Raw genomic sequence first — 72,089 nt, 5'->3', positions numbered from 1 at the left:
TATTCTTCCCACAGCAGAACCTGAGATGATCAGTGGTTCTGGCTTGTGGCTAGCATTAAGTACACAAGAGGACTTTGGGAGCCAGCAGAGGGGAAGATGGAGGCTTTTATTTTAGTGGATTGATTTCTCTAGAGGACAATTGTCAGGATGCTAGCTTATTTTCCCTAAACCAAAACCTCAAGAAGAGATAAAATCCCTCACCTATCGAATAGGTAGGGGAGCAGCTAAGACCAAGAGCAAGAAGTAACCTAGTAAGGTCTTGTAAAGGTGAGGCTCTTGGGGTTAATGAATCTAAGGCCAGTACTCCTGTATTTCTCATAGTGATATGACTAAAATGGTCATGTGATAGAGAATGTATCACAAACATTCCAGGCATGATGGCTAAATTTAGGTGTCAATTTGACTGGGCCATTGGATGCCCAGGTTAAACAGCATTTCTAGATGTGTCTGTGAGTGTATTTCTGGATCATTGTTGTTGTTCAGTTGCTAAGTCATGTCTGACTCATTATAACCCCATGGACCAGGCTTCCCTAGCCTCCTCTGTCTCCCAGAGTTTGCTCAGACTTATGTCCTTTGAATCAGTGATGCTATCTAACCATCTTATCCTCTGCCACCACCTTCCCTCCTTGCTTTCAACCTTTCCCAGCATCAGTCTTTTCCAATGAGTTGTCTGTTTGCCTCAGGTGGCCAGTGTATTGGAGCCTCAGCTTCAGCATCAGTCCTTTCAATGAATATTCAGGACTGATTTCCTTTAGGATTGACTGGTTGGATCTCCTTGCAGTCCAAGGGATTCTCAAGAGTCTTCTCCAACACCACAGTTCAAAAGCATTAATTCTTCTGCGCTCAGCTTTCTTTATAGTCCAACTCTCACATCCATACATGACTACTGGAAAAACCATAGCTTTGACTAGATGGACTTTTGCCGGCAAAATAATGTCTCTGTTTTTTAATATGCTGTCTAGGTTTGTCATAGCTTTTCTTCCAAAATCAAGCATGAAATTTTAATTTCATGGCTGCAGTCACCATCTGCAGTGATTTTGGAGACCCCCAAAATAAAATCTCTCACTGTTTCCATTTTTCCCCCATCTATTTGCCATGAAGTGATGGGACGGGATGTCACGCTCTTAGTTTTTTGAATGTTGAGTTTTAAGCCAGCTTTTTCACTCTCCTCTTTCACTTTCATCAAGAGGCTCTTTAGTTCCTGTTCACTTCCTGCCATAAGTGTGGTGTCATCTGGGTTTCTGAGGTTATTGATATTTCTCCTGGCAATCTTGATTCCAGCTTGTGCTTCATTCAGCCTGGCGTTTCTCATGGTGTACTCTGCATATAAGTTAAATAAGCATGGTGACAATATACTGTCTTGACCTACTCCTGTCCCAGTTTGGAACTGATCTATTGTTCCATGTCCAGTTCTAACTGTTGCTTCTTGACTTGCATACAGATTTCTAGGAGGCAGGTTAGGTGGCTTGGTATTCCCATCTCTTGAAGAATTTTCCACAGTCTGTTGTGATCTACACTTTCAAAGGCTTTGGCATAATCAATAAAGCAAAAGTAGATGTTTTTCTGGAATTCTCTTGCTTTTTCATGATCAGTTATAAATTAGGATAAGATAGTGTCATCTGGTCCCATCACTTCATGGCAAATAGATGGTGAAACAGTGGAAACAGTGGCTGACTTTATTTTTCTGGACTCCAAAATCACTACAAATGGTGATTGCAGCCATGAAATTAAAAGATGCTTACTCCTTGGAAGGAAAGTTATGACCAAACTAGGCAGCATATTAAAAAGCAGAAACATTACTTTGCCAACAAAGGTCCACCTAGTCAAGGCTATGGTTTTTCCAGTGGTCATGTATAGGTGTGAGAGTTGAACTATAAAGAAAGCTGAGTGTAGAAGAATTGATGCTTTTGAACTGTGGTATTGGAGAAGACTCTTGAGAATCACTTGGACTGCAAGGAGATCCAACCAGTCAATCCTAAAGGATGTCAGTCCTGAATATTCATTGGAAGGACTGATGCTGAAGCTGAAACTCCAATACTTTGGCCACCTGATGCAAAGAGCTGACTCTTTGGAAAAGACCCTGATGCTGGGAAAGATTGAAGGCAGGAGAAGAAGGGGATGACAGAGGATGAGATGGTTGGATGGCATCACCAACTCAATGGACATGGGTTTGGGTGGACTCTGGGAGTTGGTGGTGGACAGGGAGGTCTAGCGTGCTGCAGTTCCTGAGGTTGCAAAGAGTTGGACACCACTGAGCAACTGAACTGAACTGAACTGATTTATCAGATGAAAGTAGTTTAAATATTGATAAAGTTTTATTATCTAACCTACAGAAGGGTTGGAAGGTAGGATGTTCCAGGTTATTTAATCCAATGGTGCAGTGTGTCAACAGAGATAAGAATGTTTCTATCACTCTTTTTTGCCCTTTGCAGCCCGTTGGCATTCATCCAAGAGGGCTTTCCTAGTGACTCAGATGGTAAAGAATCCACGTGCAATGCAGGGGAACTGGGTTCAATCCCTGGGTAAGAAAGATACCCTGGAGAAGGACATGGCAGCTCATTCCAATATTCTTGCCTGGAAAATCCCATGGACAGAGGAGCCTGGCAGGCTACAGTCCATAGGATTGCACAGAGTCAGACACAAATGAAACGACTTAACATGTAATGCATGACATTCATCCAAGATAAGTGCCCTCATGATATCAGGATGGCTGCTATAGCTCCAGCCCTTACACAAGTATGTCAACAAGAAATCAAGTTTCTTCTCATTTATCTCTTTTTATCAGGGAGGAAAATCTTTCTCAGTAGCCCCAGTGGGCTTCCCCTGTGCCTTATTGGACAAGGCTCTATACCATGTGCTATGTGCTTAGTTGCTCAGTGCTGTCCAACTTTTTGTGACCCGATGGGCTGTAGACTTCCAGGCTCCTCTGTCCATGGGGATTCTCCCATGGTCATGCCTAAGTCAAGCCCTGTCAAAAGAAACAGAATTACCTTTATTGGCCTAGGTTTATCAATATTCATTTCTTGGGCCTAGCCTGGAGCCATCTTCTTTGAGAAGTTGGGAAGATTAACATGAATAAAATCAAAGATTTTCCTTTAAGGATGAAGGAAAGAGAGCTGGGGGTTAGTTAGAAGACAACCAAGAATGTCTTCTGTAATTCACAACTGTATTTCAAGTTCCAGAAGACTGCCAATCACTTAGTAGGTCCTTTACAATAGCTGTGTCAAGAAAACCCCATTCTTTCATGTATTTCCAACTGCCTACTCAATATCTCCACTTGGACTGCCATCAAACCACCAGAAGCTAGGAGAAAGACGTGGCACAGATTCTTTCTTATAGCTCTTGGATGAACCAACCCTACGGAAAGCTGGATCTCATACTTCCAGGCTTCAGAGTTGTGAGAAAATACAGTTCTGTTTTGTAAGCCATCCAGGTTGTGGCATAGTCAATCCTAAAGGAAATCAGTGCTGAATATTCTTTGGAAGGACTGATGCTAAGGCTGAAGCTCCAATACTCTGGCCACCTGATGTGAAGAGCTGATTCATTGGAAAAGACCCTGATGCTGGGAAAAATTGAAGGCAGGAGGAGAAGGGGACAACAGAGGATGAGATGGTTGGCTGGCATCCCTGACTCAATGGACATGAGTTTGAACAAACTCCGGGAGATGCTGAAGGACAGGGAAGCCCGGCAAGTTGCAGTCCATGGGGTCACAAAGTCAGACATGACTGAGGGACTGAACAACAACAGGAAGCCAAACAGGTTGTGGTCCATTGTTACTCACTTCTTTTCTTTCAGTATCAAGGCCTGGGAGGTGGCTTATGCCACCTAGCAATTATTGCCGGGGTGTTACTGAGGAAGTGAGTATGGCCCAGTGGAAACTGTGCTGGAGAACTTGGTTTTTATTTTTACTTTGCATCTGAGTTGCTGGTTGACCTTCAGCAACTTCCTTAACTAGTCTGGGCCCCTGCACTCCTATCTGCAATCTCTAGGGATGCCTTAACAGTGTCCCATGGGAAGCTTCACACAAGGTTATTCTTTTATCAGATTTTCAAGGAAACCAAAGGGAAGTTGTAAATATCGAGTGAAAGAATTTCAAGAAGACTTAAGTCAAATGGCAATATTCTCTAAATAGAGATCAACTGAGCTTCCTTATGTGTACTCCAGAAGGTAGCCCCTTCTTCGGTTTCCTGGCAAGGCAGACGATAACCCAGAGCTGCCGGACTATGATCGATAGAAGTGTAGCTATGGCTTAAGTTTTAAAATGAATGACCAGAAAGCAGGATGACTAGACTATTTTGGGCCACCTCCTTTTTTGCTGGCAAGGTTTTCAGGGGCAGTTAGGAGGAGGTTGAATGAGGAAATGAAGCAGATTCCAACAAGATACCTGCAGAACCTGAATGGGAAAGGACCCGAGGGTAGAAGGTGGAGCTTCCCACTGCACTCAGCCCTCCTCCTCCTTTCTCAGCATTGGAGTCTCTTCCCAGGCAATAAAACTCTTGATGGGTGTGACAGAGGCTCTCTCCATTGTTGATGAGCTCCAAATTGCCCATGGAGTCAGGTTTGGGCTGCTAGTGAGCTTGACTGTGTGGTATTAAAAGACGAAAATCTTCACTTCTGCAGTGGTGCCAAATTGTGTTGGTTACCCAAGAGTTTTCACGTGGGAAATTCTTGGCTGGTTTTCCCCTTCCTGAAAGCTCCCTTCACTTCAACACTATTCTTTGAGAGATCCCTATCTTGACAGCCTGGAGCAGTCACAGGAAATGTTCCCATGACTTGAATAACTAAACCTAGTTCTAGTGTGAGTCTAGTATAGGTACATTTTTCTTCCCTCCTGGTATATTTCATTTAATATATGATTCATAGCTTATTAGCTTGTGCAGATCACTTGGCCCCAATGGTTCATAGTGGTTGTGCTATAAGGATGCCTAATAAGAATGCCTATTACCTCTTGGGGCTTCCCTGGTGGCTCACTGGTAAAGAATTCCCCTGCCAATGCAGGCGATGCAGGAAATGAGGGTTTCAGTCCCTTGGGTTAGGAAGATCCTCTGGAGAAGGGAAAGGCAAACCACTTTGGTATTGTTGTCTGGGAAATCCCATGGACAGAGGAACCTGGTGGGCTACAGTCCATGGGGCTACAAACAGTCAGATACGACTGAGCGACTCAACAACAGCAACAATTCTTACTTCCAGCAAAGCCATTTGTTTATTTCATCCAAAGTCTTTGACCCAATCAAGTGAGCTCTAGCTTTAAGATCCAGAATTTGTTGAAGTAAAATGTGACTTTAGTTTTGCAAAAGAACACTTACTTCACTAAATTAGTTGGGATAAAACCCTGTTAAACTGTGTGTCGTCATAGGTCTGGTAGTGACAGCCTTGAATTCTTCAAAGGTTCTAGCTCAAATTATAACTTAGTGACATTTCTCTCTAGGTTGCACTGCACTCTTTTTTCTTTGTATTTGCAATTTTATTTTTCCCCATAATAACCAGGAAAGTTGATAGAGTCACTTTCATCTTCCAGATAAGACAACTGATACTTGGGGAGGATAAACAACAGTCTCAAGGTCAGCCAGCACAGAGTTAATACCTAGAACTAGGCCTTCTGACTTCACATCCAGTGCTCTTTCCACTAGAGATTATTACACTAACCCTGCCTTGGAGTTGTTTAAGGCTTTATCTCAACAACAGTCAAAAACCTATTAGGTGCCTGCTATGAGCCAGGATGCTGGATAAATGCCTGATAACTCCCAATCCCTGTGCTAAAGAGGCTTACAGTTGAATAGTCGAGATAAGATTCCTGCATAAATAGCTCTAGTACAAAGCAGAATGTGAATAGCTTAGGAATTAGAAAGTCTTTAGATCATTGGAGACCAGTGATCTAAATGACCAATGAGTGTCTAGCTGAGGAGTTTTGAATTTATTGGTAAGCCTGAGGAGCCATTGGCAGTCTTTGTTGAGTGTCCTGTACTCAATAAGTTCCTCTTAAAACAAAGCAAAACAAAACGTGGAAAGACTTTAGAGGAAGAATTTGCATCTTCATTATTCTCCACTGGAGGCAAAATGGAGGAAAACAAGCAAGATGTAGTAGCTTGTTCAAGCCACAAGAGGAATTCAGACCAGTCATCCTTCCCCATGCCTTTTTCTTAATACCTATTATGCCCACAAGGTAGAAGGTGACTGGGTGGGCAGATGGGAGCTGGCAGGCCATAGGGGATGCCTTAGCTTTCATCTCCTCCTCTGGGGCATTGCCTACAAGTCCGGAGGCTCTTAGAGGCTATGTTAGTCATGCTGCTTTTCTGCCTGGCCGTTTAAAAGAGGACGTAACCATGTGACTTGCTCTGTCCAGTAGGAGATTAGGAGATATGACACAGTAGTGTTTCGAAACGACCTTGCATTCTGGGCTTTGCTCTCCTGAGCCTCTGTCATCACACAGGAGCATGTCCAGGCTGGCTCAGTGTGTGGAGAGAGGGGGACAGGGTCGGGGGAGCACTGGGCCCGTCATCACAATTTAACAGCATCCGTCTATCACCCTACACACTCTTCACGTGACACCATGCCGCTTCTCTGCACTGTTTGTGCTGAATCCCGCTCAGGTCATCTAGGGCTACAGGTGTGAGCTGAGTAACCCCCTGACCCTAGGAGTTCCCGTCCTTTAACTTTAAATATCATCTTATTTAGGAGATACCAAGCGCTTCTAAATCCTGCTAATGGTTCTCTTCTCTGGGCAGCTAGAAAAATAAGAATTCTGAGTACACTGAATGAATATGCTGTCTTTTGATAGATGGTCTTATTTGAATGTCTTCTCCAAGCAAATATGTAGCAAGAGGATTCTAGGCAAGAGGCAGAGAGAGACTGTATGGGAGCCCCAAGTAGCCAGAAGGTGGAGAGGTATGACCTTGAACATCTGAGCCTCTTCAAAGGTGCTTCCTTAAGAATGCACGGTCTTATCCAGGCAGCAAGCATGGAGCTCAGGCCAGAGCCTCATCCACAGGGCAGAGGATCAAAGATGCAATTGTGAGTCTGTATTTAGTGTGATGGGCTTCCCTGGTGGCTCAGTGGTAAGGAATCTGCCTGCCAGTGCAGAAGATGCAGGTTTGAAGATCCCGTGGAGAAAGAAACGGCAACCCACTCCAGTATTCTTGCCTGGCAAATCCCATGGACAGAGGAGCCTGGCAGGCTACAGTCCATGGGGTTGCAAAGGTGTTGGTTATGACTTAGTGGCTAAACAGAAACAACAATTTGGTGTCAGAGAGAACCTAAATTTGTGGGCAACTGGGGCGCTATGTCGTTATCCAAAATATCAGTGATACACAATGACTCTCCTTTATGGGGCATGTGCTCTGGACCTCCAAGTGGATGCTATAGCTCCCATTTAACATATGAAGAAACAGAAATGAGAAGTGATTTTCCCAAGATCAAACAGCTGGTAGGGAGAAGAAATACAGTTCAAACTCAAGCCTGACTAACTCAGAGCCAGTACTTTTCTGCTCTGCCACTTCCAAGATGTTTTAGTACCATTGTGATTTCCAGCAGTAAAACGACCTCATCTCAGTGGGTCAGGCCCTCCCCAATGGGGTCACACCACCAGCTAGGCTTTTGGACGTAAAGGCAGTTGTGAAGAAGGGTCCTTGGAGAAGTTGTCTGTAATCCCATGGACAGATGTGTACCTGGTTCCTCATGTCCCACCATCTACCTGTCCCACCTGCCCCAGCCAGCCATAGCATTGGCTGGTGGAACGCATCAGTACCGGCTGGGGAGGAGGGAGCAAAAATTCTGCTGTATGACTCTAGGCAAGTGACAAGCCTGCCTTGGTTACAGTTACTTTAACTATAAAATGTTTGGGGCCCACTAGGGCTAGTGGAAGGGCTTCCCAAGTAGCTTAGGGGTAGAGAATTCGTCTGCCATTGTAGAAGATGTGGATTCTACCCCTGGGTCAGGAGGATCTCCTGGAGAAGGAAATGGTAACCCACTCCAGAATTATTGCCAGGAGAGAATTCCGTGGACAGAGGAGCCTGGAGGACTACAGTCCACTGGGTCACAAAGAGTCAGACACAACTTAGTGGCTAAGCAGCAACAAAAACAGGGCCAGTGGATGAAGCAGAGGGAAAAGTGACACAGAGAGGGGTGGATCCCTGCCTCTGTTGAGCACACAATCCATTGGGGTCAAGAATGCATGCCCAGCTTCCTCTGACGCAGCTCAGGCTGCAGTGAGAGCTGGGCAGAGGAGCAGTCACACCCTGGTGGCAACAAAGAGGGGAGACCCTTAAGAGTGGGCTGAAGGAAGTTTGCATGGGTGGTTGACAAGCAGGAGAAGCTTCAGGCACAAGTGGAGCTTTCAAAGAGGGCTATGGATCTCATTTCAGCTAAGCATCTTCAGAGTCTGTAAAGTTCAGTTCAGTTTGGTTCAGTCACTCAGTCATGTCCAACTCTTTGCGACCCCATGGACCACGGCACACCAGCCTCCCTGTCTATCACAAACTCCCAGAGTTTACTCAAACTCATGTCCATCGAGTCGGTGATGCCATCCAACCATCTCATCCTCTGTCGTCCCCTTCTCCTCCCGCCTTCAATCTTTCCCAGCACTGGGGTCTTTGCAAATGAGTCAGTTCTTCGCATCAGGTGGCCAAAATATTGGAGCTTCAGCTTCAGCATCAGTCCTTCCAATGAATATTCAGAACTGATTTCCTTTATGATGGACTGGTTGGATCTCCTTGCAGTCCAAGGGACTCTCAAGAGTCTTCTCCAACACCACAGTTCAAAAGCATCAATTCTTCAGTGCTCAGCTTTCTTTATGGTCCAGTTCTCACAGAGTCTGTCAAAGTGCTCAGCAAATTGCAGTTCTCAGTGTCTGCTTATTGACTGTCAATGAAGAAATGAGGGAGAATAAATGAATGGCCATTTCAACCACAGGAATTCTATATTCCATTGTTTATAGGCTCAACAAGGCAGCAGGAAGAATGATTATATTATATTTTATATTTTGCAATCTAGTCAAGAAGTTTGACATACATAGAAACACTTTTTTTTTTCCTTTGGGGTTTAAGAGTATTGTTTATTATAAACACTTTGCAAAGTGGGGGAAATACAAAGGTATGACTAATCTTATCATCCAAAGATGGTCAGTTTTAATATTTTTTAATATATTCTTCTAATCCTTTTGCTGTGCTTACATACACATGCACATACACACACACGCACTTTTTTTTTTTAAACCTTACATAGAGTGAAGACATGCTCAGACAAGAATCAAAATGAGAGAATGTGGTTTTAATAGTCCATTTGACTTTTTATATGAAAATAAAGCCCATGGTAAAATACAAGATGGGCATAATATGGCATCTTAGACTGTAGATGTTCAAAATATTGAAATAGTTTTTTTCCAAATATAACCTTTCTTTTCTCTATAGGATGAGTATATTAATGGTAGTGACGATAATTATTATTCATTAACCCCTCACCATAAACCAGGCAGTGTACAAAATACTTCACACATTTCAACCTTTTTTTTAAATCTTACTACAACACTGCAAGTTGGAAAATGCTGTATCCATTTAAAAGAGGAGGTTTAGCAATTTGCCAAATCTACTCAGCTGGGAATCTAGACTTGTCCAACTCAAAGCAAAGTGCTCACCCCGAGGATGTCAGAAGTGGTGGCCCAGAGGTCTTCACACAGGACTGAGAGCCAGACCTCCAAATGTCCTATCATAGAACGCTCCTGTGACTTTAAAGGGCTTCTGATGCTGTGTCTTTGTGCTGCAGAGGTTACAGTGGAGTTGACTGCGGGCTGCTAGACTCAGTTGTTGGTGTCTGCGCCTGTTAAAGCCCCTAGACATACCTCTCTGTTAGTGCTGACTATTGGAGTTGCAGAGAATGTCTTAGTCAGCCACCCCCTTTGACCTCCCCGCCAACAGCCAGCATCCGTTGCCAGCCATGTGAGTGAGCCGTCTTGGACCTAGCAATGCAGGCAAACCTTTAGATTAGTCAATAGGCTAGAGCCACGTGACAAGCCTTGGGGGAGAACCAACCAGCTGAGCCCACTCAACCCACCGGACCGTGAAAAATAATAATATTCTTTTATTTATTCACTTATTTTTGGCTGTGCTAGATCTTCTAGGGACTTTCTCTAGCTGCAGCGAGTGGGGGGCTGCTCTTCACTGCCGTGTGTGGGCTTCTCATTGCGGTGGCTTCTCTTGTTGCAGAGCACAGGTTCTAGATCGTGGGCTCAGTAGTTGTGATGCGTGGGCTTGGCCGCTCCGTGGCAGGTGGGATCCTCCTGGACCTGGGATTGAATTTGTCCCCTGCATTGGCAGGTGGATTCTTAACCACTGGACCTTCAGGAAAGTTCCAATAATCATATTCTTTTATTGGGGAATGTTTTGTTTCACAGCAATGGGTAATTAGCAATGACACTGAGTTGGGTTGAATTTCAGACTTAAAGGGATTTTTCTCAGGAGAATTTTTCCTAGTAAGTGAATTTTTGGCTTTAAAATTCAAATTCATATGTGGTAAGGGTTTGTTTTTTTACTACTATGTAACTTGTCATCCTCATTAAATGTTGGCAGTGAGGGTTTTATATGCATCTATATTGCAAAAGGCTCCACGTAGACAGACATTTCAATACACTAAAATTTGGCAAAACTCTTAGTGTATTTTCAAAAGGGAAAATCATAGTGTCCCAGAAAACTTATAAAGATCCTTGATCTCATATGATAACATTCCAGGCCAGTAGACTGAGAGGAAGCGGACTTACATTCTTGAACAAATTTGTGCTTGGTCACGATATATTATTCTTTCATACAACCATGGATTAAATAGCCTGGAGGAGGAAATGGCAACCCACTCCAGTATTCTTGCCTGAAAATTCCATGGACAGAGAAGCCTGGAGGGCTACAGTCCACGGGGTCACAAAGAATCGGATGTGACTGAGCACGCAGGCAAGCAATTACTTGATTAAGGCTTGTATGAATATTCTTCACTGAGTCTCTGTGATTTTCTTCTATTCTTTTTCAGGTTCTGGTAATAATCTGCTGATTTTATGAAGGAATTTGCAAGTTTAATTTTAATGATCTGGAATATTTTAAACAGCATTGGAACTTGTTGTTGTTCAGTTCTAAGTCATGTCTGACTCTGTGACCCCATGAACTGCAGCACACAAGGTCCCTTCACTGTCTCCTGGAGTTTGCTCAGATTCATGTCAGTTGAATCAGTGATGCTATCTAACCAACTTATCCTCTGCCGCCCTATTCTCCTTTTGCCTTCAAACTTTCCTAGCATCAGGGTTGGAATTATTTGTCTTCAAAAACTTGTTAGAATCCTTTTTTGAAACTCTTAGCCTAGAACTCGTGTGTGTGTGTGTGTGTGTGTGTGAGATTAGGGAGGGTGGAGTAAACGGTGACTTCTGGAATTACGAGTTGCACGACAGTTTGAATTGTAGTGCCTTTGCCCGAGATAGGGAACTCTGGAAGAAAGCCTAGGCTGAGTGAAAATCTCATGGATTTAACTTTAGAAAAATGATGATTCTGCAGATTTTGGCTGAGAAGGAGGCTAAGAGTGGCAGGGTACTTGACTAGAAGACTCCCGTAGAAGTAAAATGAAGTGAAAGTCGCTCAGTCATGTCTGACTCTCTGCGACCCCATGGACTTTACAGTCTGTAGAATTTTCCAGGCCAGAATACTGGAGTGGGTAGCCTTTTCCTTCTCCAGGGGATCTTCCCAACCCAGAAATCAAACCAGGATCTCCTGCATTGTGGATGGATTCTTTACCAGCTGAGCTATCAGGGAAGCCTAGGGATTCTTTTAGGGGGACGCCAATGTCCTAAAATTTGAATATGGTGACTGTCACACAACTTTGTGAATATTCTAAAAGCCACCGAATTGTAACTTTAAATGGGTACATTGTATGGTTTGTGAATCATATGTCAATAAAGCTGTTGAAAACAAAAGCAGATGTTAAGTCATTAGCTGGATGTTAGGGTGTTTAAGTGAATTTTAAAGTATATTTTGGTCATGAGATTCTAAGTTCTGCATTTTTTTCATCTCTCTGGATTTCATTTTTCTTCTTTGTAAAATGAGACTAGGGTCTATAGGTGGTCTCCAATCTTTTGGCATCAGGGACCAGTTTTTTGGAAGACAGTTTTTTCATGGACCAGGGTGGGGGATGGTTTGGGGATAATTCAAGTGCATTGCATTGACTGTGCACCTTATTTCTATTATTATGACATCAGCTCCACCTCAGATTGCCAGGCATTAGATCCTAGAGGCCGCGGACGGACCTCTGTAGTAGATGATCCCCTCTGCAATTCGACTCAAAGCATCACCCAATGTCCCTATTTCACTTACAGAACAGACTAGCTTAGAGCCTGGACCTTGAGTCTAGCGGATCTGAATTTGAATCCCCTCTTCTACCTAGTAGTTCTGAAGCTTTGGGCAAATTACTGGAGTTTGCTGAAACTTAATCTCCAAATTGGGATACGGAATGCATAATAGTAATAATTCTTTCCTCATGGGAGCTAATGAGACACATTTAATGTGCTAATGTTCTAAAGGGCTTTGCAAGCATCTGGCACACGGTAAATTACTAAAAGGCAGTAGCTATTACTACCGTCGCCATCAACTTCCTAGGGTCGAGACGGATGACTCTACTTCACCAACATGGGCCAGAAGATCCCTTTTCCATGGGTGTCAAGTTGTCCTCTCACATGTGATGCTCCATCAGTTCTACATCCTACGCAGTTTTACAGGCTGGAATAATTTGACACAGCGGCATCTGTGTTAGTCTCACACATGGATTTCCTCATGCTCCTGCTTCAGCCTGGTAAGATCTCTCTCTGTGTTATCAGATAATCAGTTTGCCTCTGTTTTTAAGAGGCCCCAATGTCATGTAGACTGTGACAAATTTGTGATCACAGGTAGCAATCTGATGGATGCAAATACGTCCCTTTAATACTCATCAAGCACCTACTTTGTTCAAAACAAGATGCCAAGCACAGAGAGAAGAACAAAACGAATAATATAAGGATGCTACTCTTACGAGTCTCATAGTTTAGTGTCAAAGATGCTACCATGCATCCATTCTCATGCACCAAATATTTTCTGAGTTTACGAGGTGGATGGAAATACATGCAATGCAATGCATGATGTCAAGACCTATAATAGATGTATGAACTATGTGCTGAGAAAGACTCTCAGAAAAAGAAAGGGTTGATACAACACAGAGATGACATGCCTGTCACTACTAAAATTGGGGAGCACTTAAACTTCTCACTGGTGTGCAAACAGGTCATGCCCTCTTATGACCTGCATTTCTGATTCAGAGATTACAGTGGGCATCACATCTGGGTACAACTGCTTCTGAAATGACCAGTAGAATCTGGATACTTAATGAAGGGACTGTTGCTGCTACTGCTAAGTCACTTCAGTCGTGTCCGACTCTGTGCGACCCCATAGACGGCAGCTCACCAGACTCCCCTGTCCCTGGGATTCTCCAGGCAAGAACACTGGAGTGGGTTGCCATTTCCTTCTCCAATGCATGAAAGTGAAAAGTGAAAGTGAAGTCGCTCAGTCATGTCTGACTCTTAGCGACCCCATGAACTGCAGCCTACCAGGCTCCTCTGTCCATGGGATTTTCCAGGCAAGAGTACTGGAGTGGGGTGCCATTGCCTTCTCCGAATGAAGGGACTAGAGAGGGTCATTACAAGAAGGGAAACAGGGATTGTGTTATGAAAGGTCTAATGCTAACAGAAGACAAAAAAAAAAAAAACTCTTAAAGGGGAATGGCAAGCCCAGAATTATGCACACAGATCAGTGTCTGTGTGTGTGTGTATGTGTGTGCGTGCTTGCCTGCACATGTGTGCACTGAAAATATAAGATATAGGTTGCTTTTCTTCTACATTTTACATGATTTTCAGTCCCAAATTTTGTATGTGTTGATCAAGAAATTTCTTTTTTCAGTAAGTATTTGAGCAACAGCAGAGAGCATGTCAACAGCAAACTCACCACTGACTCATTTGTCTCTCAGCGACTGAGACTTTTCATTGTCAATAACGCTAATTACATCTATGGCTCACTCTGAAATGACCTGTATGATTTTTCCTCCTAATAGCATTCTCTCCATGTGGGCTCACGTTTGGGTAGCTGAAGAGCGGTGACGTCAGCCCTGATTTTTCACCATCTGATAACCAGAGCTCTGGAAGTACAGATGAGACCTTCAAGCTTTCCTGTGGTCCTACCTCCCAGCTTGGCGAACCAGTCTCTGCTATGAGGATGCAGAAAAGCACCTTTCCTGTTCCTCAAACAATTCTTCACTTCAAAAGGTTGGAGTAAGATTCATAGAAAGGAGAGTGGGAAGGAGCAAACATTTATTCAGTCATGTTGCGAGAGCGTGGACCCTGGAGTCCAAAGATCCAAATTAAAATCCCAGATCTGCCACTTCTTTGCTGGGCAACTGGAGCAAATCTTTTCCCTGCTCTGGGTCTTAGCTTCCTCCCCATCTGGAGGATGAGGATTGTAATATTTCCCTTACAGGGCTGCAGAAAGGTTGAGTGAGGTTCTGTATACAAAACAGGCAATTAAGACCCCAGCTCAAGGTTGGCTCTTATCCAAGGAAAAAAAGACAAGGGGAAGACTAGCATCTTCTGCAGGTTCTAGAAAGCCTGTGTGTATAGGGAAACATAAATCATTTAAAAGTCAGAATATGTGACTTTTATGTAGATGCACAGATTGCTTCTGGTTAGTGGCCAAGTGTTCGTCACTCACTCGTGTCTGACTCTTTGTGACCCCACAGACTGTAGCCTGCCAGGCTCCTCTGTCCATGAGATTCTCCAGGCAAGAATGCTGGAGTGGGTTGTGTAAAAACAAAATTGGTAAATTAACATATATTTTTATACCAGAACATATGTGTCATCATAGTTCAGTCATTACTGTCATGTCTGACTCTCTGCAGCCCCATGGACTGCGGCATGCCAGATTCCTGTGTCCTCCACTACCTCCTGGGGTTTGCTCAAATTCATGCCCATTCATGAAGCTGCCTAACCTGTTGCTGAATCTGAAGCTCCAACACTTTGGCCACCTGATGTGAAGAACCAACTCATTGGAAAAGATCCTGATACTGGGAAAGACTGAAGGCAAAAACAGAAGGGTGCTGTGGAGGATGACATGGTTAGATAGCATCACTGACTCAGTGGACATGAATTTGAGGCAACTCCAGGAGATAGTGAAGGACAGAGGAGCCTGGTCCATGGAGTTACAAAGAGTCAGACATGACTTAACCACTGAACAACAATAACAAGTTGTTTATACAGCTTTGGTATTCTGCTTTTGCAAATCCATACCTTTTGCTCTTTGCTTCTCTGAAGACCTCTCTGACATGAAAATGTTCTTTAGCAACATAATGTTTGACTCTACCAAAGAAAAGCCCCAAGATCTTAACAAACAATCATTTCGATGATGACTTCCCTGGTGACTCAGGCGGCAAAGAATCTGCCTGCAATGCAGGAGACCCGGGTTCGACCCCTGGGTTGGGAAAAACCCCTGGAAAAGGAAATGGCCACCCACTCCAGTACTCTTGCCTGGGAAATCCCATGGACAGAGAAGCCTGGAGGGCTACAGTCCACGGGTTTGCAAAGTGTCGGACATGACTGAGTGCTTTCATTTCACTTCTTATAAAACATCACTGGTTTAAGGATATATAATTTATAAATAAATATGAATACATTATAAATGCATAATTCATATACCAAATAGCTGTTTTTCAAAGAATAATGTGCAAAGAAAAATAATTTTAAATATTTCACCATTTGTGATAGCTTCATGCCTTCATTACTTAATGTCTGAAGGCACAGTCTACTAGAGATGCGCTGTAGCAAAATAGTGGTAAATGAAAGTTTCTATTTTACTTGATCTTAGCCAAAAGGCTGAGAAGAGATGAAAATTCATATTTCTAACAAGCTTCTGGCTTATTTCAGATATTTGGGTGATAATATCTGATTAGAAAATCATGTTTAACCTTGTATGACAAAGAGCTCTTAAGACGAGATACAGAAGTGGTGACTATAAAAATTTTGAAGACTTAGAATGAAACAAAAAAGAAGGAAAAAAAAAACCACCTCAGTAATGTTTTTGTTGATTGCTGAAAAGAAAATATTTTGGATACACTGGGTTAAATAAAACATATGATTAAAATTCAAAAATAAAACTTTACTGGTTGATTATGTATTTAAATGATATTAGAATATGCCAGTTACTGTTTTATTCTCCACTACTCAGGAATGCCTTGAAAAAAAGACAGGAGAAAGAACTCCTCTTCCAGGTTGCTAAATACTTAAAAAACAAACAAACAAAAAAAACACTCTAATGGGGTGTAACTGACATACAAAAAGCTGTATCTACTTCATGTATATAATTGGCTGAATCTGGAGTTAAGCGTACACCTGCGAAACCATAACCAGTATAACTCATCCTCTTCACATCCTCTACCTTCTCCCTGGTGGCTCAGATGGTAAAGCGTCTGCCTGCAATGCAGGACACCCAGGTTTGACCCCTGGGTTGGGAGGATCCCCTGGAGAAGGGCAAGGCTACCCACTCCAGTATCCTTGCCTGGAAAATCCCACGGATGGAGGAGCCAGGTAGGCTACAGTCCATGGGGTCACAAAGCGTCGGACACGACTGAGCAACTTCACTTTCTTTTCTTTCTTTCTACACAGTGGTTCCTCCTTCTCTCTTTATTTAGTTATTAGGATGCTAAGTATATAATGAAGCACTGTTAGCTATAGATGCTGCTCTCAACCCAAGTCCTGGGACTCAGCGTACTCCCTCTGTGTCATTGTCCCTCATCCCTTACCCTGCCCACAGTCACCGTGTCCCAGGGGCTGTGGATTTTTCCTCCTCCATTTCTCAAGCCCAGCCTTTCTCCCCACAACCCACCACTTCTCCAGCTGGTGCCTCACTTTTCTCCTCCCCGGACTGGTCCAGGGGCTGCCAAGTCCCTTCCCTTCTCCCACTGTGTCACCGCGTGGCAGCTAGGAATGTCTCTCAACACCGGGCTGTAACCTCAGCAGCCTCTCGTTTCTCCCCGCTTGCAGGAAAAGTTGCTGTCTCTTGACGCAGCACTGGGGGTCCTCACCATCTAGCCCCAAACTCACTTTCCAGTTGGCTTTCCTGTGCAAACCCACTCCTACAGGAGGCTGTAAATCCACTCCTCACCGAGGCTGACTTTGATACGGACTTCAGTGCTCCGCGGGAGGACCAACATCTGAGCGAGGAAGGTGGAGGGAATAGTAAGTTAAGCTGTGATGATGCGGGGTCCCTGTGGCCTCTGCCAGCCCCAGTGGGCTCCCTGGAGCTAGAAAGCTTCCAGAAAGTTCCCCTGCTGGTACTTCAAGCCTCAGCCACTGCTTCTGGACCAGGAGACCTTGGGTCAGGCTATTCTCCGCAGCAGAGGCCATGACTAAGGAGCTGACGGCTTCTGGATTCTGTGCTCAGAGCAGACAGCATCGGGGCAAGGAGGCCCCCTCTCCCAGAAGGAGAATTAGTGAGGGGTGGGGAGTGGACTTTCTATGTCTACCACACTCACTCTCCATTTCCTCCATAGAACCTCTGCTCCTTTCTGTGGTTTCAGACCTTTGTACTTGTCCTTCTTGCAGCAATGCAAGAAGGCAACTTGTCAGCAATGCCTGTTGCCTCCTGCTTTCTCCCTTTGATCTGAGGCCTCCAGTTTCCCTCTATGACTGACCTTAAACCAGTCCATCCTAAAGGAAATCAGTCCTGAATATTCATTGGAAGGACTGATGCTAAAGATGAAGCTCCAGTACTCTGGCCACCTGATGCAAAGAACTGACTCATTGGAAAAGACCCTGATATTGGGAAAGATTGAAGGCAGGAGGAGAAGGGGATGATAGAGGATGAGATGGTTGGATGGCATCACCGACTCGATGGACATGAGTTTGAGCAAGCTCCAGGAGTTGGTGAAGGACAGGGAAGCCTGGCGTGCTGCAGTCCATGGGGTCGCAAAGAGTCGGACATGACTGAGAGACTGAACTGACACTGAAGCAAGGGATTGAAATGATCGGATTAGAGATCTGAAAATACATTCCAGATGCTGTTTGGAGAATATATGGAGAAGGGAAAAGACACCACGGGGAGGCCTCAAGGGGGCCATTTTCAGTTACCCATGGAGATAAGGGTAGTTTGGAGCAGGGTGGGGTCATGAAGACAAGGGACTAGACTTACAGCAATTTAAGGGAATAAAACTGACAGGCCTTGGTGACTGATTTGTATGTGACTGGGGATGAAGGAAAGGGAGCTGTCAAAGCTGCCTTTAGAGTCCCATTGACCCCTAATCTCTTTGGATGCAGAATCCAGTGAAAATGACAGGCCACCCACTAGAGACCTATACACAAACATGCACATCTACATAGCATCTTGCCTATTGCTTCAGAAAGATGCATGGGATGTCTAAGGCCCCTTCATGAGCCCCAGGTGGGAAAAGAGACTTAATCTTAGTCCTTGCTGTACCTCTACATTCTCCTCTAGAAGCCAGGATAGAATCTGGCATACAGAACATGTTTGTTGAAGCAGTTATTCAAGGTGAGACAAGATGGAAGCTACCAAGAAACTCCTGATGGTGCATTCTGTCTTTTCTGCTGCAATATGGGTGCATGAATTTTATTAGAAGAGCTACAGCTTGCATGCCTATGAACCAACTGCTCATTAGCTTGCAAGGCAGCATGAGGTGGAAAAGTCCACAAATGGACTCAGGAGCCTCCAGGTGGTGGAGAGGAATAAATTTTAAAATATTAAGGGCTACAAAGACCCAAGATTTGTCTGCAGCAGATGTCTCTCCACAATGCTCAGTGCGTTGGATGGAAGAATGAAGCCGTCTGCTCTTATTTTATGTGGGAGCATACATCATTCAGGGATGAAGCCAGTCTGCCTGTGACCAGGTGGATGAGTTAAGGTAACGTCTGGTGTTCAGTGATTCATTTTTACCTGGTGAAGAAAGCAGAATTGGTAATTGTGTTCACAGACACAGATTTAGAACAGAAACTTGCCTTTGCAGATAAGGCATTTCAGGAGGCCAGTAAAGATCAGAGAGAGAAGGAATGCATAGGAGGAAGTTTTAAGAAAGGGTTGATTTCCACGTATTAACCTAGGCTGGGTTGGATTTTTCTCTTTGTGCTTTGAGCTGCTGCGTGGGGGAGGGGAGAGGGAGAACCACCAGTGGAACTGTGGACTCTTTGAGGAGCCTAAGTATCAACTGGTTCAGTCCTCATTTAAGTAGGAATTCCCTCTGCAGGGCCCCTTGCAGATGGTCTGGGGTCGCTCCAGAAGCTGCCCCAATGAGACTCCATTGTTGAATAGCTCTGATAGAAAGATATGTTCAGACTCTTTAGTCTATACCAGGAGCTGCAAATCGGCTTAAATTTGCACGACGATTCCAATTACTTGACAGTGTTTGCCTAGAGCGGAAGGATTCCGGGGCTGAGACGGGATTTAAAAAACAACAACGACAACAACAACACGCCAGTAATTGATTATCAGTGTCTGTCACCGAGGAAGGCAGATGAGAAGTGGCACCCTGGAAACCAAAAATATTGCCAGTCCTGAGTGCAGTCTTCAGTTAGTTCATTCAGCTTTTATTTATTGAACATCTACTTTGTGCTGGTTCTGGGCCCAAGGGTTGGGGGTATAAATCCAATGGTTATTTCTCAGTTCTCATTTTGCTCACCCTTTCTGCAAAATTAGACAGAGTTGGCCATTTTTTTCTTCTTAAGCTACGTTCTAAACCCCTCTCCCACCCCTGCTTCAGCTTCTCTGAAACCATGACTCTATTTACTTCCAACTCATAGGCTATTGCTCCTTGATTACCTCCCATTCTTCAGTTTAAACTGTTCCACATTTACAAGGTTTGGTCCTGAGTCTCCTTTTCTTCTTTGTCTCACTCTCTTGATAATCATCAGTTTAGTTCAGTTCAGTCGCTCAGTCGTGTCTGACTCTTTGTGACCCCATGAACCACAGCACGCCAGGCCTCCCTGTCCATCACCAACTCCTGGGGTTCACCCAAACTCATGTCCACTGAGTCAGTGATGCCATCCAACCATCTCATCCTCTGTCATCCCCTTCTTCTCCTGCCCTCAGTCTTTCCCAGCATCACAGTCTTTTCCAATGAGTCAGCTCTTTGCATCAGGTGGCCAAAGTATTGGAGTTTCAGATTCAACATCAGTCCTTCCAATGAACACCCAGGACTGATCTCCTTTAGGATGGACTGGTTGGATCTCCTTGTAGTCCAAGGGACTCTCAAGAGTCTTCTCCAGCACCACAGTTCAAAAAAGCATCAATTCTTCTGTGCTCAGCTTTCTTTATAGTCCAACTCTCACATCCATGCACGATCACTGGAAAAACCATAGCCTTGACTAGATGGACTTTTGGTGGCAAAGTAATGTCTCTGCTTTTTAATATGCTGTCTAGGTTGGTCATAACTTTCCTTCCAAGGAGTAAGTGTCTTTTAATTTCATGGCTGCAATCACCATCTGCAATGATTTTGGAGTCCAGAAAAATAAAGTCAGCCACTGTTTCCACTGTTTCCCCTGTTTCCCCATCTATCTGCCATGAAGTGATGGGACCACATGCCTTGACCTTAGTTTTCTGAATGTTGAGCTTTCAGCCAACTTTTTCCCTCTCCTCTTTCACTTTCATCAAGAGGCTCTTCAGTTCTTCTTCACTTTCTGCCATAAGCATGGTGTCATCTGCATATCTGAGGTTATTGATATTTCTCCTGGCAATCTTGATTCCAGCTTGTGCTTCCTCCAGCCCAGAGTTTCTCATGATATACTCCGCATATAAGTTAAATAAGCAGGGTGACAATATACAGCCTTGACATACTCCTTTTCCTATTTGGAACCAGTCTGTTGTTCCATGTCCAGTTCTAACTGTTGCTTCCTGAACTGCATACAGATTTCTCAAGAGGCAGATCAGATGGTCTGGTATTCCCATCTCTTTCAGAATTTTCCACAGTTTATTGTGATCCACACAGTCAAAGCCTTTGGCATAGTCAATAAAGCAGAAATAGACGTTTTTCTGGAACTCTTTTGCTTTTTTGGCGATTCAGCAGATGTTGGCAATTTGATCTCTGGTTCCTCTGCCTTTTCTAAAACCAGCTTGAACATCTGGAAGTTCATGGTTCACGTATTGCTGAAGCCTGGCTTGGAGAATTTTGAGCATCACTTTACTAGCATGTGAGATGAGTGCAATTGTGCGGTACTTTGAGCATTCTTTGGCATTCCCTTTCTTTGGGATTGGAATGAAAACTGATCTTTTCCAGTCCTGTGGCCACTGATGAGTTTTCCAAATTTGCTGACATACTGAATGCAACACTTTCACAGCATCATCTTTCAGGGCTTGAAATAGCTCAACTGGAATTCCATCACCTTTACTAGCTTTGTTCGTAGTGATGTTTCCTAAGGCCCACTTGACTTCACATTCCAGGATGTCTGGCTCTAGGTGAGTGATCACACCATCGTGATTATCTGGGTCGTGAGGATCTTTTTTGTAGAGTTCTTCTGTGTATCCTTGCCACTTCTTCTTAATATCTTCTTCTTCTGTTAGGTCCATACCATTTCTGTCCTTTATTGAGCCCATCTTTGCATGAAATATTCCCTTGGTATCTCTAATTTTCTTGAAGAGATCTCTAGATTTTCCCATTCTATTGTTTGCCTCTATTTCTTTGCATGATCACTGAGGAAGGCTTTCTTATCTCTCCTTGCTATTCTTTGTAACTTTGCATTCAAATGGGTATATCTTTCCTTTTCCTCTTCGCTTTTTGTTTTCCTTCTTTTCACAGCTATATGTAAGGCCTCCTCAGACAGCCATTTTGCTTTTTTGCATTTGTTTTTCTTGGGGATGGTCTTGATTCCTGTCTCCTGTACAATGTCATGAACCTCCATCCACAGTTCATTAGCACTCTGTCTATCAGATCTAGTCCCTTAAATCTATTTCTCACTTCCACTGTATAGTCATTAGGGATTTGATTTAGGTCATACCTGAATGGACTAGTGGTTTTCTCCACTTTCTTCAATTTCAGTCTGAATTTGGCAATAAGGAGTTCATGATCTGAGCCACAGTCAGCTCCCGGTCTTGTTTTTGCTAACCGTATAGAGCTTCTCCATCTTTGGCTGCAAAGAATATAATCAATCTGATTTCGGTGTTGACCATCTGGTGATGACCATGTGTAGAGTCTTCTCTTGTGTTGGTAGTCATATCCGGTCCCATATCTTCTAATGCCATCTCTAGGCTAATGAAACTCAAGTTTATGTCTCTAGCCACAAAGGGAAACCTATACAACCGTCTTCTACCTGGCATCTCCACTTTGATGTCTAAAATGCATCTCAAACATCACACACTGAAAAGAGAACCCTTGGTTTCCATATTACCTGTCCCCCTACCTCAGAATAAAACCTCATTCATTTGCCAGTCTTCCCACCTCAGTAAATGGGACTACTGTGCATTCTGCTGCCCTTGCCAATGAGACAAGTTTGCTTTCCCTCACCATCCCTCATCTAAGATATCAGCCACTCCCATCAATTCTACCTACAAAACTTCTCCCAATCTGCCCACGTCACCCTGCCACTTCACCATCCTCATCCCAGGGTGATCTCATTCTTTCCTCAAATACATCAGTAGTTCCGATTTGATTTCACTCAGCCCACTGTCTGCACAGACAATTTAAAAGCAAATGTTAATGAGATCATGTAAGCTGATTGTTTAAAATGCTCCAAAGAAAATCCAGACTCCTTTTCCCGGTTTACTAGGTCAGTTTCGGTCTTTACCTATCATCTGGATCTCACAGTTTTTATTTTCTTCAGCCACCCACTGAGTGAAGTGAAGTGAAACCCACTCAGTTGTGTCTGACTCTTTGCCACCCTATGGACTATACAGTGCATGGAATTCCCCAGGCCAGAATACTGGAATGAGTAGCCTTTCCCTTCTCCAGGGGATCTTCCCAACCCAGGGGTCGAACCCAGGTCTCCCACATTGCAGGCAGATTCTTTACCAGCTGAGCCACAAGGGAAGCCCAAGAATGCTGGAGTGCATAGCCTATCCCTGCTCCAGCAGATTTTCCCGACCCAGGAATCAAACCAGGGTCTCCTGCATTGCAGGCGGATTCTTTACCAACTGAGCTATCAGGGAAGCCCACAAGCCACTCACAGCCTACTTTCTATTCCGTCAACAAGCCATGCAGTTTCCCTCCTTGGGGACTTTTTTATTATTTTTGACTGGGCTGGGTCTTCGTTGCTGTGTGGACTTTCTCTAGAGTGGAGAGCAGGGTCTACTCTAGTTGCGGTGCACGGCCTTCTCATTGCAATGGCTTCTCTTGTTGCAGAGCACAGGCTCTATCTAGAGCATAGGCTCAGTAGTTGTGCTGCCAGACTTTGTTGCTCCGAGTCGTAGGGGATCCTCCTGGATCAGGATCGAACCCATGTCTCCTGGCATTGGCAGACGGGTCCTTAACCACTGAGCCAGCAGGGAAGCCCGACTTTTTATTTTTTGTCTTTGTCTCTCTGGACTTTTCTTCACTTATCTCTTTCTGTAGCTGGTTCCTCCCTGTCTTTTGGGTCTTAGCTTCAGCTGTACGTTGCAGGATATCTTCATCTCCCCCCACCTGGATGCCTGTCATCACCTCCCTGCTGGTCTCTCTGCCTCCCTGTCTCTCTCTGCTCCCTCTTCCTCCCTCCGCATGTCACAGATTTCAGCCTGGTCCCTTCAGCCTGACCCAGGCCAGCCCCGTCCCAGCCCTCCAGCCTCATCCGCACTGGATTTCTGGTCTCACAGATGATGTTCCTCTCCTTCGCTGGATCGTGGGGGGACGGCCGAGCCTTCCACATGCTCTTCCTCCTGCCTAGAGTACTTGCTCTACTGTATTCGCTTCTGGATAGCTTCTGCTTATTCTCTGAGGCACTGGTCAGAAGAGCGCCACCTTCCCAAATTCATCCTCTGCTTTCTGCACTGAGCCTCTGAAAGCACTCAGAAGCTGTTTTGTTACGTTGCTGACTGTGCCCCAGTCTCTCTCCTGATGTCCCTCCTGGAAGCAGGGATTCTGTACAGGTGAGCTTATCTTTATCCCCAGCATTCAGCACAACACTTTGCATTATAATCAATGTGGCCTGAAGGTTTACTTACAGGATTTCTGGGGGGCAGAGGTGGGATGGTATTCTGATAGGGTGGATCATAGCAGTGTGTTCCACCAGCTCCAGAATTCATGAGCTCTGAGTGAGGGCTGACCTCTGGGGATGGAGAGAATGACATTATGGGAGGAGGCAGTAGCTTGTGTATTCATTGCGGAGGGTCTAGGATGGTGCTCTGGTGGCTGGAGAAAGGGCAAGTATGAACAGAAGTTGGAAACACTTGAAAGGACAGGAAAGGCTCAGGTATCCCAGGAATTCTCCTGCCTTGCAGCCCTGACGTGGCTATCCCACTCCCTGGGGACTGCATCTCACACGCCACGGAGGAAAACTGGCCATGTTTCCATGTAGTGACCCTGCCCACCTGGCTATATCTGGTTGAGCCAGGAGTAGACAGACAACTCCATCTGGGCCAGTGGGATTCTCCCTCTCCCAGAATTGAAGAATTAAAATAGAAAAGCACAGAGTTTGGCAGGTGGTGATACAGACTCAAGGTAATCACAACATCCTAGGAAGAAAAGCTACAAACTCTTGTTGCTGAAATATGTCCATTTGTCCTTCTGGGTCAAATCTTCTTGATTCTTTGACATAGCTCAGTAACCTTGCAAAGAGGAGGAGTAGGGGGAGGTGGGCTGTGGAATGAGAGAGACTCAGACACTTTCTAAGGAGTGAAGGATGTATTGAGAAAAGATGAGCAAGGCCTTTTTCCCGTTAGCCAAGTGGAAGACTTTCAGAAAACCAGAGCTGAAAGCTTTTTACTCATGAGGACACTGTGACCCAGAGTGGAGACATGACTCACTGCTGCTGCTGCTGCTAAGTCGCTTCAGTCGTGTCCGACTCTATGCGACCCCATAGACGACAGCCCACCAGGCTCCCCCGTCCATGGGATTTTCCAGGCAAGAGTACTGAAGTGCGGTGCCATTGCCTTCTCCGTGATTTACTGAGGCTCTTGCAATCAGATAATGGTTAGATCCATAACCCAGCCCTCTCAGCTCTCAGCCCAGGGATCTTTTCACTACCTCAGTTGTCCTGAGTCTATCCAGCTGGGATCAGTGCATTTGTCAACATGGGTTCATTGTTCCCCTCTTCTGTGTTCAAGTTGGTGGCTGCAGGCGATTCCCTTGGGGTCCAGGTACACAGGGTTAGCCCTAACTCTTTGGTTAGTAGGGTTGTGTACTATTGTGTTCATCCAGGATCGAAGTGACTCATCCCTTAAGACTGTGGGGCTGAAAACCACAAAGTGATAATCATATGGCAGGTCATTGGCATGAAGGAACACCAGGCGTAATACCATGATGTGATGTGAGTGGCATGGGGTGGTTCTCATGAGCCGCCTTACCCCCACACCCTGCCAGCCCTGCAGCATTCTAGCACGGCTACATTCCTGAGTTCCCATGTGATACTCGTTATATCGCTTTCAAATGTGGTTGCATGCAATAACGGCCGTCTTCTTTTCAGTCGGCTCCATGTCTCCAATGTGGGAGCATGTCTCCTCTCTCCTCACCATGCAGTTTCCAGTCCTGTCTGACTTCTACAGTTGGTCAGAAGTCCTGGCCCTCAATGTGTGATCTGCAGTTTGCTGGAAGCTGAATCACTAAGTGTGCTTGTGAACATGTAGTTGGTTGGGCCTCTCACAGACTTGCCGAACCATAATCTCTGCATCAGATCTCCAAGATCTCCAAGATGATGAGGGCTGTTGTCCTCCAAAGTTCATTTTTGTTGTTCAGTCCCTAAGTCATAGCCAAGCCTTTGTGATACCATGGACTGCAGCACACCAGGCTTCTCTGTCCTTCACCATCTCCCAGAGTTGGCTCAAACTCATGTCCATTGAGTCAATGATGCCATCTAACCATCTTATCCTCAGTCACCTCCTTCTCTCCTGTCCCCAATCTTTCCCAACATCAGGATCTTTTCCAGTGAGTCAGCTCTTCACATCAGGCAGCCAATGTATTGGAGCTTCAGCATCAGTCCTTCCAATGAATATTCAGGATTGATTTACATTAGGATTAGGATTGACTGGTTGGATCTCCTTGCAGTCCAAGGGACTCTTAAGGGTCTTCTCCAACACCACAGTTCAGAAGCATCAATTCTTCCACACTCAGCCTTCTTTATGGTCCAAATCTCACATCCACACATAACTACTGGAAAACTATAGCTTTGACTAGATGGGCATTTGTCAGCAAAGCAGTGCCTCTGATTTTTAATATGCTGTCTAGGTTTGTCATAGGTTTTCTTTCAAGAAGCAAGTGTCTTTTAATTTCATGTCTGCAGTCACCATCTGCAGTGATTTTGGAGACCAAGAAAGTAACTTCTCTCACTGTTTCCATTGTTTCTCCATCTATTTGCCATGAAGTGATGGGACTGGATACCATGATCTTAGATATTTGAAAGTTGAGTTTTGAGCCAGCTTTTTCACTCTTCTCTTTCACCTTCATCACGAGGCTTTTTAGTTCCTCTTTGCTTTCTCTCATAAGGGTGGTATCATCTGCATATCTGAGGTTATTGATATTTCTTCTTGCCATCTTGATTCCAGCTTGTGATTCATCCAGCCTGGCATTTTGCATTGATGTACCCTATATAAGTTAAATAAGCAGGGTGACAATATATAGGCTTGATGTACTCCTTTCCTAATCTGAAACCAGTCGCTGTTCCATGTTCTGTTCTAACTGTTGCTTCTTGACGTGCATACTTCTGCATATGCATATACGCATACTTGCATATTTCTCAGGAGGCAGATAAGGTGAGGTCTGATATTCCCAACTCTTGAAGAATTTTCTACAGTTTGTTGTGATCCACACAGTCAAAGCCTTTAGCCGAGTCAATGAAGCAGAAGTAGATGTTTTTCTGGAACTCTCTTGATTTTTCTATGATCCGGCAGAGGAACCAGAAATCAAATTGCCAACATCTGTTGGAACAACTGAGATTCTCAGTTCATGTGCCGTTGAAGCCTAACTTGGAGAATTTTGAGCATTACTATGCTAGAATGTGAAATGAGTGCAATTGTATGGTAGTTTGAATGGTATTTGGCATCGCCCTTCTCTGGGATTGGAATGAAAACTGACATTTTCCACTCCTATGGCCACCGCTGAGTTTTCCAAATTTGCTGGCATATTGAGTGCAGCGCTTTCACAGCATCATCTTTTAGAATTTGAAATAGCTCAACTGGAATTCCATCACCTCCACTAGCTTTGTTTGTAGTGATGTTTCATAAGACCCACTTGGCTTCACATTCCAAGATGTCTGACTCCAGGTGAGGGATCATGGTTACCTGGGTCATGAAGATCTTTTCTGTACAGTTCTTCTGTGTATTCTTGCTACCTTAATAGCTTCTGTTAGGTCCATACCATTTCTGTCGTTTATTGTGCCCATCTTTGCATGAAATATTCCCTTGTTATCTCTACTTTTCTTAAAGAGATCTCCATTCTTTTCCATTCCATTGTTTTCCTCTATTTCTTTCCATTAACCACTTAGGAAGACTTTCTTATCTCTCCTTGCTATTCTTTGGAATTCTGCAGTCAAATGGCTTTATTTTTCCTTTTCTCCTTTGCCTTTAAGTTCTCTTGTTTTTTCAGCTATTTGTAAGGCCTCCTCAGACAACCATTTTGCCTTTTTGCATTTCTTATTCTTGGGGATGATTTCGATCACCACCTCCTGCACAGTGTCACAAGCCTCCATCCACAGTTCTTCAGGTACTCTATCAGATCTAGTCCCTTGAATCTATTTGTCACTTCCACTGTATAATTGTAAGGGATTTGATTTAGGTCATACGTGAATGGCCTACTGGTTTTCCCTACTTTCTTCAATTTAAGTCTGAATTTGGCAACAAGGAGTTCATGATCCAAGCCACAGTCAGATTCCAGTCTTGTTTTTGCTGATTGTATAGAACATCTCTGTATAGAAACCTAAGGTTCATTAAGGTTAAAAAAAAGTGATGAATTTTAGGCTGGGCAAATAGTGGTTTTCTGTTCCACTGGCACAGAACACTGGTTTCTGGCACGCTTACTAGCAGGGTCATTTTGGCATGTAACTTACCTGTTGCAAGAATCACTTGAAGGGAAGGAATGAGTTTTATTTCTCTTTATTGATATTCAGTGACTAGAATACAGGTGGTTCTTTCTGAGCTGTGATGTGCTCAACTGCTTCAGTTGTGTCCGACTTTTTGCAGTCCCATAGACTATAGACCAACAGCCTGCTCTGTCCATGGGGTCCTCCAGGCAAGAATACTGGAGCGGGATGCCATGCCCTCCTCCAGGGCTTCTTCCCGACCCAGGGATCAGACCTGCATCTCCTGTGTCTCTTGCATTTCAGGCAGATTCTTTACCACTGAGCCACCAGAGAAGCCCCATAGGTGGTCCTTAATGAGTGTTAAATGAATCAATGTGTGCTCGATTGATGATCTTTCCCCACACTGCCCCTACTGAATGAGGTAACTCAGGGGAAACATCTGAGCCATGTCCTACACGTAACAGGTGCTCCTCAAGGGCACTTCTCTTCCATTCCCCTTAGGAGCATGGCTTATCATCTGTGAGTAACTTGAGCAGGGGCCCCAGAGAAGTGCAGAGGCAGAGATGCTGGGTGCACAGAGATCTTGCTGAGACCCAGAGGGAACAGGTGCTTCTAGAACATAAACCCCTGCTTATTCTGCTCCCTGGTGTCCTCTGTCCACTTTCCTGGGAGTGGCCAAACTCATGGTGGTCAGCTAAGGCCAATCGCAGAGGAAAGGGCTATGGCTGCCATTGTGTTACTCTGGGGCTTAAGCAGCCACCTGATGGATATGAGGTCTTGTCCCGAGGCAGAAGAGCATCATGGCTGTGACCAGCAGCCAAGGGTAGGGAGCCTGTAAAGGGTTAAGTCGGGGATTTGAGGTCCTGGGTATAAATAAATTAATCTTGATCTTAACTGTTGGTTGATTCATAGTGATATCACTGGGAAAAGTAGTATTTCTCCTGGACTCAATGTTTTATTTGCAAAAGGGTCATAAAGTATCTCCCTTATTCACTCACAGCATTTTTTTTTTAAACAATGTTTTGATGTGGACCATTTTTAGTCTTTATTGAATTTCTTACAATATTGCTTCTGTCTTATGTTTTGCTCCCTTGGCTGCAAGGCTCGTGTGATCTTAGCTCCCGGATCAGGAATTGAACCCACATCCCCTGCATTGGAAGGTGAAGTCTTAACCATTAGACTGCCAGAAAAGTCCTTCCCAGGAACTTTTATAGGAATTAAGTGGGATAATGAGCATATGCTTATTGTCTTTCTTTTTTTTTTCTTTCATTTATTTTTATTAGTTGGAGGCTAATTACTTTACAATATTCTAGTGGTTTTTGTCATACATTGACATGAATCAGCCATGGATTTACAAGTATTCCCCATCCCGATCCCCCCTCCCACCTCCCTCTCCACCTGATTCCTCTGAGTCTTCCCAGTGCACCAGGCCCATGCACTTGTCTCATGCATCCAGCCTGGGCTGGTGATCTGTTTCACCCTAGATAATATACATGTTTCTTAGATCATATTGTGATGCTTTCTGCTCAAAGTGTGGTCCCCAGACGAACAGTGCTGGCATCACTCAGGAGCTTTGTCAGAAATGCAGTCTCAGACTCCATTCCAAACGTACTAAGTCAGAATCTCAAGTCATCATGGTCCCCAGGTGAGTTCATTTACACATGAAAGTCTGAGAAGCAGCGACTGTACAATTATAAGAAATTTTTAGTCCTCCAAACACTTTTTTAAAGAGCGCTCCCTCCAGAGAAAAGCAATATGTTGTATTTATCTCAGTTTAGTACCTAGAATATAACTGACTCTCAGATAGAGTTGACTGACTGAGTAAATTAAGATCTTGCTCTCACTCACTACTTGGAGCTTGTTACCTAATATTCCTCCTGCTTTAATAGCAGGACATGTATGAGTCGATTGCAGCTGCCTCAGAGCTAGCCGATGCCAACCACAGATGCAGACATTTAGTATGTGATTAAAGACAGGGTAATCCATTTAATGTGAACTGTGGGAGAGATTTGGCAAGAATCAAGGGACAGAGGTTGGATTTTAAAGAGTTTCCAAAGATAATGTCTTTCCCCAATTATTTAAAGCCCTCAGTAAAACTTGGATCCCACCCAGATAGAAATAAGCCTTCTTAAGACAGAGTTTTCTAAATAGAACTCTTGTTCACTTTGGCAGAATTTTGATGCAAGGTCCATTCGGGGGTTTATGTAACACACTCTTGGAGGGCTTGTCCAGCTTCGTTGACCTGAGACTAACTGAACTTAGCATCTATGGAGGAGACATGCTTTTCATTCACAAGATTTTACCACCTGCTAAACTAATTAAAGAATTAATCCAGCTCATCATTCCATGAACACCACAATGCCTGGCCTGGGGTTAACATAGAGAGCAGGTTAGCTGTCCCTGTTTCTATCAAGCGATTGTCAGATTCGAGGATGGGCTCTGTGAATTAAGGACTCACAGTGACGTTTGAGGAAGCACAGAAACCAGTATGGGTGGGTGTGGCTGGCTGACTTCACCTAGAAAAGGCTAAGAGGTGATGGAGAGACGCTTCCTGTGGAAAGTGACCTTTAGGTTCCCACCTGGAGGATGAGTAGAAGTAAAAAGACTGAGGACAAAAGGAGAAGGGGGTGGCAGAGGATGAGATGGTTAAACAGCATCGCCGACTCAATGGAACTGAATTTGAGCATGGGCCAGGAGATCATGGAGGACAGAGAAGCCTGGCGGGCTGCAGTCCACCTGGTCACAAAGAGTCAGGAAGGACTCAGCAGCTGAAAGACAACAACAAGAGTCGGGACAGGAAGGAGGAAGTGAAGCTGGTACACGGAACAGCATGGGGCAGGGCCTAGAAGCAGGAGAGAACTAAGGAGGTGGGGCCGTAAATATTTGGAGCGCCATGGTGACAGTGTCAGCTGATTGGGGGTGTATGTGCGAGGCGTGGCATGGGATGAGACCTGTGGTTGAAGAAGTAATCAAGGGTGGGATCTCAGAGGGTACTGAGGGTCCGCCTAAGAAATTTGCATGGCACCCTCTGGTCAATGGAGGATGTCTTTGAAAGGGTTAGTGGGGCTGAGACAGTTACTGTTCTCCTCCCTCATGGACCAGGGAGCTCCTTCCACAATAAGGTGCCAGAAAGATGTGTCTCAGTCTGCATGCCCCACCCTGCTCTCGAGTCTCTGAGTCTGAGCTGGGTGCTGGCTTCCTGCTTTGCATCTGTTCTTGCTAACCACACAGGGCCCTAAGAATCGCCTTATGCGCATCGTCAGAGAACAGTCTATATCCGGAATCCATCAACTGAACCCTCCTGGTCACTCTGCCTCCCGTCTGTCTGCTGTGACAGCCATCTCTCTCTGGTCTCTTTCTCTGGATTCCCCCTGCCTGGAGGGGCAAGTGAGGCACTGGCAGCTGTGAGCCTGAGCTGCAAACAGCTGCCCTTCTGGGCCTCGCCAGCAGCATCTCCATGCCTGCTCCCTGAGCCCCAGTAGGTCAGGTCATTTTTGCACAATCATTTTACACCCATTAGTGTACCAGCTATGTTTACACACAGGCTTCCCAGGTGACTCGGGTGGGAAAGAATCCACCTGTAATGCAGGAAGTGCAGGTTCGATCCCTGGGTCAGGAAGATCCACTGGAGGTGGAAATGGCAGCCCAAGCCAGTATTCTTGCCTGGAAAATCCCATGGACAGAGGAGCCTGGTGGGCTTCAGTTCATGTCGTCACCAAGAGCTGGACACGACTGAGCACGCACACACATACATTTACACTTGTCCTCAAGCCTAGTCTCTTGATGATGAGCTGAAACTCCTGGAAGGTTTTGAGAGGCAGGGTAGCCTGAACACACGCATGAAAGTCAGAGGAGCTGGCCTCAAGTGTGTCCCCTTCCGGCCCCTGTTCTGCGACCTTGGGTGGGTCACTGGAATCTTGGTTTCCGAAGCTATAAACAGGGAGAAAGAAGAGCATCTGCCCTGTGTCTTCTCAGGACGGTGGGGAGAGACCAAACAAGGTGGGAAAGCGCTTTGTAAACCTCTGTGAAGGAGTGGGCTTTTGCTGGCGCTCTGGGCATTGCTGGCTCCTGGCCACACCACTCCTTTCTGGAACAGCTGAAGGCAAATAGGACCCAAGAGTTGAGCATTTCTCACCTTCTGCAACGAATCACAGCCCTCCTGTCTGAGCCTTTCCAATTTGGTCTCATTTATCATGGTTCCTGGACTCAATCACTTAATGAACAATCCAGTTAGAAATTATTTGTTCAAATGCAAACATCACTTTATTCATAATTACTGAGTTCATACTTATTGAGTCCAAATAATATTTGGTGACACCACCCACTTCAAAACAGTTTCTTTCTGGTGGAACTATGGCATTTTTCTCCAATTTTTCTCCAATTTTCTCTCATAGTATACGATTATCTCCTCAAGATTCGTGCTGGAATTTTCTGAAAACTCTGGTTCATTAGAGAGTTCCTGATTTACTCTAATTCCCCCCCACCCAGGGAATCTTTAAAAATAAATAGACTGATAGAGGTATGAATGGATGGGGCAGAAGAGTAACTGATTGACTTTCTTCAAATAATTGCCCTCTAAAATATAAAACACTGACACTTCAGCACCAAAGGGACATAGGAGGAGGAGAAATAAGATGGAGAAGGAGGAAGGTGACATCTGTGATGTCAAAACCAAGTGGGGAACCAGCAAGGACCTGCCGTATAGCACACAGGGATCTGTACTCTGTTATGGATGACCTATATGGGAAAATAATCTGAAAAAGAATATATATGTGTATATGTATATATAGAGAGATAGAGATATAGATATAACTGAATCGCTATGCTGTCCACCTGAAACTTACATGATATTGTCGATCAACTATACTTCAATTACAATTAAAAAAAAAGGTTCAAACCATAGTGATGAAAATGGAATCTAGAGATTTTATAAAACCATTCTGGTATCTTATCCTTGAAAGGAATCCTCACCATCTTCTCTTCTCATCCATTATACATGGTGGGAACTTCTTTCCTGGACATATGGGGCCATATTATAATGTCTGAGAATTTATATCCAGGTCAACCTCAAGATGAATCTGCCTGCCAAAGCAGGAGACATAAGAGACGTGGGTTCAATCCCTGGGTCGGGAAGATCTCCTGGAGAAGGGCGTGGCAACCCACTCTAGTACTCCTGCCTGGAGAATCCCACGGACAGAGGAGCCTGGAGGGCTACAGTCCACAGGGTCGCACAGAGTCAGACACGGCTGAAGCAACTTAGCACGCATGCCTGACCTAAAGACAGCATGCCTGTGCCCTCGTGTCCAACTCTGTTCATCCCTATGGACTGTAGCCCGCCAGGCTCCTCTGTCCGTGGAGATCTCCAGACAAGAATACCAGCTGCTGCTGCTTCAAAGTAGCTCAGCTGTGTCCCACTCTGTGGAACTCTATGGACTGTAACCTGCCAGGCTCCCCTGTCCTTGGGGATTCTCCAGGCAAAAATACTGGAGTGGGTGGCCATGCCCTTCTCCAGGGGATCTTCCTGACCCTGGGATGGAACCTGAGTCTCCTGCATCTCCTGCATTGGCAGGCGGGTTCTTTATGGCTAGCGCCACCTGGGAAGCCCAAAGATAGTCTGAAGGAGCCTTATTAAAAGGTGGAGACCTCACAGGTGTGTCCTCCCTAAAGCCTTCCTCCACATACCTCCGGATCAGGTTCAGATAGTGCTTCTTTTTCTTTGCTTCTTATTGGTAGACATTTCTTCTCCCATCATTTTCCATTTATCATATTTTGTTTTTCTTGCCCATCTCCCTGCCATAGACTCTGAGCTACCTGAAGTCAGGGACTGAGTCTCATCACTTGGGCACATTTAATGACTAACTTCTAGACAGAAGTTGTTGTTTGACTGTTCACATAGGGCTGCCCTCTCAGACGCTCTTCAAGCCTCACCCGGGTGACGGCAACAGCTTCCTAACTCACTTTTCTGACTTTAGTTTATTCAGTCTGGACACCATCCTCCCCATCAGAGTCAGGAAAGTCTCTAAGATGGGACTCAGACCCATCCTTCCGCTGCTTAAAACTCTCCAATGAGTTCTCTCGTCCTCTGGGGAAGTCCAAACGCCTTCGCACGGCTTAGGGGACATTTCATCTCCTGGACCTGGCCGAGCTCTCTAGCCTGGTCCACCCACTCTGCCCTTACAGCCAAAGTCCAGCCTCTGGGGAGCAACACTCAGTCTTATTTATTTATTATTCTTGGCTGTGCTGGGTCTTTGTCCCTGTCTGGGCTTTTCTCTAGCTGCAGCGAGCAGGGGCTACTCTCTAGTTGCAGCTCACAGACTTCTTGTTGCGGGGGTTTCTCTTGCTGCGGATTACAGGGTCTAGGGCGCACCGGCTTCAGTAGCTGTATCTCTTAGGCTCAGTCACCCATCGGTATGAGGGACCAGGGATCCAACAGGTGTCCCTTGCATTGGTGGGTGGATTCTTAACCACTGCACCGCCTGGGAAGTCCCATACTCATTCTCTGATCCATCCTGCCCTCTCATGATAAGAGCACCTGATATTTATTGACCACCTGCTATGCTGGGTACTTTCCAATCACTCAGTCTGCATTTCAGTAAACCTCAGAACTGTCCAAGTGATAATTCTTACATCCCCCTTTTACAGACAAGAAAACTGAGGCTTGGAAAGGAAGCTTGCTCTAGACAATATAGTTGTTGTTCAGTTGCTAAGTCATGTCTGACTCTTTTGTGACCCCATAGACTGTAGCCCACAAGGCTCCTCTGTCCATGGGATTTCCCAAGGCAAGAATATTGGCGTGGGTTACCATTTCCTTCTCCAGGGAATCTTCCCGATCCAAGGATCCAACCTGTCTCCTGCACTGACAGGCAGATTCTTTGCCCCTGAGCCACCTGGGAAGCCCAGGCAAGATAGTTAAAGGCAGTTAAAGGGTTATAAAAAGGCCAGTGACTCCAGGACCTGAGGTTTTGTCCACCATGCTATGCAGAAGACGGTGTGGTTCTCACACTGAGACAGCTTGTACAGATGAGATGTGACTTCAGCAGGGTACAGGTCAATGGCCGTAGGCCACAGAGGTCTGCTAAATGCCCTGCCCAAGGCAGATTTAGGGCAGCCGTGGGGAAACCAGAAATGGGACCAGCACTTTCCACTGCAAGGGTCCAAGAAGGCTTCTCCAGACAGGTGGAGGGTGAACCAAATTACAGAGGAGGAAGAGGGTTGGCATAGGTGGAGACAGAGAGAAAGGCCGTTCTGAGCCGACTTCTCCGCAGTTGGGCCAGCAGAGGGGAAGGTCCTGGGTAGCTCAGACCGGGAAATGGATCCCTTTGGCTGAGGCAGAGAAACCAGGGAGAGGAGAGGGGTGCTGGGGAAATTTGCAGAAGGGCCAGGAATCGGGGGGCAAGTGTCCAGGGGGTTCATCCATGCTGGGCTGAGAAGCTGGGTGGGGCTGCAACTCGTGGATGGTCTGAGAGAAGCTGATCACCTTCCAGCAAAGAGGTGGTCTGATTATAGTATGGTTTGGGGAGCTGAGGGTGGGGTTGAATAGGGAGAGGGGCATGTCTGGCACGCCCAGTAAAGATGCTTTTACAACAGTCCTGCCAGGAGATGAGAGTGGTGGCTGTGTGTAATTGGCAAAGCAAAGGGCTGATTCCACAGGCATCTGAAGCCACCTTGGGCTATAATTTGCTTTTTAATGACACTGCTGATCCTGCTGTTACTGATGTCTGGGGACCTCAGGGGCGCTTTAGAGTCACCCCCTGGGTGGCCGGAGGCCTGTGTGTGGCACTTAAAGAGCTGTCATTAGAGTCAGGAGCCCCAGGCCTCAGGCTAGGACCCACTGGAGGGGGTTGGGGGGGGCAGGCTTTGCCTCAGGTAGCTCTTATAGATTTCTGGGCTTGTTTTTCATGATTGCATCATCTCATCCACTCAGTCTAACAGGGGTTTTGGCACAGAGGCCCTCTTCTAGGACATTCGGAATGCCTCCTGCATGCAGAGTGCTGTGGGTAGCCCTGGGGTCATCGCCGCTTGCCACCACCACCCTCCTGATAAAACAGGCTAATCACTGCCTCTGCCTGCCTCAAACAGTGTCCATGTGTATTAAAGAATGCGCTTGAAAGCCAAGGGGAGAGACGGGGCACGTGAGGAGCGCCCGGGCCAAAGCAGAGGTGAGTCAGTTTACATAAATCGCCCTGAAAGAGCCCTTTGTGTGCTGAGTCAGGCTCCACTTGCTCTTCAGGTCCTCGACCGGCACCAGGATGCTGAACTGGTTTCAAACCAGCCAGGGAACCCCATGGCCTTTAGCCTGGAAGAAAAGGAGCTAGAACCTCTTGGGATTCAAGCAAAACCTTAGCAAGAGCCCCAAGCAAATACACAGTTGAACTTAACTGAATTTCGTCAAAATGGGTTTAAGAAAATCCATCCTTTTTTTTTTTTTTAACATTGATTCACTTACTTGCTCAGGATTTTGTAAGTAGCCACTCACTGTGTAGGCTTCCCTGATAGCTCAGACAGTAAAGAATCAGCCTGTAATGTGGGAGAACCGGGTTCCATCTCTGGGTCAGGAAGATCCCCTGAGGAGGGCATGACAACCCACTCTAGTATTCTTGCCTGGATAATCCCATGGACCAGAGGAGCCTGGTAGGCTATAGTCCAAGGAGTTGCAAAGTGTTGGACACGACTGAGCAACTAATAGTAACACTCACTATGAACCTCTATTGTTGATGTTCAGTCTCTAAGCCATGTCTGATTCATTGTGACTCCATGGACGGCTGCAGGCCAGGCTTCCCTGTCCTTCACTATCTCCCAGACGTTGCTCAAATTCGTGTCCATTGAATCGGTGATGCTATCCAACCAACTCATCCTCTGCCACCACTTTCTTCTTAGGCTTTCACTTTTCCTCGGCATCAGGGTCTTTTCCAATGGATTGGCTCTTTGCATTATGTGACCAAAGTACTGGAGCTTCAGTTTCAGCATTAATCCTTCCAATGAACATTTAGGGTTTTATCTGTTCGGGCTCCAAAATCACTGCAGATGGTGAGTGCACTCGTGAAATTAAAGGAAGCTTGCTCCCTGGAAGGAAAGCTGTGACAAACCTATGTATGTTTACTTGGTCGTTAAACAGATTTTTGGCTCCTTGCGGGGAGGGAGTGTATGTTGTTCCTGCCTTAGACAGTGGTGCAGTGTACCTCCAGGACAGAGCCGAAGGGGTCAGGGCTAGAATTCAACCTCTGCTCTGCTTTGGAAGATTTTTTTTTTTGAAGTGGACCATCTTTAGTCTTTATTGACGTTGTTACATTGTTATTGTTCAGTTTCTCAGTGTATCCAGCTCTTTGAGACCCAATGGACTGCAGCACCCCCGGCTTCCCTGTCCTTCACTATCTCCTGCAGCCTGCTCAAACTCCCGTCCATTGAGTCTGAGTCCGAGATGCCATTGAATCATTTCATCCTCTGTCCCCGCCCTTCTCCTCATTTGTTATGTTACTTTGTTACATTACTGTTTCTGTGTTATGTCTTATATTATTCAGTCTGAAGGCAGGTAGGATCTTAGCTCCCCAACCAGGGATCAAACCCAATCCTCTTGCATTCAAAGGTGAAGTCTTTACCACTGCACCGCCAGGGAAGTTACCTTGCTCTGGATTTTCGAAGCGGCTTCAGCCTGGAGGAACAGCCTGGATGGGGTGCTGACTCCTTTCAGGGAGACAAAGGTACAGTCTCTGTGCTAAGCTATGCCCTGAGGAAGGGCGTGTTCCCAGAGGAAGCCCCGTTTTAACCATTCTGCTCAGAAGAGCTGCTTTCTAAGCCTCACGGTGATCTTTGTGCAAGAGTCCTCCGTGTTCTGGTCTAATGTAGAGCTTCTCTAGCAGCGTCTGTTTATTTTTAGTAACATTTACTGGAAAACTGTGTACCGCTTGCAGTGTTTACTTCTGCCCCCTCAGGCGAAGCAATAAAATCGGGCAAAATACCGACTTCCATGTCTGTAAGTTATTTATTGGAGAAGGAAAGGGCTACCCACTCCAGTTTCTTGCCTGGAAAAATCCCATAGACAGAGGAGCCTGGCAGGCCATAGTCCACGGGGTTGTACAAAGAGTCAGACATGACTGAGTGACTTGGCACAAGTTATTTATTAATAGGCAAGTGTATGATAAAGACACAGAAAGAAGAGGACTCTCCTCTCCTCTGGAAGTTAGGGAGGGCTCCGGGAAGTCACCTCCGTTTCAGTTGTGAAAGATGAGTAGGTTGGCCCTGGAGAGCAGGTGTGGGAGCAGGTTCCAGCCCAACCAGACACCTGCAGGGACTTGATGGAGGTGGAACAATGTCAAGTTGTGTAGGTGTGATAGGAACTCGAATGTATAGCCTTTCAGATGCAGGCTAGATGAGCTCCCATCCAGGAGGTCTTCTAGAATCCGTACAGAAGGAGGGGGTCACGCTCTCTCTCCTCACTGCCTCTGGACCTGTTGCTGCTGCTGCTGCTAAGTCACTTCAGTCGCATCCGACTCTGCGGACCTTTTAGAAGCCTCCATTATCGCATTTATCACTTGGCACTCCAAACTTGGGTAATACACACATGTTGATAAACACCAGAAGCTTGCTGAGGTCTCGCCTGTAACTTCATTTTGGTTTCCTTAATAGTAGAATAGGGAATAGAGTAGATGCTTCGTGCATATTTGCTAAAGTGAATTCACACGTGGAGAACATGGAGAAGGCACCTCCCTCCTACAGTTGGTCTTGAGAGTCTAATTATATCTGTAACATTGACAGCGTCTCTAAAATCTTTCTCGAACTTTCTCATAGGGACGTTTTTACCTAATCACATGAGCATTTATTTACATGTATATGTAGGTGCTTGGATAAGGGAATGTCAACTCACTCCAGTGTTCTTGCCTAAGAAATCCCATGGACAGAGGAGCCTGGTGGGCTACAGTCTGTGGGTCACAGAGTCAGACATGACTGAGATACTAATGTACACATGCATATGTGGGTACTATACATACACTGAAAGAATTCATATAAAACTTATCTATGGCTTTTTCTGAAAAGTGGAAAGAGAAAAGGGGTGGGGGGAGGGAAATGGGTACTATATCAGAATCACTGAGTATGGTTGTCCATGTTGCACACTGCACAACTCTAGGGACCATTCATTTCTATATGAATCCGTACTTTATAAATTTAAACAAAGAATAACAAACACAGAGAAACACTGTTGGGGGCTTCTTCATACCATAAAGAATCTGTCTGCAATGCAGGAGACCTGGGTTTGATTCCTGGGTTGAGAAGAGTCCCTGGGGGAGGAAAATGGCAACCCACTCCAGTATTCTTGTTTGAAGAATATCACAGACAGAGGAGTCTAACAGACTAAAAAGGGTTGCAAAGAGTTGGACACAACTGAGTGATAAGCACAAATGACACTGTTAGTAGTTTTTACTTTTTTTTCAGGGTTTTTCTGTACTTTTCTAAAATGCCCAAAATGGATGGGCATGACTTTTATAGTAAAAAATTGTTAAGACTAATAAGATGTGGACAATTTGGGAAACATTGAAAGTAGAGCAGAGAAAATAAAAGTAATCCATTTTTTACCAGAGAAAATTACCAGTAGCATTTTACTTCAAAAAGTTTATTTTCTGTTTCTTTTTAATTTTAAAATGACATTCATTCTTTGAATAATACAGAAACATACAAAGAAGAAAATCAAAATTACTTCTAACTCACTACCCAGAGATGACCCACTGTTAGCAATCCATGCATTTTCTTCCAGCTTTTTTTTCTATGTTAATTACAAGCATAACTTCCATTTGCTGAGTGCTTAGTTTGAGCCAGGCAGTGTTCTAAGTGCTTGCCAGACATTATCTCATTTAATTCCCACCTAAGCCTGAGGTGGGAATCAGCAACCCCATCTCAAAGAAGATACAAACCAAAGGTTAAGAAACTTGGATCCATTGCAGTTTGAGCTTAACAGGGCTCAGCTGCCCAGTCATGTTTAACTCTTTGTGACCCTGTGGACTGTAGCCTGCCAGGCTCCTCTGTCTGTGGGCTTCTCCAGGCAAGGATACTGAAGTGGGTTGCTGTTTCCTTCTCCAGGGGATCTTCCTAACCCAGGGACTGAACCCGAGTCTCCTGCACTGGCAGGCAGATTCTTTACCACGGAGCCACCTGGGAAGCCCGAACTTAACACTGCCTGACTCCAAAGCTAACACTCTTTATGCTTCTCCTCGAGCCTTCAAATCCTGTATGCCAGGACTTCCCTGGTGGCCCAGTGGTTAAGAATCCGCCTTGCAATGCAGGGGATGAGGGTTCGATCCCTGGAGGAGGAACCAAGACCCCACATGCCCTGGAGCAGCAAAGCCTGCACACCACAGAGAATCCGTGCGCTGCAACAAAAAATCCTACATGATGCAATGAAGATTCCTCATGCTGAGACCCCACACAGCCAAAAAAATAAATATTAAAAAAAAAAATCCTGTGTGTAGTTACATGCACACCCCCGCCCCGACATACACAGGCTGCAAACACAAACACACACACAAGCTGTGATTGCATTGTATCTTCCATTTTGTGGCCTGTTTTATTTTTATCTAGCATTGTGTGGTAAACAGTTTATGATATCCTGTGGAAGCACTTTTAGAAAGCAGTTTGGTAATCTCTGCCTCTTTTTTTTTTTCTCTGCCTCTTAAGTTACATTTTAAGCAAAGCAGTCTTGAAGCATTAACCTCCAAAGGGGACTGACCTTTGTCATCAGGCCTCCTGACCTAATAATGCCTATCCAGTCCTCAGGATCCCACCTGCTGGCCACTTCTCCCTGGCTGTTTCCTTGTCCATTCTGCATCCTCAAGCTGGGGGGGTAGGGGAAGCCGGCCAAGCTGTGGCCACAGGCCCCCGAAATTCTCAGAGGTAACTAGTCTCCATAATTCCTGTACTTGATGACAGTATCGCCTATGAGCAGCGCTTCACAGCCTCAGAGTCTTTCTTGTGCGTATTTCTCATGAATAATCCTGTATGACTGAGAAGGCCTCTTTCAAATCAAGAAAGTTATGGACAGGTTAAGCAATCAGGATAATATAAAATCTTCAGCAAGGGTTGCAACAAAAAATAGGGCAGAGAGCACCAAACTTGTGGCTGAGTGCAAACTGTTCACATGCAAAGTGGAACAAATCACTGCGGGCCTCCAGTGCTCCAGTATGCGGCGGATGGGGACTGAGGATTCCCAGGGGGACTCAGAGGACGAGGTGATTTCTGAATTGATAGACTGACTACCTGCTGCTGCTGCTGCTAAGTCGTGTCCGGCTTTTTGTGACCCCAAAGACCTCCGCATACCAGGCTCCTCTGTCCTCCACTCTCTCCCGGAGTTTGCTCAAGTTCATGTCCATTCAGTCAGTGATGCCATCCAGCCATCTCATCCACTGTTGCCTTCTCCTGCGTACCTGCTGGGGTGGAGATAACTTTCTTAACTGACTCTCATTCTGTAATACACTGCTTGAGAAATACTGTTTTATAGGTTTTCTGCATAATGTTAATTCAGTTGCTTAATTTCATCCAATAAACAAACTAATTCCTTGCAACTCAAAGCATGGTTTGTGGACCAGTGGCCTCTTCCATCTAGAGCTGGGGACACCTTAGAAATACAGACTCACTACTCTGCCTGCGCTTCTCCCACCTGGGTCTGCTGACTCACTACCTGCCTTGTCATAAGACCCCCAGGTCAGACACAGGAGTATTAAAGTTTGAGTTCAAGGCACTGCTGGTAAGGACACGCAAGTTCTAAATGAAATGGAAGTTGCCCTACGGAGTTTATTTAGCATCACACAGGGCACTTCATACACGTGTCTAATTTAACGTACATGCAGGCGGGAGGTGGGCCGAGCGCTTGGATCACTTCAGCAGTGGGACATGGTTTCTGCAGGCAGGTTCCGCTGTCTGCTCAACAGGGACCCCAGGCGACTGAGAGCCTGGGTTTCTCCCGAGTCCTTTTTCCTCTCCTTTTTAGGAGAGCACGCCGGCCCCGAGCCTGCCCACATTTGGAGTGGGAGCCATACGCAGTCACATCCCATTAGCTAATAGCGGGGCCCCTGGAGAGGGGATTTCAGCTGGGCCCGCTGGGCTAAAGCCCCTTTAATGGCCCAGTCAGCTGTCAGGGCTGTAAACACATTTCTTCCCATTCAGAGCCATTTGCCCCTCTCTGTGACCTCTCGTGGCTCTCGGACCCTGGCCACGTGGCCCAGATGGCCTAATCCGTCAGGCCTAAGCAGGTGACAGCGGGCTTGCCGTTAGGTAATCAGTGACTATAATTAGCTGGGGTGGAAACTTCAATGGGACCAACTGCAGAGCTGGGGCCCGGGGAGCACTTGAAGGGTGGGCCCGCGGAGAGAGAGCGAGGCTCCCTGCCTCCTCCCTCCCCTTCTCCCTCCCTCCTCGAACAGAATGTTTCTAGTGCGGCTTGGAGCCTGTGTGCATGTGGGGGGAGGCGGGGGGCTTCATCCTCAATGAGGAAGGTCAGGGCTGAGCGCTGGCAATTTAGGAAATGACTTGTTTGGCAGCTGATCAAATTTATTTCATATGATGCGGTTTGATAATTAGTCGGCTGTAAGGAGCCCGTGGGATCAAGGGTCGGGGGGTGGTTATAAAGGATTAGGACATGGCTCTTGGGGGTCAGACACACAGGCATTCAGACACCAGCTCTCTTACTCAGGGGCCAGGCGGCCACAGGCTGGTCAGCTGGGCTTTCTCAGTCTCTAACAACAGAGATCACACTGCTCCCCTCGTGAACACATTCTTGTGGTTAATGAAATACCCCATGCCATCAAGGATGCCTGAAACATATTTGACATACAGTGTGTGCGTGCTCAGTCCTGTCTGACTCTTTGGGGCCCCATGGACTATAACCCACCAGGCTCCTCTGTCCATGGGATTCTCCAGGAGAGAATACTGGAGCAGGTTGCCATGTCCTCCTCCAGGGGATCTTCCCCACCCAGGGATTGAACCCGTGGCTCCCGAGTGTCCTGCATTAGCAAGTGGCTTCTTTATCACTGCGCCACCTGGGAAGCCCCTGACATACAGTAGGTCCCATCCTATTATTTTCCTTTCTTCTCCTTCTCCATAGGTGTAACTTTGTACATGATGTCGATAGAACAGAACCAACCAACCAAAACATCGCTCATAACATTCTGAATAAGGTCTCTTTGATAACAGGGGAAGGGAAGATGTTTATCAAAAAGCAGTTGATAAGTGAGATTGGCTTTGCTTGTAACTTAAATCAGAACAGTCCCCACATTGTCTAAATCAAAATGAAAGCAATGGGGGAGAGAAGTCAGCGAAGAAACACTGAAGCATTGTTTATTTGTCATTTTGTTGCTGGCAGTCAATGGCTGTTTTCCTAACACAGCACATATTGTCAGTTTGCTGGAAACATTGTTGAAGCTTGTTGGGTTTGGGTACCTTGAAGGTCTAAAGTAAAATTTTATCATCTACCTTCCCCCTCCAGCCTAACTGTTTTTATCTTTTCCTTAACTTTATTAAAAAAAAATGATACCCTAAAAATGCAAAAAGAAACTAAAACCCACCTATCATCCCAGAAACCAGTTAATAATTTGGTATATATTCTTCTGTTGTGGTTGTTTAGTCACTAAGTCATTTTCTGCCAGGCTCCTCTGTCCATGGGATTTCCAAGCAAGAATAATGGAGTGGGTTGCTATTTCCTCCTTCAGGGAATCTTCCCAATCCAGGGATCGAACCTGAGTCTCCTGCATTGGTGAGGGGTCGGGGAGGCGGGGGCAGTGATTCTTTACCACTGAGTCACCAGGGAAGCCAATATATTCTTTGAGATCCATCAGCTGTTATTTTTTTATTGAAATGTGTGAGATTTGGTCACTTGGAACATGATTTCCCCCCCCTACTTAATATCTTGATTTTATTCTGTTAAAAATTGTGTTTATATAACATTATTTTTTCCAAATTTTCCATCATAGTTCATTGACCCAATTTACAAAGAAGTCTACCAATCTTTTCCCACTACCTATTTTTATCCAGATAATTCACCTGCCATAAAATTCACCCTTTGAAAGTATACAGTTCAGTGGGTTTCAATGTAGCCACAGGATTGGGGCAACCATAAGTGGTTTCTCATTCAAGGACATGTCCATCACCCCTGAAACAACGCAGACATCTGCTGACAGAGTTCACCCCTTCCTCTAGCCCCTGGCACATAGTAACTATAGTGCTATTGAGATGCTAGAGTTACAGACAGAGTTTCTCACCCTCGGATATGTAAATTGCTTACAACTACGTATGATTTCAAAAATATTGTAATGATCAGTCTGTGAAATTGTGGTGTAATTAAATGATATTTTTGACTTATGTCACAGTGAACACACACATGCTGTTTCAATTTGAAAAGGAGCGTTACATTTTTGGATGATGCGGTTTGGGGGAAATTTAGAATTCAAACAAACCTCTAAATCTGCAGAATTACAAACATTCTTTGGGGATTTCCCTAGTGTGGTCATTGCAAAATTGCTTTTGCAAATACTGCCTGCTGAGTTTGCCAGACGTTCAAAGTTGTGAAATTATATGACTCTGCAGTTTCGCTGTGGAAGCTGGTCTCTGACTCCTCCTCCCAGAGTGACAGTCCAAACTGTGTTCTGTGTCTCTCTGAGGAGCCTTAGGACCTGGTAGAAAGAAGCAGGAGGAAGGGTGTGCAGCGGAACCAAGTCTGTTCCTAGTTCTAGGATTTTTAAAATTTGGCTTAAAAAAAAAAAAAAAAAAAGACCGTAATCTGATATAAAAGGAATCTGGCAAGTATATTTTTTTTAAAAAAAAAAACCTTGCATACAATTGCACATGTAGATCATATTTAAAATTCCTTGCAGTAACAATAACTGTTATTATCATAACTTCCATGGGCCGGGAAGTCATGAGGCTCTGAGGATCAGGGGCTGTGCTGTTTCATGTATATTGCTTCGTTCCACAGCCTTGTGAAATCACTGATAGGCTTGTTTAAGAAATGGGGGTTGGAAGTATTACACAACCCAAAGGAAGCTCAAGCCACAAGCTATCCGGCAGTCAGTTTGGCAGCTCCTTTGTTCTTCAGCAATTCATTCCTTCCCAGTGCTTAACTCGCCCCGGCACCTGTCCCACCCTGTTTCGATGAGAAAGCCAAGTTCTGCACATCTTCCCTGAGGTCCAACACGCCTGTGAACATAGTGGAGAGAGCGTGGCGGTGGGAGTGGGTTCTGCCACTCACCGCGCCACCGCTCAGCGGCTCAGTCTTCCCGTCTGTGGAATGGGGGTAAGAGTGTGGGCTGGGTGCATTTGCGGTGAGAGGTAAATCACTCTATTAAATGCAGCTGTTAAGAGCTCAAGTGCTTTATAACGACCTGGCAACTGATCCATGGTCCAGTCTTAAAGTGATAGCACTGAGCCTGTCCCCTGAGATGGTTACGGCCGAGGTTTGGCCAGCTACCTCGACTCCATTGTTTCATATTTGGGAGAGCAGAAATGCTTGTCTAAACCCCATGGCTTGCCAGCAACACAATCCCTCTAGTGATGCTATAAAGGAATCTGCTTGGTTTCTATTTGTTTGTTCAGAGCAAAGACTGTGGTGTTTGAGGAAACAAGCATCGAAGGACAATATTCCTGTTCTCCACGCTCACAGGGTTCCTTTATTTGGTCTTTGGTCTCAGCCACGGCCAGGAGTTAGGGGTCTCCCTCGTGGTGATCTTGTGAGTTGACCCTCGCCAATGAGAGTCAGGCCCTACGCTCTCACGCATTCTAACTATCGTCCTGTGAGTGGGAGCCACTCAATCCATTTTGTAGATGTGGAGACTGAAGCAGAAAAAGATAAGCCATATTTGAAGTTCACATATTATAAAGGGGCAGAATTTTGGAAAACTGCCCCACAGTCAAGAGCTCATTTGGGATCGACGTGTGCACATTGCTGTATTTAAAATGGGTAACCAACGAGGTCCTATGTATATAGCACAGGGCGCTCTGCTCAATGACCTGTAGCAGCCTGGGTGGGAGGGGAGTTTGGGGGAGAATGGATACCTGTCTATGTCTGGTTGAGTCCCTTTCCTGTCTACCCGAAATGGTCACAACATTGCTAATCAGTTCCCTGTGGCTCAGATGATAAAGCGTCTGCCTGAAATGAGGGAGACCCAGGTTCGATCCCTGGGTGGGGAAGATCCCCTGGAGAAGGAAATGGCAACCCACTCCAGTATTCTTGCCTGGAAAATTCCATGGACTGTAGACTGAGGAGCCTGGTTGGCAACAGTCCGTGGAGTCGCAAAGAGTCGGAGACGACTGAACGACTTCACTTTCATTTTCACTTTATTGTTGTTATTGAGTCTCTAAGTCATGTCTGACTCTTTAGTGACCCCATGGATTGTAGCTCTCCAGGCTCTTCTGTCCATGGGATTTCCCAGGCCAGAATACTGGAGTGCGGAGCCATTTCCTTCTCTGGGGGATCTTCCTGACCCAGGGATCAAACCCGCGCCTCCTGGGTCTCCTGTGTTGGCAGGTGGGTTCTTTACTGCTGAGTCACCAGGGGAGCCCTAATATAGAATAAAATGTAATGTAATTATATCTTAATTACATTAGAAATATAAAATAAAAATGTTTTTAAAAAGAGCTCATTTGTAATAGTGGGTAAGCTCCCTAACCTTCTCCGTTGCTATGCTTTTATCTGTAAAATGGGCTAATAATAGTGCCTGCTTTAAAAGCGTGCATTGAGGGTTATGAATGCTTGCAAAGTGCTTGAAAACACTCCTGGCACATAGTATGAGCTCAATTAATGTCAGTCTCACACAAAACAAAAAACAGGACAGGATATGGATTTGTTTGCTTCCAAAGCAGGTTTCTAAAGGAACCAGGGAATTGAATTCATACTAAGAAGCCTAAACAAGAGTCAGGATGAACAGGCATTTGAAAGGGTGACCTAGTTACAAAGCTCACTCACATACACACACATAGATACTTTTAATAGCTGGTAAGAACCAGAGAAAATCCAATTACAGATGAATCAATCGATTAAAAAGAAAGGGGGCAGAAGAAAGGAGAAAATGTTGGAGAGACACAGAGCCAAATTACAGCTGGATAATAGAATTAAGGGTCTGTAGAACAAACTGGGAGAAAAAAACAAAAGGATGCAGGCTGGAGACTCATTCACAGTTCTGTGATGATTTGATTTTTTTTCTTTCTCTGCCCCGTAAATCCAGAGAGCCGTCCCCAGGCCAGCAATCCAAACAACTGACCACGCTGGAGAAAGCCAGAAGATCATGTTTGGCAAATCATATATATATATACATATATATATATATATTGCAGATAAATGAACCACGTACAGTCTTTGGAGCAGGAGGATTTTGTTTGGGTTAGACCTACGCTCACATTTAAAGAGAAAAGTAGAGGACCCAGACATTACCATCACCGGAGGGGGGAGGCTGAAAGCTACTTCGATGGGTTAGTTGGCACAGATACAGCCTTAGTTCCCCATGTTCTGTTTCCTAAGAAATCCTGTCTTGGCTCTGAAAGAAACGTCTCATTATTAAGCAGAATTTCTCTCTTTCATACAAACGCTTAAAAACAACAAAACAAAAACAAAACTTTATTTTCTATTTTGGGGGAAAGGGATGATGAGCTGGAGACCCGGCTCTTAATCCAGCCGCAAGCGCTGCAGCTGTGTCTATTATTGGTGGGTTCTAGAATAACATCCGTTTCTATGTATTTATGGAAAGGCGTCCTTAACTAGGCCACATAAAGAGTGAGCGCATCTATAAATAAATTAAGGAGGCTTCGAGGCGCGGGCGGCGGCCCCCGGGCTGCAGCCCTGGGCACAGCTGTCTTTTTCGTGCCTGGCCAAGCCTGCCCCGCGGCGGATGCGATTACACGGCAGGCGGGGTGTGGTGCGTGCTGGGGGGGTGGGGGTGGGGGGCCGCACCGCCTCCGGCGGGCCTCGGGGATTGACACCGAAGGTGGGTTTCCCTGCCCCCGGGGGACTGGCCTCGCCTGCCCCGAAGCCTCTGGCCTCTGTCTCGGCCAGCGCGCGTGACCAGGGGGCCGTCCCTTCTGGTGGCCAGCTGCCCCCAGCCAGGGTTCAGGCCGGGCTGAGTTAACAGGTGGTGGGGTTGGGGTGGTAGGGTTGGGGGCGGTGGGGACAGGGCAACAAGACAAGAACAACGAGGTGACCCCGAATATGTGCGCAGGGATGAAGGAAACTTTTCTCCAGTGTGGGGCCCCAATCCTTTTTTTCCCCCACCCTAGGATCCCTGCTCCTACTAGAATGCCGCCTCCTAAATGGGCATCAGGCACGAAGGATCCAGAGTTCTCCTGGCAGGGTTTTCCCTGTGCACTCAGATTGAATTAAGAAAACAAAAAAAGGCAGCTCAAAGCAGGGTCCCAGGCCCTCCAGGCGCTGTGAATCTGAAGCTGTAGTTATGTGAGATTCCCAGGGGGGTGCACACACCTCCATTTGGAAAGCTCTTGTTTACAATCCTTGTTTAGAACTCTTGTTATTGGTCCTTAACCCTGACTGCACATCTGAATCACCTGGACTTCTGAGTCGACTTGTATCCTCCAAAAAGATGCTCAAGTCCCAACCCCCAGGACCCATGGCCGAGACCTTGTTTAGCACTAGGGTCTTTGCAGATCATCAGTGTCTTAGCTTTGAGCCTGGTTAACCCGTGACGACTTATAAAAAGAGGCGATTTAGACACAAAGATGACATGCACACAGCAGAACGTCCTTGCAAAGATGAAGACAGATATTGAGTTAATACATCGATAAAGAAGAGTTTCCCAGGTGACACAGTGGTAAAGGATTTGCTGGCCAATGTAAGAGATGTGGGTTTGATCCCTGAGTTGGGAAGATCTCCTGGAGGAGGAAGTGGCAATCCACTCCAGTATTCTTGCCTGGGGAATCCCACGGACAGAGGAACCTGGCAACTACTGTCCATGTGGTCTCAAAGAGTCAGACATGCCTGAGTATGTAGGCATGCATGCATATATAAACAAAGGAATGCCAACTATTGCCAGTGAACTACCAGAAGCTGGGAGAGAGACTCAGGCATATTCTCCCCCAAACCCTCAGAAGAAACCAAACCTACTGCTACCTTGATATTGAACTCCTGGGCTCTAGGACTGTGAGACAGGTGTCTGTTGTTTAAGCCTCCCAGTTTGTGGTACTTTGTGAGGACAGCCCTAGCTAACTAATACACCCGGATCCTTCTATGAAAAACCCAGGGTTCTGAGCTCTGTTGGACGTGTTTGTAGTCAGAATACTCAGGGGTGGGACCACTGGAACTACATTTGCTAAATGTTCTTTGAGTGACTCTGCTCAGGTTGGTAGTTTTGGGACCAGTATTAGTGTCTACCTATCATCTAGCTTTCACCCATACAAATCCTCCCTAAGAGCAGATGCATGGGTATATGGATTTGCTTGTATGCTCCCAATGATGGGGAACTCATTACCTGATGGGGCAACCCTATCTATCATGGAAAGTTCTAATTGTTCAGAGAAACCTTTAAATGGAGCTAAAAATCTCCTATGATTTTCTCTTACAAAGATGAAGAAACTAACGTCCTGAGTAGTTGAATAAGTCCATACCATCAGTATGGGGCCAGCTACAGATCTGAATCTAGACAGTTGCCTTAGTCCATCCCTCTGACCACTATGCAGATGGCCCCGAGTTTACCAAAGGCCATCACAGCTGTGCTCAAATCAAGACTGCCCTCAACCTCTGGAGACAGAGAGTCAGTGCCCCTCCTGACACTTACATCTGGCTGGTGGGATGAGAGGGTGATGTATGAGGGCGGGGGAGGTACTTGTTTGATCCTCTGGGTCAGGAAGATCTCCTGGAGAAGGGTATGGCAACCCATTCCAGTGTTCTTGCCTGGAGAATCCCATGGACTGAGGAGCCTGGTGGGCTACAATCCATAGGGTTGCAAAGGGTCAGACAGGACTGAAGTGACTTAGCATGCAGGCAAGCACTCACTGCCTGGGCTATGGGATTTGCCAGGTGTGGCTCCTGAATGTGGATGAACTGAGGGGAGAGGCTGGGGTGTGGATCTGGTCCACGTGTCAGGGCCGGCTCCTGACCCTCACCCCTGAGTGTGTCTTGCATGTGCATTTGGACCTCAGTCTTCACACCTGTGAAATGGGTACATAGACTTTGCCCTTTCTACCTTGTAGCAACCTTGAGGAACTCTAATGAAATCAATAAAATGCCTTGTGAAGCACATACATGATTATTATAACTTAGCATGAGCAGAGAATTCAGGTAATTCTGTGAAAAAAAAAAAAAGTTTCTCACCGGGGCAGTTGTGGCCATTGCTCTTCCTGATCAGCCGTTTGATTTCTGCTCAGCTTCTACCAAGGCTTTCTAGGCTTGAGTGGAAGTGGGTGTTGGGAGAATGTCAAGGGTGAGATCTTGCTGGGGGCTATAAATTCAGCCGTATGTTTTTCCCCCTTCCCTGGATGTACCCCATAATAGACCTAATCTTCAAAGTCGAGAACTGTGTACCCCTCTCTTTCCAATAGGCTGCACCTCAGCTGTATTTTCTTGGGGCAGGGCAGCCTGTCCCCCTTTTCCTAGAAATCTGGATAATGGCCACCCCCTGGGTCCAGCTCATTCATCCTGGTTCAAAAATCTTGATACTGACATTATTCCCATCCCTAAATTATCTCATTCCCCTCTTTATCACTTGTTCTACAAGTACTCCTTTAGTGCTTACTCTGGTCTGGATACTGGGCTGGGCACTGGGAATATGAGATGCATTAAATGAGTTCTAAGGATCTGCCTGCAATGCAGGAGACCCCGGTTCGATTCCTGGGCGGGTAAGATCCCCTGGGGAAGGGGTAGGCTACCCACTCCAGTATTCTTGGGCTTCCCTTGTGGCTCAACTGGTAAAGAATCTGTCTACAATGTGGGAGACCTGGGTTCCATCCCTGGGTTGGGAAGATCCCCTGGAGAAGGGAAAGGGTACCCATTCCAGCATTCTGGCCTGGGGAATTCCATGGACTGTATAGTCCATAGGGTGGCAAAGAGTTGGACATGACTGAGCGACTTTGACTTGACTTCACTCTGCTTTAGGAATTTACAAGCAATCTGCCCTTAGATTTGTGCATAGTTCCACGTCAGTTCCCAAGCCTGTTTACAGGCATCTCAGCGAAGCTTCGTCCTCTTCTTCCAACCCCTTGCAGTGTGGTGGGCTAGGAAGGGATCACAGCTGAGACAGGATGGAGAAACTCTGCCCTCATTCCTTGCTGTGTTACCTTGGGCAAGTCACAGCCTCTCTGAGCCTACTTGAAAGTGAAAGCGAAGTCGCTCAGTCATGTCTGACTCTTTGCGACCCCGTGGACTGTAGCCTACCAGGCTCCACCGTCCATGGGATTCTCCAGGCAAGAACACTGGAGTGGGTTGCCATTTCCTTCTCCAGGGGATCTTCCCGACCCAGGGATCGAACCTGGGTCTCCCACATTGCAGGCAGATGCTTTAACCTCTGAGCCACCAGGGAAGCCTCTCTGAGCCTACTTACTCGTCCATAAGATGAAGTCAACAGGGGGATTTGTGATAAGATTCAGGGAGTGTTGTTTACAAACCAGACAAACTTTGAAGCTCTCTATGCCTTCGTTTCACAGATGAGGTAACGGAGGCGTAGAGAAGCTCATTAACATACCAGGTCACAAAAGTGTGCAGAACCAAGAGTCAAGCCCAGGCTCTCTGGGTCCAGAGTCCAGGTCCTTCGGCCAGTTCAGTTCAGTCGCTCAGTTGTGTCCGACTCTTTGCAACCCCATGGACTGCAGCACGCCAGGCCTCCCTGTCCACCACCAACTCCCGGAGTTTACCCAAACTCATGTCCATTGAGTCAGTGATGTTAATCAACTTATTAACAATATACAAATTATTTGAAGTGGGATCCCTTTGATCAGGCTCATTTCTTACAGAGGGCAAAATTATGTAATAAGTTGTGGGTGGATTGCCAGTTCCTACTCCAAGTGATCTTCCGAGCCAGGAATTGAACCTGCTCCTCATGCATTGGAAGGCGGATTCTCTTAACCACTGAGCCACCTGAGAAGCCCCCGTAAATTAGTATATAATTTTGTCTTCATAAGAAACAAGCCTTACCTAAGGATCCCGCTTCCAATGAGGAGGGATCTGGTGGAGAGGCTTCTTCCTTCTTCCTCCCTCTCACTCTCTCCTTTGTTAAAATCTAGATTCAGATACTGCTTCTGGTGCCAAATGGATCAGATTTGTACAATCGGAAGGTCATTTCCATAAAACCAAGTGAGCTGCCTCTTTCTGCCTTCAAGGTCTCACAGTAATAGGTACAGTTAAAAACAGTGTTATTCCAGTCTCTTTGTTGCTTAAACAGTTTGACTTTTCACTGTTACATCCTAGTCAAGTTCTAAGATACCATATGTTACAAATCAGAATAAGGATGATATATGCAATGTTCACATTGATGAAAAAATCCAAATAAAGGAAAGCAATATAAGAATGACCAAAATAAAAGCAGGGTGTTTTGTTGTTGTTGTTGTTTTGTTTTTGCCCAAGGGAAAAATGTACAGATTTAATTAAATTTAAGTAAATGTGTCCAAAGAAAACCTACAGCTCAAGATAGTTCAGCCTCCTTACAGATTGAAAATAAAACTGACAGTGATTAATATCTATTTAGCCCCTGGGTTTCCCTGGTGGCTCAGTGGCAAACAACCCACCTACCAATGCAGGAGATGTGGATTTGATCTCTGGATCAGGAATATCTCCTGGAGAAGGACATGGAAAACCTTCAGTATTCTTGCCTGGAAAATCCCATGGACAGAGGAGCGTGACAGGCTACAGTCCATGGATTGCAAGAGTCAGACACAATTTAGTGATGAAACAACAACAGCATTTAGCTCCTTTATTGTGCTAAGGCAGTGAGACAGTCATTTAATCCTCCTAGTAACCCTAAAATGAATATATTATTATAGATTAGGAATGGGAATAATTTGAGATGATATAAGTAAGACACCATGTCCACTGCCTGGCACGCAGTAATTGTTCATTCATGGACAGCATTAATGCATTGTTTAAACCCATTTGATGGATAAGGAAACTGAGCCTCAGACAGATTTGGCAACTTGCCTGTGAAGTTACGTAGCTAGAGGGTGGCGATAGGGGGAGGTCGGCATGACTAACCTGGCTCCGGAGATCACACGTACACTTCCTGTAGTGCCATGCAGTTGCCAAGTTGCATTTCTTGGAAGAAAAACAAACCCTGACTTTTCATTAATTGAAGAAAGAAAAAAAAAAAAAGGATCTGGAGTTCTAATTCCCCTGGGTTATCCCTGTTCCTGGTGTGATTTTCCCTTTTCTCTAATTATCTAGTCTCATTAATAAGAGGCCACCACATAGTTCCTTTTGTAACCCCTGGCTTAGCTCAGGGGTTTCCTTTAAAAGTCTTAAAGGAAAGGGGAGAAACCAGAAGATGCCACCACCATCTGTTGCAGGTCTTTCTTGAGCTTCATGTTAATAAGTCCTTCTCTCCACGGTGACTCACACCCCACAGCCCGCCCCTCCCCGCCAAGCCAAGCTGGGTTATGACTCATTCCGGCTTCTGACAGGCTCAAAAGAACCATACATTTAGGTCCAGTCTTTAAGGTCAGGGAGCACCGTGGTTCTTTAAGCTGCACCATTTGTGGGTGGCACACGCCTCTCCTTCAACCAAGGGGAACTCCGTGCCTCTGTGGGTTTCTTCCTTTCAGCTAATCGTTCTCTCTTTGGTCCCTGAAAACACTGTCAGTGGAGGGTATGCTCCTGAGTCAGAAATCAGGTCATGTATACTCTGGTCTGAGACTTCAGGTGACTTCTGGGGATTCGCAGAAGAGTTGGAGACTAGGGAAGTCAAGCCCTCTCTTAAGTGAAGCTCGTTAGGAATCCCAGCAAAAGCAGGAACCCCTCAGTGCTGCGTCATCACAGGCTACTGGGCCTGTGGTTTCCCCGGGAGGTTATAATTAGCAGTCAGCTCGCCCGGGAGGAAAGCAGGGACTGAGGCTCAGAACTGGTCCTCCTGCCTCTGGCTTGGCTTCCCTCCAGCCTGCCCCATCATCATGTCCCTCTTACGCTTAAGATCTTTAATGACTTCCTTTTACCCTCTACTTAACAACAGGAAGAATGCTTATGCAGGTTAAATGGAAAAGAAAAAAAGACTCACTTCTCTCCCTTTGCCTCCCTGCCCGACCTGCCCAGGGTCTTCTAGTCTCTAAGACTCATCTCTGCTGTTGGCTTTTCTGATTGGCTAGTCTGAGCCAGGTGCCCACGCTGTATGTTTGTTTCACGTCTTGGACTTCTTTTCAGCTCAGTCCTACTGCTCCTCACTGTACTCAGGTTTTCTGTCTGCTGGTGGTGGTTTAGTCGCTAAGTCGATTCTGACTCTTGTGATCCCGTGGACTGTAGCCTGCCAGGCTCCTCTGTCCATGGGTTTCTCCAGGCAAGAACACTGGAGTGGGTTGCCATTTCCTTCTCCAGGGCATCTTCCTGACCCAGGGATTGAACCTGGGTCTCCTGCATTTCTGACAGATGACTTACCAACTGAGCTATGAGGGAAGCCCGGTTTTCTGTGTAATCAATTGTCTTCTCAATCATGTGATGAATTCCTTGAGGAACAAGACCTTATTAGCCCAAGTTACATAGTAGGTGTTAGAAAGAATGAGCAACATAGCAGGGTGATTGAGAAACTTACCTGTGTCTCTTTTTTTTATGTTATTGCAGATTCACTGGAAGCAAAGGAAAGGTATCCCTTTCTGGGTTATTGAGATCAGAATTTTCTTTAATCTTAATGAAGGCAGTTAATAGCCTTTTGGGGCCTCAAGGCTGAAAAAAGTGAATGGGCCCCTTCCCGTTCAGTCTCATGTATTCTTTCGTTTGTTTTTTTTTCAAGGTACATACCCACTGAAGTATAGTCTAAACTGGAGATGGGACCTCTTCAGGGTTTGAAAGCAGTGAGGGACACAATCAGTGAGATGGTTGTGTCTTCTTGGCCTGGCTCAAGGCATGATTGTGCAGATATTGAGAGACCCAGTCCAGCTGGAAGGTGGTGGTGGTCATTACACTGGCCTGTTGTTGTGCAGTTGCTAAGTCATTTCCAGCTCTTTGCAATACCAAGGACTGCAGCACGCCAGGCTTCCCTGTCCTTCACTCTTCCCTGGAGTTTGCTCAAACTCATGTCCACTGAGTCAGCAGTGCTATTGAACTATCTCATCCTCCGTTGCCCCCTTCTCCTTATGCCTCCAATCTTTCCCAGCATCAGGGCTTTTTCCCAATGAGTCAGCTCTTTGCATCAGGTGGCCAAAGTATTGGAGCTTCAGTATCAGTCCTTTCAATGAATATTCAGGATTGATTTCCTTTAAGATTGGCTGGATTGACCTCCTTGCTGTCCTGAGGGTTGCGTGCAGTGGCCTCTGGAGTTCCGGCAAAGTTCCCTGTGGCTGAGCTGGTGCAGAGGTGAAGGACTGCTAGCATAAGCATTCACTTTCTGGTCATCCATGACAACTGGGAAAGGGCTTCTGTTCAGCAACAGCAACACCAGGGACTAGAAATGAAAACTGAGGCTGGTGCCTCCTTACTACCCACCCCTTCCCCACCTCCATCATTTTCCTGGATCTAGTAAGCTCTAAGATTCTTATAGGATCCAGATGAGAGAGGGGGATTCATGTGGGTACAACTAAGATAGAATTTCTTTGATAGATAAGAGCTTTATGGGAATACTTTTATGTAATGAAGGTGCCTTGTCAACAAAGAAAAGAAACCACTAACCTTGCAAATGAATCAGCTGGAATGAGAAGGATTTCAGTCCAGTAAGGGTGTATGGAGCTTGGTGCTGAGAATATCATGGTGGATAAGTGATAGGCCCTCCCTATATAGTGTTCCTTGGCAAACTATGGGCTTCCCTTGTGGCTCAGCTGGTGAAGAATCTGCCAGCAATGCAGGAAACCTGGGTTCGATCCTTGGGTTGGGAAGATCCCCTGGAGAAGGGAAAGGCTACCCACTCCAGTATTCTGGCCTGGATAATTCCATGGACTGTATAGTCCATGGAGTCTCAAAGAGTAGGGCACAACTGAGCGACTTTCACTTTCACTTTGGCAATATATGAGGTCAACCAGATGGCCACATAATCAGGAACTTCTGTAATTGAATTTGTTGTATGTTGAGGTAGAAGGAAGCACTGAAGGGAGTGGAGCTTAGCCTGGATTAAGGAGGCAGGGAAGATGTTCTAGGGTATATTGTACTTGAACTTCTCCTTGCTGGTAAATGAACTAAATTTGTGATGAGAGAGAGAGAGAAAGAGAGAGAGAAAGGGTATTCTAAACATTAGGGAAACAGAGTTAGAAATTTGTATGAACTATCTTGGATGTGGGGGCATTTATATATACTTGGATGTTACTGTAAAAGGAGTGTGTGACTTTAGTGGTGGAAAATGACGTTAGAATGCTAAACAGGTCCAGAACCAGAGAACACTGGACCACATCCCAAGGATGATGGGCAGAAATCAGAGGCTTTTAAGGAAGTCAAATTTCAGCTTTAGAAACATAGATTAACTAGTACATGCTTGGAGATGGTTGGATGGCATCACTGACTCATGAACATGGGAGTTTGAGTAAGCTCCAGGAGTTGGTGATGGACAGGGAAGCCTGGAGTACTGCAATCCATGGGGTCGCAAAGAGTGAGACATGACAGAGTGACTGAACTAAACTGAGGTCTTATGAATAAATCCTGAAACCTCAATGTTTTTTCAGTGGTTTTATGCAGTGTCCAAACCAAGGATAGTGGTGATGTCATGATGATGATGACAATGCTGATGATGACAACAGGTAACAAATAGTGCCTCAGTATGTGTCACAGTGACCCTAAGCGCCTTATAAATATTTTCTTAGTCCTCATAACAACCCTGAAAGGTAGAACTATTATCTGTTCCCATTAGACAAGCAAGAAAATTGAGGGCAAAGAGGTATCAGACTTGAGATATAGCTGGTTCTGGATGGCCAACACCAGAACTAGTTTTGAACACATCCATAGGAAGGAACAACTTCAGGGAACTGGGGGTTAGTAGGTAGGAAAAAAGTCACTGCCCCCTGGGAAGAGCCCTGAGAACAGAGAACATGGCCTGGAGTGTTGAAGCGTGTAGGACCTTGGGGGAGAGAAACGGTAGACAGGTGTCATTCCTGGATATTTTGTCAAGGATGACACAAACGGTCCATGAATTCATCCAGCCCATATTGAACATAGCTCTGTGGCAGGTTGTGGGTTAGACCTAAAGATACATATCCTCCCTGTGGCTTTTAGAAGCATCTGGTTGATTCCAGGAATGGCAGAGTGACAGGCAGACAGAAAACTGTAAAATCTTTCCTTTACTTTTCATCCATCTCTTAATATGCATGTGCATACTAAGTCGCTCCAATCATGTCCGACTCTTTGCAACCCCATGAACTGTAGCCCATCAGCTCCCCTGTTCATGGGATTTCCCAGGCAGGAATACTGGAGTGGGTTGCCATTTCCTGCTCCATTGAATCTTTCCAAGCTTGGGATTGAACTCGCATCTCCAGTGTCTCCCGCATTGGCAGGCAGATTCTTTACCACTAGCACCACCTGGAAAGCCCCCATAATATGCATAGGTAGGTTTTTTTTGTCTGCTTGTCCAACATCCATTTTCTTTCTTTTGATTTTCCTTTTAGGACTTACCCCTCAACCATGTTGCTCAACACTTGTAGGGTTGGTCTGAGATTCAAACTAGAGTCTCTAGAATCTGACTTTGAATGGAGTGACATAGTAATGAGAAATGGCTATAGCTGCTTCATCTAGCACCCTGAAGAGGCTTTCCTTTGGTTCCTGGAGTTGGGGGTGCTGGAGCACACAGCTTGTTTTCTTTATAGTCATGTATTCTCTCATATCATCATCTATCTATTTAAGTACCTAGCTGTCTATCTAAAATCATACTGTATATAGTTGTGTATGGGTTTCCAAAATGGCTAAGTGGTCAAGAACCTGCCTGCCAATGCAAGAGCCAGAGATGCGGTTCCTTCCCTTAGTCAGAGAGATCCCATGTAGGAGGAAATGGTAATCCAGTCCAGTATTCTTGCCTGGGAAATCCCATGGACAGAGGAGCCTGGTAGGTTACAGTCCCTGGGGTTGCAAAAAGTTGGACAAGACTGAGTGACTGAGCGCAGCACGTAAATGTGTGTATATATACTTTTTTTTTTGCTTATATTGGCCGATTGTTTTCTGTTGCTTTCAACCAAAAACATTTAACTAATGTGCAGCCTTTTCTGGTATCTTCCTGCCTTGGTTTTTCTACCTGTAAAATGGGAATAGTAAAACTTGCTATGTTCCCTCAGGAGGTTGTAGATTAAAGGTGCATGTCAATAAAATGCTTTCAGAGGCTTGGATGAGAGTTTCTATAGAACTACAAAGTCTCCTTCTCAGTTTTAGCTGAACTTTCAAAGAGGGACTTTCTTTATATACCATAAAACAGCTTTTATCCTGAGAGGATGTGTTCCTGGTTTTACTGTCTCTGTAAACAGTTTAAGGATTGCTCCATATGTGCTGTGTTCCCAAAGCTACCATTCAAGATGAAAGCTCAGCTTTATTTAGCGTGAGAAGCTGCGGTGTGACCGGGGAGGTGATGTGGCATTGTGTGTCATTTAGTGAGGAAGAAGTTGGGCCAAGTTCTCAGGTTGTTACTTTTTTGGCTTTTTAGGGTTAATACTCACATTCTTACCTTAAATCAAAATAAAATGCAGAACCCCCACTGATTTTAGAATAAAAAAGAGTTGCATCATTTTAAGAGTATTTGCCAATTTTGAAAATGTGTATAGTAATAAACACTATAACACCTACAGATTCTAGAATATATGATTTTCAAAACACATATACTTTTCCTTGGGCCTATGTAAATTCTAGAGTATCTGGAAGAAGCCAACTATAAATATGACTTTTTTGCATGTGAGCTCAGTTGTGCCTGACTCTGCGACTCCATGGACTGTAGCTGGCCAGGCTTCTCTGTCCATGGATTTTTCCGGGCAAGAATACTGGAGTGGGTAGCCTTTCCCTTCTCCAGGGGCTCTTCCTGACCCAGGGATCAAAGCCACATCTCCTGTGTCTCTGGCATTGGCAGGCAGATTCTTTACTACTGTGCCACTTGGGAAGCCTATACATCAGACTACTGAGTTATTATTTTAAGTGAACCATTTTTACAGTATGCAAACATTATGATGATAATGCCACTCATCAGAGAAAATTTGGAAATGTAGAAGGGTAGAAAAATATGGACAAATGCATCAGTATTTCAGTAGACTTGCTGCCCTAAAGGGCTTCCCTTGTGGCTCAGCTGGTAAAGAATCCACCTGCAATGCAGGAGACCTGGGTTTGATCCCTGGGTTGGGAAGATCCCCTGGAGAAGGGAAAGGCCACCCACTCCAGTATTCTGGCCTGGAGAATTTCATGGACTGTATAGTCCATGGGGTCTCAAAGAGTCAGACATGACTGAGCTGCCCTAAAACAGCAATTCATTACATTTTCATAAGAGACAAATATACATGAGACCAGAGCTCGATCCCTGGCTCGGGAAGATCCCCTGGAAAAAGAAATGGCAACCTACTCCAGTATTCTTGCCTGGAGCATCCCATGAATGGTGGAGCCTGGTGGGTTATAGTCCATGGGATCTCACAGAGTTGGACATGACTAAAGCGATGTAGCACGCATTACATTTTCACATATACCAATTTCCTTTTGTTGTAATTGTTTTGTAATTATTTCCTATTAGTTGATACAGTTTTATGCCCTGTGCTTTTTTTTTTTTTTCTCTCTTGTTATATTACAGCTCTGGGAGTTATCTATTTTCACTCCCAAACTCAGTGGATTACAATAAGAACCATTTTGATTACTGATGAGTCTGGGGGTTGACTGAAGATTTCTTCCCTCTGCAGTCTCATCTGAGCTTACACATGGGTTTGCCGTCAGGTGATTTTTGCTGGGCAATCTCAGTCATGTCGGGGGCGGGGTTCCCCGCTCACCTGCTCTCAGTCTCTCCTCCAGAAGACCAGCCGGGGCTTGTATTTGTGATGGTGGCCAGATTCCCAGAGAGAGAGAGCAGGAGCAGGGGAGGTTTAACTGCAGCCTGGGCGTATCGCTGATTCCCGGTGGTTTATTGCCAGTGCAGGCCACAAAGCTGACCTGGATTCCACAGCTGAGCAGGTAGCCTGCATGCTCAATGGGAAGGGACTGGTCATGTGCAATGGCCAGGGATAGAGGAGAATTGTATCTAGGGCTTGCCATCACTCAGTATAACGCAAGTACACTCTATATTAACTCATCGACGTATGTCAGGACTTTATGGTATTACATTGAGTGACACCATCACAGACAATTTAAATATCACCGTATTTTAAGGAGGGCTTCCCAGGAGGCACTAGTAGTATGCAGGAGACATAAGAGAGGAGGGTTCAATGCTTGGGTCAGGAAGGTCCCCTGGAGGAGGAAATGGCTACCTACTGCAGTATTCTTGCCTGGAGAAGCCCATGGACAGAGGAGCCTGGAGGGCTACAGTCCATCAGGTCATAAAGAGTCAGACATAACTGAGTTGACCTAGCATGCACATAGTCATATTTTAAGAAATATAGGATTTTTTTTTCTTGTTTTGCTGCAGCACAGCAAACAGTTTTGTGAAGAGCAAACCTTTCTGTTTGGGGTTATTTTAAAAATCCTAATACAGAATCACAGAAGTGGATGTCTTGTTTATAAGTATGACAAGTATCTTTTGTAAGTTTATAAGTATTCTTATTGTTTTCCCTTCGTTCTTCTAAAGCGCTTTGCAAGAAGCTTACACCAACTTCAATCCACATCAGAGGGTTTACTCTACCACCCTGCCAACGATCTGCCTGCATGCAAAGTCGCATCAGTCGTGTCTGACTCTTTGCGACCCCACGGACTGTAGCCCACCAGGCTCCTCTGTCCATGGGATTCTCCAGGCAGGCATAATGGAGTGGGTTGCCATGCCCCCCTCCACTCATATTGAATACTTAAAAAAAAGAAAAATCAAATAAGGAGTCTCCCACCCCCAGCATTTCCTTGATGTAATTGGTGTGTTTATTTAATTGCTAATAAACAAAATGAGGGATCCAAAAGGTAAAAAGAGGTTTTATGTAGTCAAACAAGATTAGGAGATGCTGTGTGTCATGTTCCTATCCTAGTTAATCACAGTGTACATGCTCTGAGGATTCTCATGGTCAGGTGTTCAACTTTATTGTTGAGTCAGTATTCCCTTAATTAATTAGATCACGGGACAATCATTTTTGTAGCATGAATTAACACTTTTGAACAACTGCTTTGAGTGGGATATTCTTGAGGAAATGCTGCCTTAATAAAACATAGTAGTTTTTTCCTCATCAAGGGAATTTCAGATACCCTGGAAAAAGGCAAGAAGGATATGAGACACCCTTGGGGCTTCTGGTCATTCCTAAAATCATGCCAAACTTTATGAAAAAGAAATTAATCTTGTCAATGAAAATGTTCAGCTTCTCTTTCTTCCCAATCATTCTCTTTGCAGTGATCATCCTGGGTCTTTCAGGTTTTGTTTGAAGGGATGCATACTTGCCCAGAAATAGCAAGCTGGCATTTTTCTGTTCTTTACATTTACACAATGAAACTTAACCTATCTAGTGGCCTGGAGCTTAAACTGGCCATTTTCTAAGACTGTGCTGCTCTAGATATGGTCTGAAGACCAGCAGCATTGGCCCTGTCTGGGATCTTAGTGACAAGGCAGGGTCTTAGGCCCTGCCCTCCTGAATCGGTCAGCGTGCCTTTTCAGAAGACTTCTTGGTGGTTCAGTGAGTGTGTATTAATGGTGAAGAGTACCAATCCAGGGACACCCAGCTAATCTAAAAGACCTGCTTCCCACGAGGGCTTCCCTCATGGCTCAGCTGGTAAAGAATCCGCTTGCAATGCAAGAGAACTAGGTTCAATCCCTGGGTTGGGAAGATCCCCTGGAGAAGGGAAAAGCTACCCACTCCAGTATGCTGGCCTGGAGAATTCCATGGACTGTATAGTTCATGGGGTCACAAAGAGTCAGACACGACTGAGTGACCTTCACTTCACTCACTTCCTCCTGAACATTCCTTTGTTATTCAGCTGCCATCACCAGGCATGGCAGAGTCGGGAGGTATATATTGTCTTCAACACAGCTTCTAGGACAGTGACTTTATTGTAGCAGGCCCCTCAGTCCAATCATAGCAAATGACTCAGATTTATGAAGCACTAACTAATGGCTTTTTATAGAGTTCTATTTCTTAGGCACTCTTCAGAAGTAGTTAAAAACATGGGCCTGATATATTAAGTTGACCCTAAAAATGCATTCCAATGTACAGTAGGTGCAGACAAATACTATTTGATTCCACTTCTACAAAGTATCTAGAATAGTCAAATTCATAGTGTCAGAAAGTGCATTGGTAGATACCAGGGGCTGGGGGTTGGGGGTGGAGGAGGAGAGGAATAATGAGGACTTACTGTCTAATGGGAACAGAGTTTCGGTTTAGGAAAGTGAAAAATTCAGGAATTGGATGATAGTGAGAATTTACACAGCAGTCTGAGCAGACTTGGTGCTGCTGAAATGTGCAGTTACGTATGGTTAAAATATTAATAAGAGGTTTTATATTCTGTGATTTTCACCACAAGAAAAGAACATTTTAAAAAGCCTTAAAAACAAAAGAAAAAAAGATGAGTCTAAAGGAGACTTCCTTTTTCTGCCAGCTACTAGCTGTGTGACCTTGGACACGTAAGTGAAACTTTCTGTGCCGTGGCTCATTCATCTGTAAAAGGAGGATAGAGGAGATGGCGGTAACAGTCCACGGGGTCGCCTCAATCAAGGGGCTTCCCTGGTGGCTCATGTGATAAAGAATCTGCCTGCGATGGGGAGACCCGGCTTCAGTCCCTGGGCCTGGAAGATTCCCTTGGAGAAGGGAACAGCTACGCGCTCCAGTATTCTTCCCTGGAGTGTCCCATGGGCAGAGGAGCCTAGCAGGCTACAGTCCACGGCGTTGCAAAGAGTCGGACATGATAGAGCCACTAACAATTTCATCTTTTCACTTTCGAAAGGAGGATAAGGGAAATTTCTGTTTCTTAGACCCAAGACAGGCTACAGTATTTGCAGGGTCTAGTACTGATTGAAAATGTGGAGCACCATGTCCAAACATTATGGCCTTTCTGAAGTCAGGTCCATGGATGACTTGAAGCTGTCCCTCCTAGAGCTGTTAAGGTGATCACTGAGCCTAGGACAGGGGAGGAACTCAGTACTTTCCAGGTGTTAATAAAGGGTAGAGAGGTATGTAATATTTCTCTCACTTTGCAAAACAAAGAACTGAGGATCTGAAAAATAAAGCAATTTACCCAACAAGGCCAGACAGCTGAGCCGCTGTGACATGACTGAACTTGGGTCTGCTTCTAAAGAGAATGAGCAGAAATTCCCGAAAGAAGGAACAAGGGCAGGAGGAAATGAACTTGTCCTGAATCCATGGGGGGTGGGAGGGGGCCGGATGAGAAGAGCCAAGGGCCAGGGACCCACCCACTTCTCTCACTGTCAAGGGAAGAGCAAGGGAGGAGTGTGTGTCTCAGGTCTGTGGCACCCGAGGACACCTCCCAGGTCAAAGGTGGGACTGACAGCCACTGACTCAGGTTGGGCTGTGGCTGAGATACCTTCGTTGTTCAGTTGGTAAGTCTTATCTGACTTTTTGCGACCCCGTGGACTGCAGCATACCAGGCTTTCCTGCCCTTCGCTATCTCCCGGAGTTTGCTCAGATTTATGTCCATTGAGTTGGTCATGCTGTCTAACCATCTCATCCTCTTTTGCCCTCTTCTCTTTTTGCCTTCCATCTTTCCCAGCCTCAGGGTCTAGCAGAACTTTTTGATCTATCTTGATCAGAAACTGAAGCCTGTGTACCATTTCTCAGGCCTGCGGTTTCCTAAGATCTTGAATGACTCCATTCTAAGTAGAGAACCAGATTCTTTCCTCTGCCGCCCCCTATCTGATAGACATCTATTTCTTTTCTTTGGGGTGCAACATTTCCTGGTCTCCAAAGAGATCAATCTGAAAAAACTTCTTTCATCCCAGGCACCCAGAAATCTGGCTTATTAGTCTCAGTTCAGTTCAGTTCAGTCATTCAGTCGTGCCTGACTCTTTGCTGAAGGAGGAAACAGACAGAGCTGGACTCCATCTTGGGCCAGGCTGTGAACATTAGGCTACACGCATGGTCACCCTCCCAGTGGACTCTGAATGGACTCTCTTTTACCTTGTCCAGACTAGTTTCAAGGAATTTGGGGAGGTGGGTTTGAGCAAGTACACTCAGGGTATATAAGGTTTTCACAATAACTGGTCGGGGTCCTTGGCTAAGAGGAGATTCTGCCTTGGGCCCACCAGTGTAATAAACTGCACTCCACTATCTGCTTGGTCCTTCTGAGTGAGTTTGTTTCTGGGAACACGTGGCTACAACATTGTGATCCCGTGGACTGCAGCACGCCAGGCCTCCCTGTCCATCACCAGCTCCCGGAGTTTACTCAAACTCATGTCCATTGAGTCAGTGATGCCATAACCATCTCATCCTCTGTCATCCCCTTCTCCTCCCCCCTTCAATCTTTCCCAGCATCAGGGTCTTTTCAAATGAGTCAGTTCTTTGCATCAGGTAGCCAAGGTATTGGAGTTTCAGCTTCAGCATCAGTCTTTCCAATGAACACCCAGGACTGATCTCCTTTAGGATGGACTAGTTGGATCTCCTTGCAGTCCAAGGGACTCTCAAGAGTCTTCTCCAACACCACAGTTCAAAAGCATCAATTCTTCGGTGCTCAGCTTTCTTTATAGTCTGGTTGAGAGTAATTGCACATTCAGCCAGGAGCCCTGGAGAAGGCGGTGTGTGACTAGCCAGCATACAGGTTATCCAGTGTGTTCCCTTCCACATGATGAGGGCACACAGGTGAATTGTTTACACTGGTCTAGAAGATGAGTTAGGCACTTACCATGAGCAATTTAAATTCTCACAACAGCCTTGATGGGCAGGTACGACCCTTCCCACTTTACAAATGAGGAAACAAGCCTCAGGGAGTCTAGTCACACACGCCGAGTCACACAAGCTACAAAGGGGTGGACTCAGATTAGAATCCAGGTCACTCTGGTCCTACCATACCATTCCATACCAGACCTACATTTTTAACTACTGTATAGTGAACTTCTGCAATTGAGATGGCCAGTTTTGTGAGTCAACTTGACTGGTGGGATCCATCACTAATCACTAATCATTGCTAAGTCATGTCTGACTCTTGCGACCCCATGGACTGTAGCCCACCAGGCTTCTCTGTCCATGGGGTTTTCCAGGCAAGAATACTGGAGTGGATTGCCGTTTCCTTCTCCAGGGAATCTTCCTGACCCAGGAATCGAACCCAGGTCTCCTGCACTGCAGGCAGATTTTTTACCAATTGAGCTATGAGAGGGGTGTCCAGATAATGGATTCCAAATTCATCTCAGTGTTTATGTGAGTGGGTTTTAAGGTGAGATTAATGTTTAAATTATTCTGAGTAAAGACCATTGCCCTCCCTAACATGGATAGACCTGTCTAATGATTTGAAGGCCTGAAGAGAGCAAAAAGGCCAAACACAAGAAGGCCTCTCCCAAACCCAAGAAAAAGTCTCTCCCAGACACAAGAAAAGCCTCTCCCAAACACAAGAAAAAGGCCTCTCCCAGACACAAGAAAATGTTCCCTGCCTTTGGACTTGACCCAAGACATGGTCTCTTCCTGGGTCTTGCTCCTGAGAGCCTTTGGAACAGAGTCATTGATTCTTCTGTGTCTCCAGCTTGCCAACTCCCCCTGCAGACATTGAGACTTGCCATCTTCCATAATTACATAAACCAGTTCCTTGTAATACATATATCTCCTACATTTTATTGGTTCTATTTCTCTAATACAGTGATATTCTAAAATTGTGCTCAGCACTTTGGGAATCCAGGGATGCAGCAAAGATAAGAAGGCAGAGGCCCTATTTTCAAGACTCTTACCACCCAGGGAAGAACATTAATAACACAGTAGATATATTGTTGTTGAGTTCTGAGAAGGAACTGATGGGATTGGAGAGCCAAGGGATGAGAATTTAGGCCAGAGGCCCCGTGAATTTAAAGGGAGTGTGGCATAAGGGAATAATCTGATTGGGGAAATTTGTAAAAAAAAAAAAAAAAAATCTTGGAAGGATGAAATTGGCAGAACATTTGTCAGGTTCCATACAGGAAAAGAGAAATTATATTAATTATTTTAACAAGTATCCACTTACCGAGGACTTTCCCGATGGCTCAGTGGTAAGGAGTCCACCTGTAATGCAGGATGTGCAGGAGACCTGGGTTCGATCCCTGGGTGGGAGAGATCCCCTGGAGGAGGGCATGGCAACCCACCTCAGTATTCTTGCCTGGAGAATCCCATGGACTGAGAAGCCTGGTGGGCTACAGTCCATAGGGTTCCAAAGAGTCGGACATGGCTGAAGCGACTTAGCACACACACACACACACACACACCACTATGGAAGACTGGTTAAAGCAGGTATTGGAGGGGTAAGAAAGCAAAATAGAAACACCGAGGCCCTAGAGATGTTAAGTGCAGGAAGCAGCAATCACCCCAAGGGCTGAGAAGCACAGGGCAAAAATTGGGCATCCATATGGATGTAAGAGTTGGATTACAAAGAAAGCTGAGCACTGAAGAATTTATGCTTTTGAACTGTGGTGTTGGAGAAGACTTTTGAGAGTCCCTTGGACTGCAAGGAGATCAAACCAGTCCATCTTAAAGGAAATCAGTCCTGAATATTCATTAGAAGGGCTGATGCTGAAGCTGAAACTCCAATACTTCAGCCACTTGATGGGAAGAACTGACTCGTTGGAAAAGACCCTGATGCTGGGAAAGATTGAAGGCAGGAGGAGAAGGAGACGACAGAGGATGAGATGGTTGGATGGCATCATCAACTCAATGGACATGAGTTTGAGTAAACTCCAGGAGTTGGTGATGGACAGGGAGACCTGGCATGCTGCAGTCCATGGGGTTGCAAAGAGTCAGACACGACTGAGTGACTGAAATGAGCTGAACTGAACTGGAGAATGGTTCCAAAACCCCCGTAGATACCAAGTTCCTGGATGCTCAACTTCCTCATATAAGATGACAATAGTATTTGCACATAACGTACACATTCTCCTGTATACTTTAACTCCTCTCCAGATTACTTATAGTACCTAACGCTATGTAAATTCTATGTAAATAGTTGTAAATACAATGTAAATGCTATGTAAATAGTTATAGATACAATGTAAATCCTATGTAAATAGTTGCTGGTGCTGCACATTCTAGTTTTGCTTTCTGGAACTTTCTGCAATTTTTTTTTTCTTAATGTTTCTCATCTGCAGTTGATTGAATCATTGGATGCAGAACACATGGATATGGAGGGCCACTGTGGTTAGAAATGAGGAAATTAAAGGTGTTCCTGAGGAGCTGGGACTCAGACGCTGAAGAGGAGTGTTGTCTGGATGCTTGTGGAACCCCTGAGGGGATAACAGGAGTCTGTTCCTGCCAAGGGTGGGCTGGAGGTGGCTAGCAGGGGGTTAGGAGAGCCAACTGTTAAATTTCCAGGAATTTTTTGAGACAGTTGTTGAAACTTTAGTAGCTTGAGGTCACCCACAATGGTGTATTTATACAACAGAAATAGGCCAATGCTATTTATTTTTTTCTGGAGAATCAATTTTCTGCACACCACTATTCCTGGAACCATGAAATAGGGATGGAGACTGTAACTCCAGCTGTTGCTGCCATGGTGAAGTGCTGCTGCTGGGGCAAAGAACTAGGTCCCTGCTTCCCTCTGGGGCTTCCAACTTCTTTTGAGATCCTGTGTTTGGCAGCATCTATAACGGGGGTGACAGGATGAGATGGTTGGATGGCATCATTGACTCAATGGACATGACTTTGAGCTTCACTCTGAGAGATAGTGAAGGACAGGGAAGCCCGGTGAGCTGCAGTCCATGGGGCCACAAAGACTCAGACATGACTGAGTGACTGAACAACAATAAGCAAAGTCATCTGGCAAAGGAAAACCGTGGTTTGAAGAATCTCAATGTTCACACCCCCAACAGGAGAATATAGAAGGATCTGTTTGGAGCTGAGAAACAGTAAACACAAGGGGATCAGCCAGTTTTCTGATCTCTAGGAAGCACTGTCAGATGGTGGTGGTCAGAGTTCTGGCTCTAAAATAGCCCACATTTGCCACTGTTCAAATGTTGGCTTTGCCCACTGTTTCGTGATCTGAGTCAGATATTTAACTTCTCTGTTCTCCTCTCCTCATGTATAAAATGGAGATAATCATAAAATCTAGTTGTAGAATGAATTAAATGTGATAATGGACATAAGATAAGCATCCTTATCTCCCGTATCAAATCTTTGCCAAATGTCATCTTCTCAATGAAGACTTTTCTGATCACCATTTGAATTTCAGCTCTCTTCCCCTCTGAACCCAGCATTCATTATTGTCCTCCTGTAACTTATTATTTTCTAACCTTTATCATATTGTAAGTTATAATTTACTTACTGTCTGTTCTCCTAACTGAAAGGTGATCTCCATGAGAGCTGAATGTTTGTTCTATTCTATTGCCTAGGATGTAATTGCTCTTAAATAAATATTAGGGACAGGAAGGCCTGGCATGCTGTAGTCCACGGGGTTGCAAAGAGTCACACATGACCGAGCAATTGAACAACAAGAGCAACAGATATTAATTGCTCATATTAAAAAAAAAAAAAAAAAAAAAACAAACCTTGACTAGCAAGTAGTATACACAAAGAAATGTTAGCAATCACTAGTAAGATGAAAATCATTTTATTAGTATTTTGGCCTTCCCAAAACACACTGCTATCACAGAATCCAAACTCTGTTCCATAAAATGTTATGGAACATTTTTACTACTTTGAAAAATCTCTGTGTTGATTATAAATTATGCTGTATGTGTAATAAGTTTTCAGAGAACTTATATCTTTACAAAATAAGTTTTAAATATTAAAAAAAATTTTAAAAAGGTCTCTCAAGAAAATTAACTGAACTAGAATTCCAGGACCTCTATAACAGCTTGAAATGTTTAGTTTTTTGTTTTTGTTTTTTTTTTTGACATCTGTTAGACATCTCTTAAAACTTGCCAGTGGATTTATTCTTTGGACATGACTTTGATGAAATATCCTTCTTGGTTGACTTTTCTTTCAGTTGTAAAATAAATGAAGCAGAAACAGAACTCTCATGCCTGGTGCCTGCCAGAAAGACACTCATAACATGTAAATACCCCCAGAGGAACTTCCTCATTTGCCCTCTTACAGCTCTCAGGTAGCAGACTGAACTCAGCATTCCAGGAAGAAACTGTGGCACCTTATTCTATGGCACAGGTACGTTTGTGTCCTTCCCTAGTGGCTCAGCAGTAAAGAGTTCGCCTGCAATGCTGAAGACTTGCGTACGATCCCTGGGTCAGGAAGTTCCCCTGGAGAAGAAGATGGCAACCCACTCCATTATTGTTTCCTAGAAATCCCATGGACAGAGGAGCCTGGTGGGCTACACTCTATGGGGTCATAAAATGTTAGACATGACTTAGCAACTAAACAACAACAGGTACATTTATTTTATTATTATCATTTTTTTTAAAACTTTATATGCAGTTTTAAAGGTTACACTTTATTTATCACTATCACAAAATATTGGCTTTATTCCCCATTTTGCACAGTACACCATTGAGCCTACCTTACAGCCAATAGCTTGTACCTCCCACTTTTGCCCACCCTGCCTACCTCTAGTAACCACTAGTTTGTTCTCTGTATCTGTGAGTCTGCTTCATTTTGTTATGTGCATAAGGTTGTTGTATTTCTTAGATTCCACATATAAGTGATATGATGCTGTATCTTTCTCTGACTTACTTTGCTTAGCATAATGTTCTCCAGATCCATCTGAGTTGCTGCAAATGTCAAAGTTCCATCCTTTTTAGTGGCTGAGTAGTATTCCACAGTATGTATATACTACATTTTATTTATCCATTCATTTGTTGATGGACACTAAAGTTGCTTCCATATCTTGGCAATTGTAAATAAAGCTGTTGTGAATATTGCAGGACATGTGTCTTCTTGAATTAGTTTCTGTCTTTTTCTATATATATTCCCAGATGTGGAATTTTTGGGTCATATGCAGTTCTATTTCGAATTTGTGAAGAAACCTCCATACTGTTTTCCGTGGTGAAAATTCCACCAATTTACATTCTTACCAACAGTATACAAGGGTTCCCTTTTCTCCATATCTTTGCCACATTTGTTACTAGTGATCTTTTTGAGGATAGCCATTCTGATAGATATGAGGTGCTATCTGTGGTTTTGATTTGCATTTGCATCTATATTCTGATGATTAATGATGTTGAGCAATTTTTCATTTTCCTGTTGGTCATCTGCATTTCCTCTTTGGAAAACTGTCTATTCAATTCTTCTGCCCATTTTTGAATCAGGTGGTTTGATTTTTTTTTTTTTTTTAATGTTGCATTGTATTAACCCCTTATTGGCCATATCATTTGCAAATATTTTCTCCTATTCAGTGGGTTGTCTTTTCTTTTTGTCAATGGTTTCCTTTGCTGTGCAAAGGCTTCAGAGTTTATTTTAAGTCCCATTTGTATATTTTTTGCTTTTATTTTATGTACTTTAGAGGATGGATAAAAAATATTGCTGTGGTTTCTGGTAAAGAGTATGCTGCACATATTCTCTTCTAGGAGTTTTACAGTATCTGGTCTTACATTTAGGTCTTGAGTTCACTTTGAGTTTATTTTTGTATATGGTATTTGTTGTTCTAATTTCATTCTTTGACATGTAGCTGTCCAGCACTACTTGCTGAAGTAGCACTTTTCTTCATTGTATATTGTTGTAGATTAATTGACCATAAGTGTGAGTGTTTATTTCTGAGCTTTCTTTTCTGTTCCATTGATGTATGTGTATCTTTTTTTTGCCAGTACCATTCTGTTTTGATTGCTGTAGCTTTTTAATATAGTCTGAACTCAGGGACCATGATTCCTCCAACTCTGTTCTTCTTTCTCAACATTGTTTTGGCTATTTGGAGCCTTTGTGCTTCCATACAAATTTTAAAATTATTTGTTCTAGTTCTGTGAAAAATGCTATTGGTATTTTCATAGGGGTTGCACTGAATCTGTAGATTGCCATAAATAGTATGGTCATTTGAACAATGTTGATTCTTTCAACCCAAGAACAGGGTATATCTTTTTGTTTGTTTGTGTCATCTTCAATTTCTTTCATCAACATCTTATGGCTTCCAGAGCACAAAGTTTTACTTCCTTAGGTTAGGTTTATTCCTAGGTATTTTCTTCATTTTGTTGTGATGATAAATGGAATTGTTTCCTTAATTTCTCTTTCTGATACTTTGTTGTTGTAGAAATGCAACAGATTGCTGTGTATTAATTTTATGTCCTGCAACTTTACCGAATTCATTGATGAGCTCTAGTAGTTTTCTGGTAACATCTTTAGGATTTCCTAGGTATAATATCATGTCATCTGTATTAACCAGTAACTCTTTGAGAACCTACCTTAATGAATAAGACTGATTTTTATGTAAAGAGGAAGCCAGACACCTCTCTGCCTTGTGCCAACGCATGAATTTCTTCTCTGTGTATCCAGTATGGAAGCATCTTGATACAACTGGTCTACATGGTCCTGGTTAAACATTCCCTGATAGCAGGGAATGTTTTGATATTCTCAATGTCACCAACTTTGACTGGGTGGATCCTGATTCAGAAGCTAAAAACAAGGTGTTGTCCACATGGACAATGAGTTTCCTCTTGTCTTCCATTCTTGGCTTGCACTTAAGGCATCCAGATACCAA

At 44.9% G+C, this 72,089-nt stretch overlaps 1 long non-coding RNA gene across 1 annotated transcript; it reads left to right on the top strand.

Moving 5' to 3' along the window:
- Positions 1-37,463: 37,463 nt before the first annotated feature.
- Positions 37,464-55,414, top strand: LOC122428466. The gene is made up of 3 exons (XR_006265720.1): positions 37,464-37,585; positions 39,509-39,510; positions 55,374-55,414. It is a non-coding gene; the product is annotated as an uncharacterized LOC122428466 (long non-coding RNA).
- Positions 55,415-72,089: the final 16,675 nt, after the last annotated feature.

The sequence above is a fragment of the Cervus canadensis genome, chromosome 26 (assembly GCF_019320065.1).
Source record: "Cervus canadensis isolate Bull #8, Minnesota chromosome 26, ASM1932006v1, whole genome shotgun sequence".
NCBI classification, from domain to species: Eukaryota; Metazoa; Chordata; class Mammalia; order Artiodactyla; family Cervidae; genus Cervus; species Cervus canadensis.
This window is presented reverse-complemented; position numbering and strand designations above follow the sequence as displayed.